Consider the following 72,089-nt stretch of genomic DNA (forward strand, 5'->3'; position numbering starts at 1 on the left):
AGGGTTTGTCACACATGTAGGGACATCTACTCCTGTGACTCTAGGTTTCACTCAATCGTCCACAGATTGTATCCCTATGGGTTTTACTCTGAGAGATACCACCCCTACAAGTATGCCAAATGGACATGTGTCTCTTGGTTATGCCTAGGAGTGTAGTTGTTGATGGAAGAGGACACATCTTAGACGTATCCCACAAGGGTACAAATACCTAGTGGATGAGAAAATAGGTATGGTGCTCATGTGACGAGAGGAGGGTGATGGCATGCATGATAGAGTTGTGACAATAAGTATTTAGGCACATCGTTCTAGACCACTCAAAAAATATATTGGAGGGAGAAAGGACTATGTGATAGCATTCTAATATGAGGTGGTCCCAATACCTACGATGGCAAAGAGGTTTTTCACAAGATGGATAATGCATTGTGTGCATGTATACATGTCATATAGACTATCAAAGGAGCACAAGGCAATCAAGAGTGGCACTCCAAATCCTAAGTGGTTGGATAGGATTAGCATAGACCCTAGGAGAAGGCTGTAGACACTCCAAGATGATAGCTGCACAACAGAATACAACAAGGGCAGGTTTGAGTCAAGGATCATGCATCATCTAAAGACAGTGATATACATAGAACTTAGTTGGAGGATTTTAAAAGTTTTCTATTAGTTGTATTCACTTTCTTATTTGGAATACTACTTGTACTAATAACCTTATTTCTAACAATGTTACTTTGTTTTCCTTGCAACACTCAATCACAAACCACAATCTTACAGGTTTGGAAACTTGATATATAGAGAGACAAAGTCTCACTACACTCATCAATAGATTATTTCCTCACAACAGCCCAATAAGTCATGTTGCTTTTTTGTTTTCACTCATTAGTTTTTTTATAATGCATTATGTATTAATTAATCTCCAGTTGTTGTTAATTTTTGTGCATTAAGGCTCTTTAAGGAAAAAGAGTATATCAAATGGTCCCAATACCTTAAGCGTGTGTTGCCCAACATTTTGGTCCCATTATTTAGACCAAGGTCATGTCAACCATGTGAGCTCTCACACATATTGCCATGGAGAATAAGGGGCATAGTGATGTTGACCCTGAAACACTTTTGCAATAAGTAGTTAGGATCTGATATTTTTTGTTAGATTAATAAGAGTGTCTAATTCATGATAACATTGAAAAGACATCATTTTACACTTTCTTTTTAGGATCTTACTCCTACACAAGGAGCTTTTGAATAGCTCCTATATAGGAAAACTTGTGGAATTTACGAAATTCTCTAATATTTCCTAGGTTCAGATAAATGCATTCCCTACATATAACTAGGAAGTTACATTCCCCACATCTTATAGTAGGGATTAATCTTAAGTATGCCTTTATGAATCCCCTACATATAACTAGGGATTTCCATTCCCCACACCTTATATTAGGAAATTATAGGACATATAGCTAGGGAATCTCATTCTCCACATATCATAGTAGGGAATAACATGCTACACAACTAGGGGGTTCCATTCTCTATATTTTATACTAGGGAACTATAGATGGCCATATCAAGTTATATTTTGATCGCTTGTTTTTCTAGAACTATGTGAAATAGTTACCATACAAATTAGGCTTTAAACCAAGTAGTCACTTTGATGCACTTGCATTACCAATACATGCAGATTCAGCTTCAAGCTCTGCACTTGTCAAATATTCCGCACCCACCATGATGACCGCCATCTTTGATGGGCCCTAGGCTGGCAGTACAGCTACGGGATCATTCACGAACTCCTCCTAACGCAGGGACAATTTTCCCTTAGCGTGTGTTGATATTTGTTGCTGCTGGAGACCATCTGTTGCCATCTATGGGGGGATATTCGGAGAGAGGTAGAGGCATAGTGCTTCGACCAAAGTTTTGCACTTGTGAAAATGATGGCGGCTGGGGTACAGTCACAGGAGATGATTTGCTGAAGACGAGGAGAGGAAATAGAAGGAGATGCGAAGTTCGAATGTGTGAAAGGAGGAAAAAATGATGATTAGTGCAGGAAATTCAGAGGGTGAAATGGGAGCCAGTGTTTTTTATATGTCATCGAAATGAGAGACATGTGAATGCCACGTAACTCTAGAACATGCTTGTGCATGGTGCGTGGAATGCATTGTCGCTTTTGCTTTCCTTTGTCTGCCTTCAACTAGCAATATTATTGGATAGTCTAATTTGATCTTGAGTAACTCTTGCTTAGAATATGGTGGACATCGGTGAGCTAACACATGTGGGGAGTTGTTTCTTCAATCCATGTTTTATTCTTGAGGAGTCTTGTTTGTGCTCTCTCTTGGGCACATCTCATGTATGCTTAGGACTTGAACATCCATGGTTCTATCAAAATTTTTACTTATTTATATAATGATAATCTCTTTTTACTCTTAATATTTATTGAGTATCAAGAGAGGGTGTTGAAAGTATGTATATTGATCTGTAAAGTATTATTAGGGTTTCTCTCATAAGGCTTCTCTTAGAGAGTTCCACCTATAAGAAATCATCTATATAACATATGTTCAAAGGATATTAAGAAAATCCTTTTCTTTACATGCTATAAGGCCTTAGAATGACCCCTTTTACTTTACTAAACTTACAATTTTTTTCAAAATATAATTTAAAAACCCTTTGATAAATACAATCTTATAAATTTTACTAGATATAATACCCTTCTTTTGAACCCACGTGATATCTTACATGTTGTATAAGATGGATCCCCTAGGGGCTCCTCTTAAATTTTATTCCCTTGAGACGTATCTCAATTCTAGCCTGTATTTTCGTCTTTGTTAATCTTAATTATTCTTTATATTGTCTTATTTCTAACTAAGTGCATGGTCATGTGATGTTGTAAATTCATACTGTCTCTTTCTTCAAGAGAGAAGCTTGCTAACTAAGGAAGATAGTGGACTAGCTCCCTCTAGATGCAACCAATCATCAACAAATCCCTTTCCAATAAATATGTATTTGACCCATTGTAGAATCTCCTCCTTAAAGGGTATATTGCCCATTAAAATCATCAGTATCAATAGCCATAGCTTGAAACACTCATCATTGGTTAGGTGGTCAAGCAAGGATTGATTCATCACTTGATTGTCTATTTTGCTCAATACTTTGGTCCCCTTCAAGGAGGATATATTTGTTGTTAATGAGGATCCTAACATCTCTCATTTTTCTCAAAAGGGAATCAAATGCTAGGAGAAATTGTGGGATCATAAGGAAATTATAAGGTGTCTTTGTAACTAATTAGTTATTGATACTTGAATGTCATAGGAAATGGATCAATTAATCCAAATCATGTCAAAGTTGAAGGAGATATTGTCCACCTCATTTATGATCAAGATAAATTTAGTCTAAATAATTTACGATACCAAGGTTAGAAAGTGTGATAAAAATCCATGTCCCAAGGAAAATAAGCTAGTTTCTCAAGGCACATGTGTTTTGAAATAAACACAAAAAGTTATGTGTGTGAGTAAATGCAAAAGTCTAATTTTAACAACATGGAATGCCAGAACTTTTAGTAAGTTTAACATATTTTTTTGGGAGACTAGTTTTGTTGAAGTTTCCCATAGAGATAAATTTAGTGAGTTGATGCCTTGGGTATATATGTGTGCATCACGTGGGTTCAAAATAAGGTATTTTCAAAATACTATTTTTATATATTTTTTACATACAAAAGGGTGTAAAATAAAGGGTTTATTTATAGATTGAATAGAAAAGGGTTACGTTCTATTCACGGTAAATTTATAGATAAGGATATTTATAAATAGGCTTTGAACGCACGTGATGTAGAGGATATACATGTAGTAACTTCCTCAAGGTTGATGCCACTTTTATGACATTGCACTTTGTGCAATGTTTAAAAAGAGGGTCATTTTGATCTCTTTGGCAATGCAAGTGCATCAAAAACACTACTTGGTTTTTCTAGAAACGCAGTCGATCAAAATATAACTTGATATGGCCATCTATAATTCCCTACTATAAAATATAGGGAATGGAACCCCCTAGTTGTGTAGCATGTTATTCCCTACTATGATATCTGGAGAATGTGATTCCCTAGCTGTATGTCCTATAATTTTCTAATATAAGGTGTGGGGAATGGAAATCCCTAGTTATATGTAGGGGATTCATAAAGGCATACCTAAGAGCAATCCCTATTATAAGATGTGGGGAATGTAACTTCCTATTATATGTAGGGAATGCATTTGTCTGAACCTAGGAAATATTAGAGAATTTCCTAAATTCCACAAGTTTTCCTATATAGGAGCTATTCAAAAGCTCCTTGTGTGGTAGTAATATTTAAAAATTAAAAAAGTCATAAAATTACAATTTTTAAGGTAGGACCATCCAATTAAGATTGATAAAACCAAATGATTTTTAAATAAATAAAAATAATAAAAAAAATAATCCTATCCTAATAAGAATGTGTCAAATGATTTATTTTCAATGTTATCATGAATTAGACACTTTTATTAACCTAACAAAAAATATAAAATCCTAACTACTTGTTGCAAAAGTGTTTCGGGGTCAGTATTACCATGCCTCTCATTCTCCATGGCAATATGTGTGAGAGCTCACATGGTTGACATGACCTTGGTCTAAATAATGGGACCAAAATGTTGGGTAACATGCGCTTAAGGTATTGGGACCATTTGATATACTCTTTTTCCTTAAAGAGCTTTAATGCACAAAAATCAACAACAACTAGAGATTAATTAATACATAATGCATTATTAAAAAACTACTAACTGAGAAAAAAGTAACATGACTTATTGGACTATTGTGAGCAAATAATCTATTGATGAGTGTAGTGAGACTTTGTCTCTCTATATATTGAGTCTCTAAACCTTTAAGATTGTGGTTTGTGATCGAGTGTTGTAAGGAAAAAAAAGTAACATTATTAGAAATAAGGTTATTAGTACAAGTAGTATTCCAAATAAGAAAGTGAATACAACTAAACGAAAACTTATAAAATCCTCCAACTAAGTTCTATGTCTATCACTGTCTCTAGATGATGCATGATCCCTGTCTCAAACCTACCCTTGTTGTATTCTGCTGTGTTGCTATCATCTTGGAGAGTGTATAGCCTTCTCCTTGAGTCTGTGCTAATCCTCTCTATCCAACGACTTAGGATTTGGAGTGCCACTCTTGATTGCCTTGCATTCTTTTGATAGTCTATATGACATATATACATGCATACAATGCATTATCCATCTTGTGGAAAACCTCTTTGCCATCGTAGATTTTGGGACCACCTCATATTAGAATGCTATCACATAGTCCTTTCTCCCTCCAATATATTTTTCGAGTGGTCTAGAATGATGTGCCTAAATACTTATTGTCACAACTCTATCATGCATGCCATCACCCTCCTCTCGTCATCATTCATGAGCACCATACCTATTTTCTCATCCACTAGTTATTTGTGCCCTAGTAGGATATGCCTAACATGTGTCCTCTTCCATCGAAAACTACACTCCTGGGCATAACCAAGAGACGCATGTCCATTTGGCATACTTGCAGGGGTGGCATCTCTCAAAGTAAAACCCATAGGGATACCATCTGTGGACGACTGAGTGAAGCCTAGAGTCACAGGAGTAGATGTCCCTACATGTGTGACAAAATGTGGAGGTGATAAATGCCCAATTGATTGACGAGATGGGGATACTGCATTGGTGCCTCCATAGCACCCATGTAAGACACTCTCTCTAGAGCTGGTATGAGAGTAAGGAGTAGTAACCAACTGTAGGGTCACAACATCTGTATTTTTACAACATCCCTCCTGAAACCACCACAACCATCCTCTTTGGCTGAGTCGAGCAAGGCATCCTGCTTCACAGCTAGTCTAGAGCTCAACTCTACTTATTGGATATCAAAGCATTAGAACATATTGAGGTAGAACATGCAAAATGCACAACCAAGACGACAACCACTGGTCTGCTATATCTTTGAAGCATGCCATTTGAAATTTGGAGGCATATATGCGAAGATCTCTTGAAACTCATCATCTCTCATCCCTTGGCTTATCTTGCTCTCTTGATATCACCAACAACAACCTACACAATTAAAAAACAAGCATAATCAATATATGGTTTAGGTGAAGCATGAAAACATAACTTTAAAAGAAGGATGTTAGTTAAAAAGCATATATGTAACTACCAGTAAAAGGGAATCATCAACAAATTTGACAAGTGGATGCAAATATGAGTAGTTCTACAGCTTCATTTCAAGCTTTTGGAATAGCTCAACATACATCGAAAGGTATATGCATATGTCTCCATAGAAAAAGGAGTCCACTTCATTCTTAAAAAATTATTGTACTCCTCTCTCTTCATCTACATTATCCATGCATCTCTTCTCGTAATGCTCCAAGCCCTCCTTGTCCCTCCACAGCCCATAATATCGACTCCTCTACTTACATACTCTCTTGGTCTATACCAGGGATATTACTTTCATCATAACTCAAGCATTGTAAGATGTTGATAGCACAACATGCCACCAACGAGATTGTAGGGGGTTTGGATAGATGCATATCACATAATCTATGCTGGCCTCGAAGGGTATGCATGCATTGAAACATTTGCCTAGCAAATCCATATGTGTAAGTGTTTTGTAATATGCAAATTTACTTTATTATCAAGAATTCCTAAGCCTTTTCCCTAATTTCTCATAGATAAAATTGAAAATTATCCTATTTTGACCTAGAAATCTTGTAATTGCTCAAAAGAAATAGGCCAATTGATTGTGGCCAAGGGAAACACCCATCTCAAGAAGACCCACATGAACCTCAAGTTCATTTTGCCAAAATTTGTGTGCAAAGACTAGTGCATGCACAAATGAAGGTACTCGCTCTTCTTTTTATATGTGTAACTAATGGTGCTAAATTACAAGCCTCATGTGTTGTTCAATGCACAATTGAAGGTGCTCATGCGCATTACACCTCCACTTTGGCATGGAAATTATTAGGGAAAATATATGGAATCCCACTCATAATATGCAACTTGTTAAGGACTATTAATCTATGGCAAGTGTGGATCCATTGGAAGAACATGGTCTTCGACACGAATCGTGGTTTCATGTTTGTTGCTAGTCATGATGATTGTGAAACCAAAGATTGTGCAAGAACATAAGAAGAAGAAGAATAATAATAAGAAGAAGCAAGAGGATGAGGAAAAAAGTTGGGAGCCAAAGAGACTAAGGACCCATACAAAAAAAGAGATTGGGCTGGAGGTATAGGAGGTAAATCTTCAACAGAGATCTCTCTCGCAACTCAAACCAAAATAAAGCCTCTAGGGTAAGGGACCCAATTAAAAGACAGTCCCCCCTATTTTGTGAGAAAGATTGTGATAAACTAGCATCGATTTTAGAGAAAACCAAATGAATAATTGCTTTCTATGTGTAACAAGTGTCCAATGGAGAGGTGCTAATACACTGTCTTAAAAAGGCACACCCATATCACAAAACAACGGGTCTTTTTTTGGATCACTGATTTTCTTGCGTAGCACTAGAAAGGCCTCGCCATACCTTTATCTTTGTTTATATTTTGTTGTTGGGAAGCTCAATCCCTTGCAAAGAGGTGTGAAACATCATTTGGGCCAATTTTTCCATTTTTGATATTCTCCACTAGAGGAGCTGGTAGCTACTACTAAACTGGCACCCTTATCCTAAATCATTAGGGCCTTGACCAATGATGTACATTGTAAATGCTTGAATGCCAAATTTTGAAAATGATTAGGGTAGAAAGCCATCATGTAGAAACTTTACCTTTCAAAAACAACAACCATTATCGTAGGAAGTTGGAAGCACGTGTGCACCGCTAGATCGACATGAGCAGGACCCAGGCAAACAAGGTAGTAGACTTTAAATTTGATGCCCAAGGTTGGGCTTTGAGACAAAATCAATGACGCTTTAATCCTTTTTTATGAGCTTCATTTTGACACCTTTTCTTTAAATTTAGGCATCAACTTCCAAGAAGCTTACAAGAGATCATTCTTAGATGGAACTTAAGAGATAACAACTCTTAATAGAAGATGGTAAGGTCCCATAATACATGATTTAAAACAAAGTATAAACTAGCGTGAAAAATCACAATAAAAACTTTGGTTTCTTCTTCTTAAGACCAAAAGAATTTCCAAGGTCTAGACTCTTGTACATCATAGTTAATTGTTAAAGTTCATCATGATAGAAAACAAGGTGAGCAACAAGCAAGAACTATAAATCAAGTAGTCTCCGTGCCTTTACTAGCTCCCATTTCTCATAGACAAACACCCAATCAATGCTTTTGATGTCAGGGCCAATAAGAGAAATTCACATTAATGCCTCAAGAGTCGCCACCTTCAATAGTTGGTGATGATCACTTTTGATTATATTCTGCTTAGAGAAGCCTCGTTCACATGCTATTGATGAAGTAGGAAAAACTAAAAGAATTTTCCATAATCTCATCAAGTTTGGATATGTTGCTTGCCAATCAAACTTGTTGGAGAAAACACGTCATGCATCCTTCATACTCATTCCCTCACATCCAAAATATAGTGTGTCAGTGAATGCATAGATTTCATTTTTGCATCCTTGGGTATCTAAAATAGAAGCACTAAACTCTTGCAGTAACATGTCCAACCATAGCTTGATCTTATTTTCTCTTTCTTTTGGGTCATGTGGAAGATATTGTGGAGAGAATAGTCTTGTTGCACCAAAAACATACGTATCTGGAAACCGCTCATTCATTGTAACGTGTCCGCCTGTAATCTTTAGGACATGTCTTAGCAGTCCATCGGAAAGGATGTTTAGAAAGCTCCGCCCGGCACTCCCATGGAATGTCACGGGGTTTGCGATCTAGGACTTTCCACGTCGGCCACGTAGCGGAAGTATTCTAGTTTTTCCCACTTAGGAATGACCAGAATCAGGGTTTTTCCCTAATGGTTATTTCCTAAATGGCAACTAGCATCGAACCCCAAGCAAACTACTTTACGCAGAAACACCAAGGCCGAAGCGGATTTACGTTGCACTTGGTTCAAGGAGAATGGGAAACGAAAGGGATGCAAGGCTTGACCTCTTTGCCATAAGGCATAGTCCCATTCCGTTCCCCTAAAATAGCATAAATCAAGATTATTACAACTTAGACTCTAGGTCAGCACCCTTGCTGTTCGTGTCCTTTGAAACGATCTTCTTGCTGTCCATCATGATTGAGAAAAGTTTCCGGCCAACCGGGACCACCCATCCATAGGACGGTCCCATGGCCACATCCATCGCACTTTCCTCAAGTTGTTTTAGTTATCTAATTACCTACGACATTTAGTTGGACATGCATGAAACAACTTCCTTAATTAGTCCGTTAGGCACTGGTTCCTTCACGTAATCATAGCACTTGACATAGAAAAGCAATGTCAAACAAGTTCCTTTTCAACAGCTTATCATATTTATCTTTGGAATACATTTATAACACCTAGCCCGTAGGCTTTATCCATAATCCGCCTGAAGGCTATCCAGCAATCCACATGGATTACTAATCCAAGATTCCACCCGTAGACTAGTATACGGGCCTCGAGATCCAATCTGAGTCACGTTGGCCTCTTGTGCAGGGCTCGGAAGGCGAGGGATTTACGGGGAGAGCCCCCTGGCACCCAAGTGTCCTCCTACTCCAAGTAGTGCTCAACGGAGAGACCTCTCGCAGCGGGTTTGGTCCACCTTCCCGGCGCGGCTAACAACCCCCTTGGTTAGGGTCAGGTAGGCAGTCGAGGGTAACCGAAGCTGCCTCTCCCTTCAGGCCTTCAACCTGAAGCATTAGATATCCTTTCATCCTTTAATTCTTTGAGGATGCATTCAGCACTTGATCCGGGATCAATTTCGACTTGGCAAGATCCCCAAGGGTTTGTTTGTTAACCCTTATATCCTTGGGTTAGGGCCATACTCTATTAACCCAACTTAATTAATACCTTAAGTTCTATTAGCAGTAAATATGTTATTCCAATTTACTGATTGGTCTTTTGCTTCCAAGCAATTAACTAATTCCCTTATCTTGGTCACTTTTCCCAAGAAAGGTGCTATGTTAAGATGACTACTCATCCTCTTGCAAGAAAACTTGCGCGAGAAATTGCCAATCTCATTCCGAGGAATTGGCCATTCCCTTGTGATCAAATCACAAGATCATGCGACTCTGCAACTTGTTGCACAAAAGTCGCATCTAATCCATGGGACTATTTTACACATCAAACGACGTCTTCTAATCACGGAGTCATGATTAGATAGGGAACAGGGTTAGGGTGTCTTCATAACAATCCGTTCCTGATTGCACTAGGCCGACATTGTCGGTCCTAAGGTTCCAAATTCAAATCGAGTTTCATCCTTTTAGCGAGCGATCCTTAGGGTAAAAACCCTAGAGCGTCTCTCGCAAGTACATCCTATTGTCCCTACATTTCGTGAATGTGGGTAAGTCTTTAGGTATAAGAGTTTCAGCTTTGGCAATAAGAGTGATCAGGTCACGTCCTCAACATGCTAAACCCTAGTTAGCTCTTTGGGATATGTTGCATTGATTTAACCCTTCTTGAGCGAGTCTCTCGCGATTAAGTGTTTAGGTTAAACCAATTTGCTTGTCTATTCTTGAAGATAATTACGCTACCATTTTCGTAACCACATGATTCATTACCTACGTATGAGTAGATTTACAAACCCTAACTTTTCTGGTTAAGATCAAAGTATATGTTAAGTTATGGCATAATTCCTATTGATCCTTTTATAACATGTAATCAAGATTCACGCTACTAAACTTTAGGGTTTTATGTGAACCATGCAGCTTTTTCTAACTTCTTTTCTCAATGAGATATTCATATGCTGAATGAGCATTACACAACCTTTCGTAACTACTTACGTAGTTGATTGAGATTTAAGCCAATCGACTAGAGTTTAATCTACTTCACGCAGCTTAAGAACCATTTCCATGCCTTGCAAGTTCCTACGGATTATTAGCAACCTTCTTTTACCGAATCATTTCGAAGGAAAGATGCCTAATAATGCGACATGCGATTTATTCTTTCCATGCCTAATTGAATAATTTTGAACTTTATAAAGATGATCTTTAGTTGATCTGAATTCGTTACTTTGTAATGCATAAAAACCACTTGCTAGGAATGCATAGACTTGCTAGGAATGCATAGAGATCTTATGCTCTTCTTTTTCATTCGTTTAATACAATTGACCGATTCTTTGATTGAAGTTATTTCCTTTAATTTAGCCAAGGTATTTCAATCGAAAAAGTGCATCCTAATTTTCGTAAATGAATCATGCACAATTGAAATATTACGACGTAAAACAAAATTAGGAAGAAAACCTGGACTTGTGGTGAAATGTCCACATGGATGTTAGGAGATGATCCTCCTGCGTTTGCGCCTTATGCCTTCTTAGGAGCCGTCGCGAATTCAACCTTTCCGCCTTGGACGCAGATTTATGATCTTGGCCGTCTCCTTTGCACGTGAAACTCCCTTTGTGGTTCGGCTTCCTTGATCGATTCCACCGTCTTTCAGAATCGAGCTTTAGAAGGCCTTAAAGCTACCTCCTCAAAGTAGGGAATGATTTCAAGATTAGGAATTTACAACCATCAAAAATGACTTTGTGGAATGCAAGGGGCTTAAACTCCGGGTTTGAAAAACCCGCTTTGTAGGGCTGATGGGAAAGGGGTTTTGAAACCCGGAAGTGAGGATTTCCACGGGAAGGTTTACTTTAAACCCAAGGCAAGGTTAGCTTATAGGATTTTTGTGGGATGAAAAAAGGGGGGAAAAGGGCTTAATTCTTGGGGTAAATGGGCTTTTAGAGGGGCTTGGATGGAACCCCACGGGAAAGGGGGGTTCTAAATGGACTTAGTGGATTTGAAAAAGGGGGGAAAGGGGGTGTAAAAGACCGCATGTGAAGCGGTTAAATCTCGGGGGTGGGGTTATAAAAACCCTTTTTGTAAAGGCAATAGGAAAGGGGGCTTAGATCCCTCCCCTTAGAAGCTTCCAAGAAGCTTCTTGGAAGCTTCTGAGCTTGTATACGTGGCGTAGAGAGGCTATGTGGAGAAAAGGGGATAAGTTTGACTGGTGGCATGTTGGCGGGCAGGGCCGAGATGAGGCCGTGGCGGAATTCGATGGCAGCTCCTTCTTCACGGCGTCGATTCTCCTCCCACTCTCCTTCTCAATCAGCGTTACGCTGCCTCCTCTCTCACGGCCAGCAGTGTTACGACCCTCCTCTCTCACGGCCAGCCTTATGCCCTCTCTTCTAGCCCTCAAACTGCAGCGTGATGGACCTCCCTTACTCCCCTCCACGCAAGGTATTTATAGGTGAAGGGAGGGGAACCTCCCTCCCCCACGCGGCCTTACGCATGGTTATATCCCATCCGCGAGATCCAGCAAGGAGCTTAATCATCCTTGCTATACCCCTCTCCTCCAGCAGGGCAGTTAGCTGGGGGAAAAGAGGGGATAAATTTTTTTTAAAAATTTACCATAATTCCAATATTATCTTTTTGGCCTCCTACCAAGAGGAAGTTCTTATGAAGAACGCGGATTAGGAATCGGAAATATTACATTCTCTCCCCCTTGGAGGAATCGAGATGTCCTCATCTCGAGATAACTGGGGATATTGATGGTTGAGAGTGCTTTCATCTATCCAAGTGGCATCCTCCTCAGGATAGTCTTTCCACTGGACGAGGCATTCTCTCAAGGTTCTGGATCTCAGTTGTCTCACCCTAACATCTAAGATCCTGTCAGGCCTTAGTTCAAGGACTCCTTGACTAGGCATTACAACTTGTTGGTCATTAAGTACATGACTAGGATTTGGTACATACTTCTTCAATAGGCTGATATGGAATACATTATGAACCTTTAGGTTCTCAGGGAGTTGTAGTCTATAAGCATTAGGTCCTAGGCACTTGAGGATCTTGTATGGTCCACAATACCTTGGACTTAGCTTCTTGCAATCTCCTAAGGATAGGGAACTCTTCTTTGGGCATACGCGAATGAAGACCATGTCTCCTTCCTCGAAAATTCTATCTTGACGCTTCAAATCCGCGTATGCCTTCTGTCTATCCTTGGCGGCTTGGATGTCCTGTCTTATTGACTTTATTTGGTCATCCATCTCTTCCAACATCTACCTTGAAGCTTCAACCCTCAAGGTTGGATCTGAGAAGTTTAGGGGACTTCGATAGTCATGACCATACAATGCTTGAAAAGGGGTCATTTGAATGCTTTGTTGGTAAGAAGCATTGTAGGCAAATTCAACGAAAGGCAAGTATTGAATCCACCTTTTTGGTTCACGACAGCAGTGTGCCCTTAACATATCCTCAATGACTTGATTTACTCGCTCCGTTTGGCCATCAGTTTGCGGATGGTAAGCTGTACTAAAACAGAGTTGAGTCCTAATGGCTTCAAAGATATCTCTCCAGAAGTGTGATGTGAAGAGAGTGACTGGCCAAAGACCAAGCCACTTTTACCCAGGTTAACAAGCCAACTCCTAAGAGTTGTTGCACTAAACAAGTGATTATTTCACTAATTGTTTTAATTTGACTCAACTTAGCCTTCCCTAAAATCTACAACATGGTTTGTAGTAGTCCAACTGCAAAGATTCTAAACTTCAATAAATTATACTGGGCACTAAATTGCTAAACCTAAGATAACTATGGCTTCTCCTCATCTCTCAGAGGCAGCTCCTCATAATGTACTCCTGCCATGCTAGTGGCGGTTTATCCAGGAAATGTTTTTAATGTTTTACTTTGGAAATGTTGTTTCAAGGATATAGATCTCTTAGATCTATTTATATATCTCCATTTAAAATTCCTTTTTATGTTTCTCCTCCTGATTAAAATTAATTCTTTTTATTTGTTTAATTTTAAACAAACATTCAAATCAAATTCTCTGAAGTACCATAAACCCCTAAATTTTAATCTCCCTTGGTAGACATTTCCCATTCCGTATATAAATTTCGTCGTTGCTTATTAGTTTTTAAATACTTAATTCATTTTGCAAATATAACGTCCTTCCCTTCTTTTCTATTATTAAACATCAACCAGAATAAAACAAGTTCTTCCATACTCTTATGGTTCACGTTCATAATTTATTTTAAATTCCCATAGCACCCTTTTAATTTATCAATGAGTCCTAGTAGCCCTCCACTCCATATATTTAAGAAATTGGTTGTAAAATGAATAACATATAAAAATTTAACATAGATGCTGAGGCTTTTTCTCATGCCATCCAATCATCAATTTGTTTGATTTTATTTTGGTTTTAATTTAAACTAAATTTTATAATTGCAACCTAACATTATTAATCATTATAAAGTGTTGTCAAACTTTGTATTTGTAATTTCCCATGTTTCATAAATGTTCACACCGCATATAATTTCTCTTATCAAAACTAAAACACCATATCTTTATACAAGCATTTCTTAAGTAAAATATTATTAAATCATTATTTCTTTTCTTTAACCCTTACAACATAAATGCACTAACCAATCAAAGATTTTGTTTCCAATACTTCACTAAGAATCCATAGTTTATATCAATAAATAACACATTTTACATAAAGGAAAACTATACCTTTTTCCCTAAATATAACTCTTTCCTAATTTTTAAATATAACAAAACATCTTTAAAAATCTTAATAGAAATTCAGTAAATTCCCTGACTCATAAGATTTATAGGAAAAATATCAGAACTTATAAATTTTCAATCAGTAATTTTATAAAATTTTATTTATGATAATTTTGAGTCATTTTTTAGTGTTTTCGACTGTTTTTGATTTTTTTATAAATAAAAACCAGTTCAGATAAATGCAAACAACCATGTAGCATAAGAAAACAGGTTTAACAACATATTTTAAAAATATTAAACTAAAGAAATTATCATGCCATATCGTTTATTTTAGATAAATCAGTTAGACACTTACTTGGAAAACCCGCAGGTCGTCGTCACGTCCTTGGAGACCGTGTCCTCTTTCTGTCTAGCCACTATCCAGCCATTGTCTGTCTTCTATCCAGTCGATTCAAATGGAAGCTCATCATTTTTTTCTTTTCCCACAGTTTCCCCATATGCTATTCCTGCCTATAACTTCCACACTTATTCTTCAAACTCCATGTTGCATAGAAAACAAAAAAGATCTCCCATCCGCCTTTGATCCACAAAAGAACATCTCCCACAACATAAGAAGAATGACTTGAGCACCATAATCCCCCCTGTGCAAATATGGCTCCATAAATCAATTTTATACCATAGCACGCCCTTGCTTATGATTTTGTCGATGAAGATCTCCTCCCACGGCCTATTTGTTTTGGACTTTGCCTTTAGTATATTTTTGACTTGACCATTATTAAGATCGGTCTATGCGAAGGACAAGAGGTTAAAGACTACGTGTGAACTAAATGTTAGAGTAAGGTTTCCTTCATATTCTTTAATAGATAAAGAGAAAGAAGAAATCTGTCGCTCTAAATCCATCCTTCAGAGAACAAATCTGCCGTCATGAATTCTCGTTCCTCTTCCTCTGTAGGTGATCTTAATGGCGGCTCTATTCCAACTATTATGGTAGTGTTGGTTCAGGACTCATCACAACAATTTCGCGTTGTCACGACAATCATCATATGGTGGTAAGTCAATTACTTCAGCAGGATGAAGTTTTATGGCCATAGGCAACAGAAGACGCGAGATGACATCGTCTTTCAAGTGCAGAGTAATGGCCTTCTTTGTGATTGTTCTGCGGCGGCTGACTGTCTCAGTACCGGCAGAGGACGACGATTTAGTGTAAGAGGAGATGGCGATCCTCACTCGTCTTCATCTATTGAAAATAGGGAGGCTAAAGTCTTCATGGCATGATAGAGGCGCACTCTCCCGTTGTCAAAAGGGAGACCAGCTTGTAGTCTTCTTTGTTGACATGCTCTCGTTCATTTTCACCTCCATCGATCGCTTCCTTCAGTAGTAACTTCCTCCACGAACTTCATGGAAAGTCTTTTTCTCCACCTTGACTGACGTGTTTGACAGGCCCTCACTGCGTCACCTTCCTTGTTCATTCATCAGCTTCTTTTCTTCATTGTCGTCAGCGCGATCTTCTAACATGTCGTTTTCATCATTTTCTACCGATCAGAGATCGTCGTCGACTTCCTTTATCTTCCATAGATCTCGATGATCCTTGATCATCATAGCCTCCTCAAATCATGTTGTCGACCACTCGTCCGCTTCAGCTTCTTCACCTCCTTCGACCCTCCAAATTAATAGAGCTCGTTGATGTTTCATTCCACCAGTTGCCGCAGCGTCCTCTGATTCTGCATCTTCGTTCCCCTCCCCCTCGTTCAACGGCCCTTGTTCTCTCCCTCCGACAAAGGCAGCGTGATCTCCCTCTGCATTCGCCACCCTTTCGAATCCCCAAATTCTTTTTGTTTTTTTTTTAAACAAAGAGGCGTCACACGAACGTAACTGCCCCTCCTCTCCTTGATTATCAAGAGCCCACATAAGGTAGTATAGGCACCTTTACATCCCTTTGGGAATGTCAATGTGTGAGGTATTGCTACTAATTGATGACCTCAATGACAGAAGGACAACCTTTGCTCGTCTAGTCCGACCAACTTTACCATATGCATGGTAGCCAACAAACTTTTTGTATTTCCTCGAAGGTTGCCGCAAAAATCATTGACATGATGATGTCCATTATAGACCATACGATCATCTCTTGCTTCATGCAACGTCGACCAGAAGCCAGAGTTTACTTGTGCACAACCAATTCCCTCTTGCTCAACTCTAATTATTGAGCAAAGACTTGCTATACGTGTCTCAACAAGAGAAATGTGAAAATAAGCCAAGGCAGGAATCTTATCCATTGATGTAAATGCATTGATTTTGTTTCGTTCCTGCAATTCGATAAATAGCTCTTTAAACCATTTCTTTTGTCTTTCTTGAATCCACCCATAACCATGTATCCTCTAACCTTGGAGTAGTCCCTACTATCAAACATGTAAAGATTTAAGACACTTCTTCTTCCATGCTCTGACCCCAATGGGCCTTGCACCTCTAAGTGGTAGTTACCAAATATATCTATGTGAGTAACGAATTTATTGCTTGACTTCTTCATCCTCCCTACCACCCTATACATCATGGTGTTTAATTTCTTTTGGATATACTTGTGACAAGGTGTAATCCATGGTGGTAATGTATATTATTTTTTAAATAATAATAAGGATCGTTGAAATATGAAGAGACTACCACATGTACTGTATAAGAGTATTAGTTGATGAGGACCACAATACTTAGAAATCAATCGTAGATAGATCATAATCATCAAGTCATTTCCAAGTAGAAATCTGCCCTACCCCTAACCACTGCATATCTTGGATTGATATTGCAAAATTTCCTTTGGCACCCTTTTAGATATCACAAGGATAAATTCACATATGACATAGTGTATCCTTATAACCTTTAACACCAAGAGTACATCCTAGGTGGTACATCCGATCTTTCTTTTGCGAGTAAGTCCCTTTGGATCACATCATCCTTGCCAAGAGTCATCCTCTTGAATCTAATATTCAACACCTTCCCAAAGGAATCTTCATAATAATCACCAATGATCTAATGATCACCCCTTGATCATCACTACAATATTACTGTAGACAATAATCACAATCATAATGCTATGTATTCTTCATAAAGAATTTAATCCTTAGGAGGTAGGAGGTAGCATAACTAATGAAATCCTCCATCCCTGAGATTAATACTAAGATATCCTATCAACTTGTCAAGACCTTGTCAAGTCTAAAATTCCCCCGAAAACCCCTAATTTAAAACAAGGTCTTATCTCCTCTAAGTAGTAATAATCCCTACGGGAAAATTTTAAACAATCATAGCTAAGATTCACTAAGTAGACCTATCAAATTTTGTCTAAAAATCCACCTTCCTCTCATACAAGAACTTCCTTGTACCACATCTCCTAGCTAGATTGCAAGGACACGGGCTCCAAAGACAACAACAACGAACACCGCATCTGCATTGAATTCATGTAAAAATTTAGTAATAAGGTGTCAATTGTATACAGTTTTGCCAAAAAATTGTTGCAATAAATGGCATGTTTTTAAGTGTTGTCAGAGAGAATGATGATCACTAATGATTCTTCTAGGTAGCCCATGTAGCTTAAATATCTCCTTGATAAACAACCTTGCAATGTCTGAGGTTTTATAGTTTGTCTTTACTGGAATAAGGTGTGCAACCTTAGCAAGCATGTCAACCACAACCATGATGGAGTTGTATCCTCCCTGAACTTGGGGTAGGCCAACAACAAAGTCCATACTGATGAATTCCCATTTCATTTGGGGAATGTCAAGTGGTTGTACTTTCCTGGCATTATGACATGTTCGGCTTTGATACGTTGACAAGACAAACACTCAGTGACATATTTGAGAATGTCACCTTTAAGCCTCTCCCAATAGTAGCTCTTCCTAACTGCATTGAGAGTCTTGGCATAGCCAGGATGTCTTGAGAAAGGGGAATCATGAGCTTCCCACAATATCTTCTGCTTAAGTGACTGGCTTGCCGATATACATACTCTCATTCTATAGTAGACAAGTCCACTATTGACAGAGAATTCATGATACTTAGCCTATAGCTTTTGGTCCTAGTCCTTGATAGAGATTTCCCTTAGCATCTTTTGATAGGCTGGATCATGGCATGCTTCTTCTCTAGTTAGCTTAAGTATTGGGTTGTTTGGCATGGACATCTTTGTAACTAGAGATCTAGCTGTTGATGGATTTTGCAAGATTAGTGAATTAAGGAATGCCTTGCGATTGAGTGCATCGACCACTACATTCTCCTTTCCCGGTTGGTACTTGATTTCAAAGTCATACTCCTCTAGTACTTCAATCCACTGACGTTGCCTCATGTTGAGCTCGTTCTGGGTAAAGATCCATTTGAGACTCTTATGATCAGTCACTAGAGTAAACTTGTTACCCAGCAAGTAGTGTCTCCAAAGCTTTAGGGCATGGATGATAGCTAAAAGTTCTAGATCATGGGTAGCATAATTCTTCTCATGGCTCTTCAGTTTCCTTGAAGAGTATGCTAGAGGATGACATTCCTGCATGAGCACACAACCTAAGGCAAGCGTGCTAGCATCAATTACTACCTCGAACTCCTTACTGAGGTCTGGAAGTTTTAGGATAGGTGCTGATACCAAACTTTGCTTTAATCTCTCAAAGCTGGTTTGTTCGGGAGTTGACCATGCAATGGAAGTTTGCTTCTTCAGTAAGTCCATCTCAGAGGTGCTGCAATCAAAGCATAGTTTTTGATGAAGACCCTATACCATCCTGTCAATCCAAGAAAACTGCGTATTTCTTTGACAGTTGTTGGTATTGGCCATTCTAGCACATCTCTGACCTTGACTGGGTCCATTGAGATTCCTTCCGCTGATACGATGAATCCCGGATATTCAATCTAACGTTTGAAGAATGCACACTTCTTCATCTCAGCATACAACAAGGACAATTCGAAGTTGGGGTTCATGATCTTCTTCCTGTTTAGAATAGACTAAAGTGTCGTCGAAGAAGACGAGCATGAAGTCATCAAGATATGGGCTAAAGATATCCTGCATTAACGTGTTGAAGGTGGCATGCGCATTCGTAAGCCTGAATGACATAACTAGAAAATCAAAGTGTCCATATCTTGTGTTGAAGGCCGTCTTTGGGATATCTTCTTCCTTGATCCTTATTTGATAGTAACCAAACTTGAGATCAATCTTGGAAAAGATCTTCGCACCCTGAAGGCGATCAAGAAGCTCATCTATTCTAGGAATAGGGCACTTGTTCTTGACAGTTGATTGATTCAACCCTCTGTAATCAATACATAGTCGAAGCGTTCCATCTTTCTTTTTCTAGAACAGTACTGGAGCTCCACATGGTGAACTGCTAGGACGAATGTAGCCCTGATCTAGCAATTGCTTGAGTTGTTTCTTCAGCTCAATTGCTTCCGATATGGACATTCTATAGGGTCTCTTTGCAATTGGTGCAGCTCCTGGCACTAGCTTGATCTCATGGTCCACTTCTCTTTGAGGCGGGAGTTCTGTCAACTCTTCAAGAAATACATCCGTGTATTCCTTTAGCCATGAAGGTCCTTCACTAGACTCCTGCTTCTGATCTAACTTATTGAGCTTAATCAAGTAGACAGGTAGTCCCTTCTGACTCCCTTTATAATTCGAGATGCTTTGGCCAATTGAATTTTTGGCTTTCGAGCCTCACCTTGAGTTGTGACCAATTCCCCTTCAGAGTTTCGAAAGGAAATTTGACCCTTTCCACAATGAATGTGGGCGTCATTTGGTTTAAGCCAATCCATACCGAGTAGACACTCATGGATACCTAGGTTCATGACTCTGAATTTGACCGAAGTCGTCTTTCCTCCTAGAAAGAATTCCACCTTAGCAGTTTGCCTGGTGCAAGTGACCTCACGACCATTCGCTAATTCCACAAGCAAGGTAGGTGCTTCTACTGTGGCTATTCCTAATCTTTTTGCACAAGCTGGTGAGATAAAGGAATGTGTGCTGCCACAATCAAACAAGGTCTTGAAACCTTTACCTTGATAGTCCGACGGTGTCTGAATCACCGAGAACTGGTGATTCGGCCCTTTCTTGTGAAGAGCGGCATGGACTGCCGCCCTTTCAAACTCTGCTTCCATGGTCGGATCTTCTTCTTCGCACATTTCCCTGCTAGCAACACAGGCGGTTCTTCCTCTACCTCGAGTAGCGGCTCCCTGGCCACGGCCTGTTCCTTGGAAAGGTGCTTGGCGATGTCCTCCTCCAAGCTTGGGACATTGCCTCTTGAAATGACCAGGCTCGTTGCAGTGGAAACAACGGAAGTTTCGACCATTGCTTTGGGTAGGGACAAAGTTGTTAACATTATTAGTCCTTGCTTTCTTTCTTTATCCCCGATTCTAACCTTGAACTCTCTTCATTTGAGGCCTAAATGCTCCTCTGTTCGGGTCATTAAAAGACCAAGTTTTGTTACCTCTTGGTCTAACCTGCATCTCTTGAATTATAGGCGTAGCTCGAATGAGAGCGTCCTGTAGATCTGATGGGCGCATAGATTCGAGATGGGTATTCACTAGTGGGTTTAAACCAACACAAAATTTTGACACCTGCTATGTCATGTCCATCTGTGGCGCATACTTAAGAAGTGAGATGAATCTAGAGTAGTATGCATCAAGAGTGAGTCCCAGCTGTTTTAGCTTGTAGAACTCATTCATTTTTTGCATGCGATACGTAGGTGGTAAGTATCTTCCCTGCACGACTTTCTTCAGTTTTTCCCAGGTAACGGATCCTTCTGCGATCCCTTGATCTCTGCACCATTGCTTCCACCAAAGCCTGGCTTTGCCGGTGAGCTTTAGCTTGGCGAGCATAGCCTGGTTGGCGGGTGCAGCCGACTGCTTCAAAGTAATCCTCCATGGATTCAATCCAAATTTCAGCATCCGCTTGGACGGACCTGCCTTTCTCGTCAAATTCTGGTGGCTTAATCTGCTTGAGAAGAAACTTCTTCTCCTGGATTATGGCAGTACTTGATGTAGGAGGTGAACTAGGAATCTGTACCTGGGGTTGTGCCTGGATAAAGGTTTCTTAACGATATTACTCGTTAATCGTTATGATTTATATTTCATCTCCATTTTAGCTATCAATCAAGTAATCTAGCCACTTAACTTTTTATCAATTCTCATAGACAAATAGACATTGATAAAAAGAAGTCTCATTCCACCATCAAGGTAGGATGTGAGAAGTTCAATGGAGTATGGCAATCATGCCCATACAATGCTTGAAAAGGCGTCATTTGAATGCTTTGTTGGTAGGAAGCATTATAGGTGAAGTCTATCAATTGTAGATATTGGATCCATTTCCTAGGTTTGCGACATCAATATGCCCTAAGAATGTCTTCAATGACCGTCGAGGGTTCCGCCCACCCGCTTCCCTCAATAGGCATTCTTTAGTTATTTGATTAGGTCCTATTTACATGTGATAATTAAAATCAGCTTCCTTAAGTAAGCCTTTTAGGGAACATGGTTCATTCATGTAACTTACGTCACTGACATGAAAACAACTCAAAAAGGTTCCTTGGAAGCAAACTTTATATTAGCATTTTCATTGAAATACAATTCTTTTCCAAAAGGATGTTTCCCGCAATCCATGAGGATGCGTCTTATTTCCTCCAAGTTTCCGCCCTTGTATTAGTCACGCGGCCTCGAGAATCTATCCCGAGTCACATAGATCGTTTGAATAGGACCCGGAGGTAGGAAATTTACAACCAGAGTTCCCCCCTGGCATCCAAGAATTCTCCTACATTCAAACTAACCCACAGAGAGACCTTTCATGGCGGGTTCGGTCCACGTTCCCATCACGGTTATTTAGAACCCCCTTGGCTAGGGTTGATGGCCAACTGGGGGTAGCTTGACGTGCCCTCCTTGAATTCAACTTGATTCATTATTCAAATTTCTTTTGTGAGCTTGTGTTATAGATTCCTTTCACAGACATTGAATCTAGATTTATAAGCACAAATAACAATGAAGGTGAGTGCTTAGGATATTTGCTACAGTGGAGTCCTTATCCTTGAACGCTTAGCGTTGCCCTTCTTGTATCTTTCTTGCCTTGGCGTCATTTTCCATTATCTTTTGAGGGATAGAGAATACCCTCTTTTTGACATCTCTCCTATGTAATAGGGGTGAGCAATTTTGCTTTAGTTTCGGATGATAGCTTCCCTAAGTTACTAACATTTGGTTCTTATCTTAAGATCCCAATCTAGGATTTTAATTGGTCCATTGGTAACCATCTTTCCATCTTAGAATTTTATTGGGGTTCTAAGTTTACCCTAGGGTTTCCTTCCCTCAAGATAGCAGGAACGTGTCTTCACTCCTCCCACAATTCAAGCATAAACTAAGTCTATTTACCATTCTGAAATAGTTGCGAGCATCGAATGTAACTTGGCGAATAGTCATTCTTTTTGTGGGTACGACATTTGAGCTTTCTTGTGCTAGCTTTGAGATGTATCCTATTTTGAAAATGATATACCCAAGAGTGTTTTGGATCTGATGGGGCTGGCTATTGGGGTAGAGACCAAAGAGCATGTTGACTCTAAGTCAAGATATGGATATAAGGGCAACTTGACCTATTTGCGATTAGAACCCTAGTTAAGTCGAATTAAATCTTAGCCTCACTCATCATGTAGGATTTCATTTACCAAACTGGCCCTTGCAATTAAGCTTAGCACTTCACATGGGCATCTTTAATCTACCTTTTTAGATGCATCTCTATTATATGGTGCAACTGAGGCTATTCATGATGCCATGCAAATCTAGAAGCAGGTCTTTCTTGAGTTGTCGATACGATGTGGGATCCCCATTCATAAAAATTCATTCTAGTGCATTTATACAATTCATAAGGCATGACCTAATTATTTAAATGCGAGTGTACATGAGTTCATTGTAAATGCGATTTAATTCACTCCAATGGTCTATGGGATGCAATCGACCTATACAGGATATTTATGTACACTGGCAATCTATGATGCCTTTGCAAAAGTTCAAACCTAATACTTGACTTAGTTACTACCACAACCCATAGATGCTTAATCTATTCACGACAATTCATGGTTATTAAGCCCTTTCAACTAACTTTCAAGTTATGCAAGTTACACGATGCGAGGTATGACTTCTTCCTAATGATATCCATGCTTAAATATTCAATTTTGATTACTAGACATGGTAGCGGTACCTGGTTTTGGAGTGTCAAGTTAGCGTTTGCACCTGATAACCCGTTCATGTTGATGGTGGCATCTTTGCCTGATCCTTCTTTTGTAGTCGCGGCTTTTGCAATTACTTGGGAGAGTTTACACTTTGGGGCCATTTCGGAGCTAGAATGTGTCCTTCACTCCTCCTGGAGGACTGCTTGGTGCTGGAGTTCCCTATGCCTTGTCTTGACTTCCATGATCTCCTTGTCAACTAGAAGCAATCAATGGTGAGGTTTCGGGAAGTGTCGATGGGGAGAGAGGGTGTTGGAGGCTTCATCTAGGTAAGGAATTTTCCTTGGGCCTCTTCTCTTTCTCTCTCTCTTCCTCCCTTACTCTAGGTTCCCCCTTCCCTCTCCCTCTCCCTCTCTCTCTCTCTCTCCCCCTCTCTCTCTCTCTCTCCAGCTTAGTAGTAGGGGGAGGAGAGAAGAGAAGAATGGCACGTTCCTTTTTTTTTTTGCTTAAGGAGGGCAGGGATTATATAGGAGAGAAGTGGGTATTAATTTGGGGGGGAAAATGCTATGATAGGGGGTCCTTAACTACACAAGACCCCCAAATTTTTCTGCCGCCGCCAGCGTCCTATTGAGGGAAAGGAAGGGATATTGGGGGGGTTGGAGGTCAAACATGTGTGCCCCTCCCCCCTCATTGAATCGTCATCGTCACCCTCGTGGCCCTCGACAACCTACTGCCCGGCACATCACTCCCTTTCTCCACCATGCTCTTCTACTTTACTCCCGTCGTCTTAGCGTCCAACTCCCTCCCTCGACTTCTAGTTTGACTCCCCCTCCCTCCGCCAACCAACGGCATTGATAGGGGGGGAAATGCAATTAAAAGTTTTCATTTAATTTTAATTTGGTTTTAAAAAAGGGGGGAATCTGACGGAGATGGCGGTGGATTATTTCGATAAAAAGGGGAGGTCCTTATAGCGACGATGGAGGGGGACTATTACAATTCACACCTAGCTACCCTTAAACGCCCTTGCATACATAGGGTTCACATGCCTATCTCTCAACACCTACAAGGAAGAAGCTTCACTTCACAAATCCCTCACTTTCTTTCTCACTCTCACTCTCTCTCACTCTCAAGTTGGAGCACAAGTAGATATATTAGAAGGAATTGTGGTAATGTCCTCCTAAAAAGCTATGATTTCACTCACTATATCCAAGCTCATGATGCCATACCTTCTAGCCTCTACCACTACTAGATACACATCTATATAAGCATTGTTGATGAGTTTATCTATTATCATATCTCTAATGAGGATAAAAAATAGCTATGCATTCTTTATCTCTAAGGACACTAGAACATTGGGTAGTACTAGGTATTGTCTATTGTTTATCTCAATAGGCACAAAGAAAAAAAGATTGGGTTTATCCAATATTAGCTCTTCTAAGGATGATGGCCCTTTGTCACACCATGCTGAAAATTCTCTTGTTGTCAATGATTCTTCTAAGAATTAAAATTGGGTATTCCTCTATTCCATGAATTGAAGGGGGCTAACCTCCTTCCTTGACTCTTGAAGGGCCACCATGCTCATAAATTGAATGTACAAACTGGTTGGCTACTTTAGAATTCACATTATCATTTGGGAGTGGCACATCATTGTCATTAGGAGGTTGATTACCTTGCCATACTACCCAAGTTGTTGAGTATGGCAATCATTTGATCAAAATTTTCATCCAACATATGATTATGATGCCCAAACTTCTCAAAATGGGTAATCATTGGACCAAACTTGTCATCTATTGTATGATTTAATTGAATGATGCTTTATTCATGCTAATCAATAAAATAAAAAATGAATCAATCAGTCGTAGCCATACCATAGTTGAATATTGTATTAACTATAAGATAAGGTAGCCATAGCTAAATTGAAATCAATGTACAATGAGAATCAAGATGAGAGGCTGTTGTAAGAAATCCATCCCTTCCAATGGTGAGCATTGAGTATCCACCCTCAATGTTGGTGGGAAAGGTAAGAAACCCTCAAGCTCCAAGAAATGGATAAGTTTACAAATGTGCAAAATATATCTTACATTAGTACCCTCTTTCCTTTTATACTCCAACATAAAAAATGCTAATTTCTTGAACTAAGGGTATAAAATTTATTTTATTACATTGATTTATATTATTTTTCTTATTTTATTTGTATAAGCATTATATGATAATAATTAATACATGGGATTTTATATAGACTTGAGTAACAATCCATATATAATAGGATAATAGACATGGATAATAGGGATTTGGACCTTAGCAAGTTGAATCCCTATTAGTTTTTTCTATATGCACACTTGTTATATGCATTAGTATAAATTTTTACAATTATTGGTAAACACATTAGAATAGTCCTTGGTTGTTATTGTGAGAGTGTGCAACGGAAAGGAATGGAAACACAGAGATAAAGGAATAGAGAGAGAGAGATTGCAAGGAAATAAGAATGAAATTTTCACTGAATAAGAAATAATGCTGAAACAAACAGAAAAATAGAAGGAGATCGATCAATCCCTATACACAATCCATAGCATCAGTGAGGGTACCAAATGAGGCTGATGATGATGACAATATTAGAGATGGAGAGAGATAATGGATTTAGAGTGTGTACCTACCAAGGAAGGAAGAAGATGAATGAATAAATGTGCCAATTGTTGAGTGGGAGAGGCTATAAATAGAAAAATTTCCCCACATCTAGCCAACCTAAAATCTAGGGCCAACAAAAATATGACCAACCAAAATTTGGCAAAAATGCTAGAAATTCTTACAAAATTTTTGAAAAACAATGGACAATGTCTAATAGATGTAGGTAGACTGCAGAAAGCAATAATTGCCAAATGCACACAAAACTGAGGTACTCTAGAATGAGCTACCTCCTCCATCAAAACAAGTGATAAATAGGTCAAAGCTCCTAAAGTCCTCATCTAACTTAGATTGAGGCTCATAGGGAGGAGATGAGAAGGCGTGACAAACATGACTCATAACACCCCCTCTTAAATCCTAGATGGGGCAGAAGGCCAAGGAAGAAATGGATCTTGGGGTGGCAAGAGGAATGCCAATGTCGATAAAGTTTGCCGATGTAGACTACTAATGAAAGAAGCTCCTCACAATCTTCGGAAACCCCTCTAAAACAAGAGGGGTAAAGGAATCCATAGTTCTGGGACATAAAACAGGCCCGACACTAGCTCTAAGCACTAGTCGGGCCTTTACTACTCACCTAAAACCAGCCCACATGGCCTTGTTGTTAGGAGCATCTGAGACTTTGCATTTGTAGCATTTTTTGTAGTCCAAAAAATATCTCTCTCCCCACTCCTCAGAGGGAGTCCCAAAACATATTGGTGTTATACATCACATAGCACACACAGGGAGCACCCCTCGGTTGATCATTGTGGCTCCACTATGGCTCTTCCCTACACCCAGGGATTGACCCCAAGATGCGCTTATACTGTTGTAGTAAGTATTTTAGAGATATAAAGAGTGTGCATAAGCATTGACTTGATAGAGCTTTGCTCAAAATATTTCCTTGAACGTAGAGTTTTTAATTTGATTGTGCGGCAATGTATCTCTTTATCTATCATAATAGAGAAGGATTCTTACTTGCTATTGATTGCATTCCAACTTTCATCTTGTTTATTCTATTTATTTCTTGTGGATTGTGTCTTGGCACAAAACCCCATGACAATGTTGATCAAGTCTACAATTTAAGCATGCATATACATGCGAATATAGATGCATGTTTTCTTGATACAAGAAAGCTAGAGGGATGTAGTTACAAAATGGAATAGAAATCACAATTGCAATTATATAACTCATAGATCCATAGGTATGTTTCCTTATGGTATGCTTGTCAAAAGTTGTTCATTAGGAAAGTAGGGTTACCACATTATAATAATGAGCCCATTTAACAAGATGTTAACCATCACAACAATTATAGGAAATTATGTACATAATAGCATGAGGTGTGTGTCATTGTGCTTGAGAAGACATTCAAGAATAATATATAATATCACAATAAATTTCAAGTTTCCAAAAAGGTCCAATCATAAGAGTAAATATATGCATAGATTTATGTGTGTGTATGTGTGTGTAGAAGCTAAATATTGGCTTGAATTACAAAACCCATATGTGGAACTTAATATATATGTTGAAGTTTTACTATCGTTTCTCTTGGGAGCTATAGTCATCATCTTAATTCTTGTATCTCTTCCCATCTCTCTCCTTGTCTAATCCCTCAAATCTAGTATCATTGTTTGTGTTTTCATTGTCTTCTTAGATATGCTCCATGCCCCACCCTCATAAGGTGCCACCAATGATCCATGGTGCTCTTAGTTGTAAGGCTCCCATTATGAGGAGAAACCATGTGTGAGCCTAAGGACATAGGTTGGATCCTAACTTGTATGTCAAATGAGGTCTATGTGTGAGCCCAGACATGGATCTTAACTTGTATGTCAGAAGAGGTCTATATGACTAGATGGAAAAAAGGTGACCTTTATGGATCTAGCCATTGAGTTAGATAGAGTAATCATGATGGTAGAAACTTGAGGCACAATGCATCAAGTTACAAGGTGTGAGAGTTATTAAGGAGCCCTATTTTGGGGTCCGAGGGCCACTTGAGTAGCCCCTGACTAGGGAGTCTCAATGGGGCCAACAACCCCCTTGTTGATGAGGGTTCGCGGGCAACACCCCTAGCCTCATGGTAAAGGGAATATTCGATAGTTGGCTAGGAAAGGTTCATAATATGGTTGGGCATATCAACTAGAGTACCTTTCCAAGCTATAAAAGGAAGACCCCTCCAAAGTCATTGCCAATCTATCTTTCACTCAGTCAGAGTTCTTCTATAGCTAGCCTTAAGCTCTTTGTCTATCTTCTGTCTGGATCACCATCTAAGCTTCATAGTGGAAGCACATGGGTGGACATAGCCATCCTTGTATTAGTCCATTTGAAATTAAATTATTGTATGTTCACCTTATATTTCTTGTGTATTCTCTACTACTTGCTAAGATTTTGTTAGCAACACCCTATAACTTCTACATGTCTTGCACCTATAGATGTGAGAAAAAATAATTAAGAAAAAAGAAAAAAAATTAGCACAAGGAAAGAGCCACAAAAAAGAAATTAAATAAAAAATTATGCTTTCTAAATATAATTGTATCTACAATTGATGCATCTATTAGAGTGATTCTCCACAAGTCCATTGTGCATAGTGTGTGTTTAAGAATCTATTGCATATTCCTTGTGAATGTGCTTCCAACACCCATGGGTCCACATGCCAAGCCCTATTGATTTTAGGCTCCCATCCACATCCATCCTTTTGGAAAATATCAGGTGTTGTTAAAAACTATGAACTGTTATATGTTATACGTATACATTTATTTAATAACGTATCGTAATTTGTAATATATAGATATTATAAATATTACATATGATATGTATATTTATTATAGATGTATAACATATGCACACACACATACATGCCATATATACGATATATATGATGTATATATGATATAATAATATATAGTATATCAAATGTATGCAATATGTATAAATACTACAGATATATACACTATATATATGATACATTGTGTGTGTGTGTGTGTGTGTGAAGATACACACATGAAATACATATGGCATATACAATATGTGTGTGTGCCTCTCTATATTAATATAATGATAAAATGTTAGAAATATTAATACATGCACTAATAATTATATTACATTATCAAGGTTAATAAGATGTGCATAATACATAAAAAAGTTAAAATTTTTGGGAAGAGATGATAAACCATTTTGGAGAGAGAAGGAGAGGAGAAAGGAAAGAAACACTTGAGAGAGAGAGAGAGAGAGAGAGAGAGAGAGAGAGAGAGAGAGAGAGAGAGAGAGAGAGAGAGAGAGAGAGAGAGAGAGAGAGAGAGAGAGAGAGAGAGAGAGAGAGAGAGAGAGAGAGAGAGAGAGAGAGAGAGAGAGAGAGAGAGAGAGAGAGAGAGAGAATTAAAATAATTGAGAAAGATAATTTAAAATTGAGAGAGAGAGAGAGAGAAAATTCAAATAATTGAGGATGATAATTTAAAATTTTATGAGGGAGAGAGAGAGAGAGGGAGACAATGAGAAAATAAAATAAAGGGGAGAGAGAGAGAGAGAGAGAGAGAGAGAGAGAGAGAGAGAGAGAGAGAGAGAGAGAGAGAGAGAGGAGGAGGAGGAGGAGGAGGAGGAGGAGGAGGAGGAGGAGGAGGAGGAGGAGGAGGAGGAGGAGGAGGAGGAGGAGGAGGAGGAGGAGGAGGAGGAGGAGGAGGAGGAGGAGGAGGAGGAGAAGAAGAAGAAGAAGAAGAAGAGGAAGAAGAAAATTTAAATGGAGAGAATATACATTTGGAAAGAGAGAGGAGAGACAGAAAGAAACACACACACATACACACAATACACATTTGGAAAGAGAGAGGGGGAATAAACGAAAAAAAAGGAAGAGAGGGAGAGAGAAAGAAAGACATGTAATATAAAAATTTGAAGAGATAATATAATATTCTCAAAGCACTGGATTAAAATTAGTGTGGAGTATTGGCATATAACACCCTTGCAAAGCACCAAGATAATACAAAGAAATCCTCAACTCACAAAAAAGCTATGGGGTCTCTCACAATTGGTTTCTTTATGAATCAAGCATTTTTGGATCTTCATGCCATTTAAAACATGCCTTGAAATCTCGATGTGAAGCATCAAATAATACTAGCGCTTTGAGAATACCCGTGTGAAGCACCAAGAGAATACACAGTGCAAAACACCAAGAGAATCTAGGCATGAGCACCTAGTATGACTATAGGGATGTCAATATTAAAGACTAGCCATGCCTAAAAATGCACCAATAGTTGCAATTTTTAGGCATCAACTTACTTCTAAACAGACATGCACAAGTTTGTAATCTTAAAGAAAGAGCCACTAGCCATGAGATCATAGGATATGGCCAAAACTATAAAGTATAGAAACAAGAAAACGAAGCCATACTATGCTAGTCGATAAGAGGTTCTTCTTCCACCTTGAATCTCCCTCCCTCCCTCTCCCTCTCCCTCTCCCTCTCCCTCTCCCTCTCCCTCTCCCTCTCCCTCTCCCTCTCCCTCTCCTTCCCTCCCCCCTCTCTCTCTCTCTCTCTCTCTCATCTTTCTATTTATATGATTTGTTCCTCTTACTTTGTTGCTTTAGAAACAAATATCAAACTCAAATATCATAGAATTTTTAAAACTAGATGCAAGGCTATGAGTGCCTTTATAAGCACTAATAAATTTTAATTTTGATCCAAATGTGCATATAGACCCATCCATAAAGGTGTATCTATAATATATGTTACTACTATATGATTTTGTTCTAGTTTCTAACATAATATATCATTTTTTTGCTCATACAATGCCTACAAACACTACAACATAATGGAAGCAAACATGAATGCTAGACACGCATAAGGGGGTGTGCTTAACAACACTTTTATATTTTCTTTTACCTCATAGCCATAATAAATGATAATAAACCCCCTTTAGTGCATCTAAAGCCTTGGTTGTAATGGACCCCATGTAAAATTGTTATTAATACAAATACAAAGTTTTTGGCGCGTCTTATTTTTGTTTAGTCGCTTGATATTTATTTTATTTACATCGTTGAGTTATCGTTACATGCGTTTGAACAAATACATGTTGCGCACGAATTCGATAAAGCACTGTGTATTAAATTTAGGGTACGAATCGTGTTACATATAAATTCGACAAATAAACGTAACATTCAAGTTTAAAAAAACAGTAAATGACACGTGTCACAAACTACATTGCACGCGAATCCAACAAACATCAGTTTTCATTACTTGAAGAGAAGATTACAAAGTGCAGTACATCAGTGATGCGATATCAGTTGTAGGCAATAAGTACATCTATTCTCTCCTAGGCTTCTTGGAGCTATGCTCCCCATGGTCAGAGCTATTCTTGATCATAGGCAACAATACATTTTTCCCCAATAGTTCCTGTCTAATGACAGTGGGGTCTTCAACCATGCCACGGGCCACCATGGAGAAAAGTGGGCCAGACCTAGTACTCGTGAATAAGTAGAGAAGCTTCGAACGTCGAAGCAACACTACTTTCTCCAGGCTGGAGTTGGTCGGGATGGTCTTGAAGGGCCCAGCCTTTGTTAGTGCCCTCAACTTCAAGAAGTTCTCGGCAAAAGCAGGGGAGCATGTCTTATGAAATACAATAATGTCGTTGACAAGCTGCCCAACGTACTCCTTCAATGCCGAGTCTTGCACCCTTCCTTGGCTACCAGATCGGCCACCCTGCCTAGATAAAAACTCATCTATATAGACAATCTCCTGCAACACACAAGTTCAGTATCAGACTCACTATGCATGGAGTGTGCTAAAGATATATAAATCATATTCATATGAAACTTAACTAGTAGGGCCTCTAGGGCATCGGGAGCACATACATGTGTTTTTGTCAGGATCGGGCCCCCAGATGTGCCCTGGCCAGAGGCTCACGTCTGGGGGCCTGAGTCTGCATGTGCCCTGGCTGGAGGCTCGCATCTGGGGGCCTGAGTCTGCGGCCGGAGGCTCGCGTTGTCGTATTGCTGCGCATTCGAGGTGTGAAAACCACCCGAAAGTTGTGTGTGCGATTTGATACTTTGTGCATACTTAGTTGTTGTGATTACATTTATTCTCTGCGTATGAGTATAGTAGCGAGCATGAAGGGTTGCTTTCAAGCTATGTTGAACAGGGTCAAGGAGAGAAGACATTACAACTATTCAAACAAATGCACGAGGAGGATATCTCTCTGGATAGTATCACACTTGTCTGTGCTTTAAAAGCTTGTGGCAACATGGTGGCTGTTAATAAAGGCCAGGATGTCCATATGGAAATTGTAATGAAACATCTTGAAAATGACATTTTTATTGGCAACACTTTGGTTGACACGTATGCCAAATGTGGTTCCCTTTCCGAGGCGTTAAACATTTTTGACAGTCTGCCAGTCCAAGATGTTGCATCTTTTAATGCAATGATAAAAGGATGTGGCACAAATTTAGATGGTAACCTAGCCATAGATCTCTTCAAGCGTATGCAAGAAAAGGGGGTGGAACGTGATGTTGTCACGTTCACATGCTTGTTGGGTGCATGCAGTCATGCGAATTTGGCATGCGAGGGCCGATATATTTTCAAGATGATGACAAATAATTACGGCATTACACCCACAGTAGATCACTTTACTTGTTTGATTGAACTTCTAGCACGATCAGGATATCTTGGTGAGGTAGAGAGAATTTTGGAAATGATGTCTTCCTCACCTTCTAAAGATATGTGGATAGGTGGCCACAATATTAAGGTTTATGGGAAGAGAGACCCACCTGAGATCCCATGGGGCTCAGCTGGGGTGGACACTGTTGTTGAAGCTTCAGGAGTCTTTACTACAATGGAAAAGGCTTCTTCCCATCTTAAGGGTGGTGCAAAGAAAGTAATCATATCAGCACCTTCTGCAGATGCCCCAATGTTTGTGATGGGTGTTAATGAGGAAAAATACAAACCAGAGATGCAAATGGTATCAAATGCCAGTTGCACAACGAACTGTCTAGCTCCGCTTGCAAAGGTTATACACCAAGAGTTTGGAATTATTGAGGGTCTGATGACTACGGTCCATGCAACTACTGCAACTCAAAAGAAAGTGGATGGTCCTTCTGGGAAGGACTGGCGAGGAGGCAGGGGTGCAGCACAAAACATCATCCCTAGCTCAACTGGTGCTGCAAAGGCAGTGGGAAAGGTTCTACCTGCGCTGAATGGCAAGTTGACTGGCATGGCATTTAGAGTTCCGACTCCTAATGTTTCAGTTGTTGATTTGACTTGCCGACTGGAAAAAGATGCTTCTTACGATGAAGTTAAGGCAGCAGTCAAAGCTGCGTCTGAAAGCTCAATGAAGGGGATCCTTGGATATACTGAGGATGATGTGGTCTCTACCGACTTTGTTGGGGATGAGAGGTCCAGCATCTTTGATGCAAAGGCAGGCATTGCTCTGAACAAAAAATTTATGAAGTTTGTGGCATGGTATGACAATGAATGGGGCTACAGCAATCGAGTGGTGGATCTCATCAGCCATATTGCTTTGGTTGCTGCTGGCAAGAAATATTGAGAGCTTATAATCTACGAGACTTCGAGGTTGGGCCTGTCATTAAGCTGGCGGTTTTTGTGTAACACTCAAGAGCGTCTCCTATCAAGGTAACGGAAAAAAGTTTTTGCTTTTTCTGGGACAGGGGAGCCGCGCTTTGGGGAAAGGTTTTTTTCGGAGTAATGAGCTGACGAAAAGGAAAAAAAAAGCTTGGATGCAAAGAGGGAAAAAAGTTCCTCAAGGGCAGAGGCAGACGGGAGGCGGAAGAAAAACGACTGTGGAGAGGAATTGCTGTTTGTTAGCAGCAAGGCAATCTTCAAGCCTCCAAAGGCTATCCGAGGTGGAATTCCCATCTGTTTCCCTCAGTTCAGCAATCTAGATCAAACAGAACAGTATGGTTTTGCTCGGAACAGGTTCTGGAGTATAGTTCCAAATCCCTTGTCCTTGTCAACAAGCAGCAACAAAGCGGTCATTGACCTTATTCTCCGACCTAGTGAGGAAGATTTTAAACTCTGGAATCATAGCTTTGAATTTCGCCTTCGAGTTGCTTTAAGCCCTGAAGGAGAGTTGACACTTACTGCACGTGTTCGCAACACTGATGCTAAGCCTTTCTCTTTTACTGTGGCTATGCACACTTACTTCTCAGTTTCAGATATCAGTGAAGTGCGAATTGAAGGACTGGAAACTCTGGATTATCTTGATAACCTTCAAAACCGAGAGCGCTTCACAGAACAAGGAGATGCTCTGACTTTTGAGGATACAGTTGTTTGGAACCCATGGGAAAGAAAAGCAAAAACTATGGCTGATTATGGAGATGATGAATATAAGCATATGATTTGTGTTGAGCCAGCAGCAGTTGAAAAGCCAATTACTCTTAAACCAGGTGAAGTTTGGAAAGGAACAGCATTTGGTGGCTTCAAAAGCCGCTCACAAGTGCCAGTTTTGGTTGTGAAGTATTTAAACAAGGAGATAAAGGTTTAGGTGCTGTTTGGAACACTGCAAAGGTGGAGCCTGGATCAATTGTTGTAATATTCGGTCTAGGAACTGTTGGCCTTGCGGATGCAGAAGGTGCCAAAGCAGCTGGGACATGGATTGTGACCTTTAACGGCTGAAAGAACTGAAAAGCAACACATGATAATCTAGGAACCGTAAGCCATCTCAATATCAGTAAATAGTCATCATGATGGAACTTGAATCAGAAAATTATCCATGATCTTCCACTTTCTTATTCATCAATGAAGACCATACTTTTGGAAAATTTCTTTGAAATGTATATATGATCTATGCATTCGAGAGGTTGCTCGGATTTCTTCATCTTGAATCTTGAAACTCTTATTGACAGAAATAAAACAGAGTCCTGACATTATTTTCTCATCTTGTTTAATCATCTGTTTGATCTTTTATCCTGAAATTTATCAAGGTCTTCTGAAGACGTGAATTTGCTTTCACAAACCTTTCGACAGCGTCTGGGGGCCTGAGTCTGCAGACTCAGGCCCCTAGACGCGAGCCTCCGGCCAGGGCACATCTGGGGGCCCGATCCTGACAAAAACACATGTGTGTGCTCCCGATGCCCTAGAGGCCCTACTGGTTAAGTTTCATATGAAACCGAGAACATTACCTTCTCTGCATCATCTATCTGCCGCTGTAATGGAGCATCCAGGTCTGCTCCTGCCACTGGGCTGCCCTCGTCTCTCTCCTAGGTAGGCACTGCATAGTCGGGTCGAGGACCAAAAAGGCTTTCCTGCAACCGCTCGAACTCCTCATCAGAGATCTGATACTGTGGCGCCGCATCCTCAATCTGCTCCTGGATGCTCACAATGGCAGAGATGTCATCGATGCTCGTGCCATCATAACGAGCCACCTCATCAACATGTGGTGGGGCATCCTGTAAATCAAAATCTATGAAATCACTAGGTGCATCACGCACCATGATACAGTATAGTTCTTCTTCCCTAAGCTCCAACAACTCTAGCACATCCTGCGTGGGTAGATATTCCACCCCCTCGATGGTGATAGCATGGAGAGAAGAGAGGGGTGGCTCTTCACTCGTGGGCATCTCATCAGGGCAGGGAGGTGGGTGCACAATGGCCAAGCTCTGTGCTGCCTCAACACTCAGATCGAGAGTGATCTCCTCAAGCTCCCTCTCAAAGTACTCTAATAGTGGCCAAGAGGGTGCATCGATGTCCTCGTCACTGTCCTCTTGCACCTCAGTGCACATAACATATATGGCAAAGGCGGCATCCCTCTCAATGAGATCCATCGTGACGTGGTCCTGTGACGAGGTGGGCACTGCTCTAGCACGGAGATGTTGCCCCACATGCACCAGGGCTCAACTTATCACCTTTGCATGGCTGGATCCGGCACACAAACTATACAAAAAATCCATGGGAACCCACCTGAGAGTGGAGTCGGGAATAGAGCAAGTGAGAGGGTTCACTGCATCACAAAACGATGCTAGTATACTAGAGTCAGGGTCTACAGCGGAAAGCGAGCTCTCTAGGTTCAAGGTCACGCAAAACCTAGGGTATATCTGGTCCCCTATGTGCGCGTAGCATGTGGAACTGATCCATGCGGCGAAGGCGGGAGTGATAGCCATGGCACTCAAAGAGAGAAGGAATGAGAGCACAAGTGTAGGGAAGTGGAGAATGAAAGCGAAAATGAGTTTGGAGTTATAGCTTTTATGTGTCTAGGGTTTTAAATAAAGGTTCTTTATAAAGTTATTAACTCTAAAGTTTCAAATTAAAACTCTTACCTTAGTTTCTTTATTTCAGTACTTTAAAGTCACTGTTAAAATTACTCATACAGACAAACGCTTCGTTCTACAAATTATATCCTCGAATATGTTTGGGTCGCTGAGTATATTCAAGTCTAACGAGAGAAAATATATAATTTTTTAAAGAAAATAAATCTAAAAGGCCTTGAAATTCCCTTTGGATCTAATTTAATATTAAAATGTAAGAAACGAGCAGCAGAGATGCGCTACAATATATCATTGTGCAAAGACAATATTCTCTAGATTATAGACCTCTAACCTGCAATTTAATTATGATTTTTAACTGCACGATTGAGTAATTACAGTATGTATTATCACACGGTTGGATCACAGTAAACTAAAATTTAAAGTACTCAGAAGTTCAAAAAAGGTATGTATTCGCTCTTTATAAAGTTTTTTTACAAGGATTCCACTATCTCAAGGATATGTGGAGAAACACATTGTTTACATGTCATGGATTGCTCACTACGAGTCTTGACTTTTCTATTATCTAACTTGAAATAGAAGTTGTAGAGGGGCTCACTGGACATTAATTGGATTTCTTGTCTCAGAAAATAAATGGGCCAATGACTCTCTGCACTGACTACGAAAGGATTATGACCACTCCACAAGATTACCACATCTACGAGCACTGTATATGTGTCATCTCGGATATCTTGATCCAAGCTGATTCAGTCCCCTCGCAAAAGTCGCCATCTTCTATATCGAAAGCGAACGCATAAAGTTTGTCTAGCAATGAAATACCTGTAAAAAAAACAAAAATAATGGTAAGTGATCAATGCGACTAACATAACAATTCATCTAAGCGAGACCTATGTCAATTAAATCAAGGTATGCAAAGTAGTAAAACAGTTTTACCTGAATGTAATATCAGATTGGTTGACCCTGCACTCAATCGTCTCATCAAAATGTGTTCTTTTGACTTCCCAAGACTCACCCAATAGCTGACTCATCCATTCCTCGGATGGACACTTACATTGATAAGTAATCTTTGTTTTCTTCAAAACATCACATGAACCAAACAAATGTACAAACAATGAGAATGGAATAAACCAACTAAGATGCACATCTTTGGAGCCTGTGGTGGGTTTCATAGCACTATTGATGTCAGATTTCATCTTCGACTTGCAAGCTCCTGACAACTCCAAGCTACCAATGAACCATTCACCACTAGACAGTGGCGGCAATGGGACATGCTGCAATCTCTGGCTTTCTACCACATACAATGAATTATAGAAAAAGATATTTTGAGTGGCAAGTTGACTTGTAGAGGTATTATCATAGATCAAAGAACCTATCTCTTCATGCCAAACATGTATCTTGCCGCTTAAACATTCCACATTCTGCCATTCATGCAAAGTCGATGGATATAGAGCTGTCAATCAAACAAGACTGAATTAGAATACTGCAAAGACTTTTAAAAACAACTCTGATACAAAAGAATAATCAATGATAAAATTTAACAACTTACTGTTTTGTTTATAATTTGCAATGTTGTTCTCGTCGTGTACAGAGATTTGTTTATGCATATAAACATGTTGAATCAACACTTCTGTTACTGCACTTGTGCCATTAAACACTTTTCTGAACTCTAAAATTCTACCTTTCCAATGTTTGCTAGGGTTTGCAACATCCTTGCGCTTGACCTTGAAACTCCCTCGAGTACTTGGGTGCATCAAAATCCAATCCAACTTATAATACTTATCACAAATCCAATTACCGCCATTATCTTTCCTGTTGAAGACCTCCACTGCAAGTATGCTACTGATATTTTTCCTCCGTGAAGACATCTGTAACAACCAAATACAAAAGTTACCTATCAACATGTGTATAATTTGCAAATGTTCTCTCCAAATGAAATTAAATTTAAATGGATCAATTTAAAAAAGAAACATTGTACCTGTAATTTCTTTCACAAAGATCCATAGATATGTTGAACAAGAAGTTGACTTATAGCAAGACCAGTGTTCCTTTACTGACAGATTCCTATAGTACAAAAGCAAAAGAAATATTGGGTCAACGCATACATATAACTTATATAGGCTTTGTCCAAATGCGTTGAAATTTAACCATGGAACAGTAGTAAAAAATGGCAATATACCTGTGGCTTTCTCTGCAAAAAATCCCAAAGATGTTGTAGAAGTTGAGTTCTTAATAAATCATTGTTCTTCACCCTCGGAGATTCTTGGAGTAAAAAAACAAAGGAAAGCTCAGTATGCATGTAACTTGTATACATTTTGTCTAAACGAGATAAAATTTAACAGTGGAGCAACAAAAAAACAAGACAATATACATGTAACTTTGTTTACAGAGAAACCTTAAGATGTTGAAGAAGAAGTTGAGTGTTCAAAATCCCAAAGATGTTGTAGAAGTTGAGTTCTTAATAAATCATTGTTCTTCACCCTCGGAGATTCTTGGAGTAAAAAAACAAAGGAAAGCTCAGTATGCATGTAACTTGTATACATTTTGTCTAAACAAGATAAAATTTAACAGTGGAGCAACAAAAAAACAAGACAATATACCTGTAACTTTGTTTACAGAGAAACCCTAAGATGTTGAAGAAGAAGTTGAGTATTCAAAATATCACTATTCTTGACTGTAAGAGACTCCTAGAGCATCAAAACAAAAGAAATTACATGTCAGAGAATGCACATAACTTGCACAGGTTTTCTCCAAACGAGATAAAACTTTACCATAGAACATCTATGGAAGAGAAAAATATACCTGTAGAGTTTTGTGAAGAGAATCTTAAGGCTTTGGTAAAACAAGCTCTGCTCTCATAAAACACATGAAACTCTCTCTATGCTTGTGCAAAGCAAATGAAATTTTACAGGGTTACAGACAGGGCAAGCAACAGTGAGGCTGTAAAATTTCGTCAGGAAAGAAGAAGCGGGGAAAGAGATATGACAAATTTGAGTTCCGCCTAAGAAAGAGGGAAAAACTGAAAAGGGGAGAAAAGAAAAATCAAACATAAAAAATAAGAAAATGAAAACTCGAGGCACAAACTTCCAAGAAGTGACAGCTTTGTACTCCCCTTTTTCCTTATTTTATTGCTGAGGGAAGATTTGGTCCAAGATATGGCTAGAAGATTCATGTTACATGAATCTGGAATCCCAGCTCTCTCATTGGTTAGGCCTATATTTGTTTATTCACTCCCTAAGGGGCAAAAAAGAGAGTCCATATTTCTCCTAATGTGATGGGCTGCCAGTTCAAAACATAGTCTCATGGACTGCACTGATTGCAGGATATGTGCAGGAAGGGCATGGTGAGCTAGCACTGAAGTGTTTTGAGCAGATGCAACTTGAGGGCCTTTGTCCAAATTCAGTTATCTTTATTTGTGTGTTGAAGGCCTGTGGCTCCATACGAGCTGCAGATAAGGGCAAAGAAATACATGATGAGATTGTTAGAGAAAGGTTGCTGGACAAAGACATTGTTGTTGGGACTGCATTGGTAGATATGTACATCAAATGTGGCTTGCTTGCAAACGCACAAGAAGTGTTTGACAAGCTTCCCTTTCATGATGTGGTCTCATGGAGTGCTTTAATAGCAGGATATACTCAGAATGGTCTTGCTGAGAAGCAGTGAAGTGCTTTGAACGAATGCAAAATGAGGGATTGTCTCCAAATGCATTCACTTACACATGCATATTGAAAGCCTGTGGCAGCATAGGAGCTGCTGATAAGGGCAAAGAGATATACAAGGAGATTGTTCAAAGAGGGCCGCTTTTCTGTTTTAAATTCAAAAAAAGCTACGTGCTGTATAGCCAATTTGGGGGGCGTAGGAAATTTCAGAATCGGGGGGCTAATGTTAGTTTCTTTTTTCTCTCCGTGATCGAAAAGGGAAAAAAGAAGAGGGGAGGAAAGAGGATTGTGAACAAAAAAAAATGACAGGGAGAAAAGCGAATCTGGAGGAAACCACGAAAGCAAGCAGATTACACAAATGTATGGGTTTTACGATGAGTGCTTGAGAAACCAGAGATTGGGAACAATCGATCTAGGAAAACGGTTCTGAAAAAGCAGTGACGTGAGACGAATAAGGAGGACGATGCTAGATCTCGGAGGAGGAGGACTGAACATAGGGAGAAGGCCATAACAAAGAGCTGTACAACCGAATGTTGGATATATCTCGTATGCTGCTTCACCTCCACCAGTTTAAGAGTTTGTGGTCTTTGAAGTCAAAAAAAACAACCTGTCCTGAGGAGAAGAAGAGCTGTCCTGAGGAGAAAAAGAGCCATCCTGGGGAGAAGAAAAACATTCATTTTGGGGAAAATTAGGACAGTCATCTATGAGAGCATAACAACAGTAATTACAACTGGTAGTTGAGCTTGGAAAATAGTATGTTCTCCCATACGGTGCTAATAGATATGGATTGAAAAACTTTTGAATTGGAAAACCCTTATCCAGAAGTTGTAAAGCTTTCTTCTAATCCAGATGATGTCCAGAAATTGTAAAGCTTTCTTCTAATCCAGATGATGGCATGTCAATGCTTCATGAAGAGCCGTGTATAGATGCTCATCCCACAACAGTTTTGTCTTGAACCAAACCATCAAGTACCATTAGTCCTTGAACCAAACCATCAAACTATCTTGAAGAAAGAAGTCGTGCTGTCCAAATTTCCAGCTCACCGATTGCTATTTCTGTTTTTATGATGTGCATCATGGTTGATGAGAAAACATAAGATTTCAAGGCACATTCTAAGCTTTCCTTTGACCATCCATATTCCCTAACAGAAATTCTGTTTATTCCTGATAAAATGTGCCAGAAATCTGACTTATTAGCCACAACTGATGACTATCTCTGCGTCTGACAGATCTAGGAGCAGGGCAGATTGAAGTCTAACATAATACATATAAATATGGAAAATTTGAAGACTGTTTCTAACCGTAAGCCATCTCAATATCAGTAAATAGTCACTGTGATGGAACTTGGATCAGAAGATTATCCATGTTCATCCACTTTCTCACTCATCGATGAAGACATATTCTTGGAAATTCTCTTTGAAATGTATGGAAGACCTATGCAATCCAAAGGCTGCTCGGGTTTCTTGTTCTTGAACCTTGAATCTCTTATTGGCTGAAATAAAACAGAGTCTTGACATTATTTTCTCATCTTGCTTATTCACTTGTTTAATCTTTTATCCTGAAATTTATCAAGGTCTTCTGAAGATGCGACTTTGCTTTCACAAACCCTTCGACAACGTGGTGAGAGAGAAGGCGTCTACGACTGACAGATGGCGGTGATCTCCTCCCCTCCACGGCAGCTCCTCGCATCAACGGAGTGAAGCCTTTCCCCTCGCTCTTGTCAATCTGGTGGCGACCTCTTTTGGCTCCACGGTAGCTGCCAGGAGTCTAACAACTCCTCCCTCCACTTTTGGTGGATGTCAGCGGCCTCAGCGGTGCCTCCTCCTCTCTCAATGGCAGCGACAACACCAATTTTCTTAGCTTCCTCCTCTCTCTCAGTTGTTGACAGTATGAAGGCTCCCCTATCCTCCACAATCCCTCACGATTTATAGCATTAGCCTCTGTCGCCTCTCCCAGCTCATGGCACAGATTAAATAGGTGAGGGGAGGGGATCCTCCCTCCCCCACGCGTCATTTCGCATGAGTTCTTCCCCCCTACAAGCTCCATCAAGGAGCTTGATCATACCTGCTATTCCCCTCCCCTCCAGCACAGCAGTCAGCTGGGGGGATAAGGGGAATAATAATAAAATAATTTGCCATTATCCTAACCTTTTTGGCCTCCGAAGAGGAGATTCATATGAACAATGCGTGTTTGAGATTCGGAAATGTTACACAAGTGCAGACATTCATCTCTTGGCTATCAAGATGTTACAAGACAAACTTATTATGCACATAGTCATCAAGATATGAATGGCAATATGCATCCATCAGTTTTGGCTTATAGAAATAGTCAAAAACCTTTGAGAGATAATGCTACTATGAGTGATGACAACCCCATTGAAAGCCATGTATTATCTCAATCATTGCCTAGACATAGATGTGTATGGTGTAGATGCAAAACATATTGTGGTGGTGGAATTTTGGTTCCTCCTTCAACTTATGTACGACACCAAAAAATTGAGGAGAGATTCGAGAGTCTTACAACCCATCTAGGTCTACATAATCCTCATGATTTATTATTGGAGGATGTTCCAGAGGGATGTGATGTTGAGTTGGATAACGAAGCCCATAATGAGTCCTCAAATGAGATTGAGAGCTTGGACGAAGGTGAAGAAGATGAGATTGAGATGCATGATATTGAGCCATCTTTGTTTAATAGAATTATTCAGAGACTAATTCAAATGCAAGCACTTTGGGATGAACATCAAGCCTCGATTGAGTTTCAGGACAATATGCTTCAGATTTTGTTTGGTGATATTGTTGGGAAAAAGCCTTCTCAAACTTGTACAGGCAATATGTTTGCACCAAGCTTAGGCAAACTAATAGTGCAACTACCCAACACATGGGATGGAGACTTAGGTGGTATAAATATTCTTACTTGTTGGGAGCAACTCAATGTCATGTTAACACGACTTGGTATGGTTAACTCTCAACGATATAGAATATGCCAAGGACGTGAGAGTTCTTCTCATGTACCATTGCTATACCAACGAAGGAAGGAAGATAACTATACTCGGGACACTCTTGAATGCCAATGTAACTTCAATGCCATAGGCAGGAAGAAGCTAAAGCATGATTGCCCACAATATTGTGAAAAGTGTTCAAACTATTCACTACCTAGGAAAGATATGCTTTCTTTTAATTATATTTCCATTACCAAACAATTGCAACTACTAACTAAAAGTAGAACCCTATGTCATGAATTATTGGAAATGTGGAGAAATAAAAGAAAGTGGTTAACAGAGGATAATGCAATTGATACTTCATAAATAAATGAGTTCTGGGATGGCACAAAGTGCAAGCGTGTAAAAGATTTTTGGGATCCAGAATCATACATAGAGCTTCCAGTGATATGTAATAATATTCATTACAAGCAAGCATATAAAGCATGGCCTCCTTTTCAAAGGTCACCAGTACTTGTAGATGGTTGGAATGAGACAGAGAAAACCTATAAGTTTATTTGCAAATCATGTCAAACTCATATACAGAAGGACAAAAGGATCTACAAGGTACACTTTATTGCAATGTAGATTTTTAAAAATCCCATAAATAATCTTTGATATTGATTACTATAATATATATATATTTCTTGGTTTTGATGAGCAGGGTGATCCATGAAATTTTGCTTTATTATTACACTGGGATGGGTTTCAGGCATCAAAGGCAACCCAGAAGAATTGTGGAGTTGTTGAGGTGAAGGTCCTCAATATTGGAAAGAACTCTTTTATTGGAGTTATACCAGTTTTATTTATTCCATTCAGCTATAAAAATGTGCTTGGAAGCTCTAGCAAGCTTTTTCATGTCTTCATGCAACCATTGATTGATGAGCTGGAAAGTATGTTTGTTGATGGATTTACAGTAGATTTCAATTATCCAATCACACACATTACTAAATATAGAAATTCTCTCAATAGAAGATTCATTGCATGTGCCATGCTAATAATGGTAACTGGTGACCGTCCAACTCAGTGCAAGATTGGATCTTTTAAAGAGGGTGGTCAATCTTTTTGTCGTAGACACAAAGCGATAGCTACCTTGGAAAGTGAGGGATCAGGATGTTACTTATATGATCAAAACAGGTTTCAATTGAAACATAGACCAATCAAAAAATCAAGTGATGAAATGCTTACCTCTTTGATTATGGCAGAAAGAGCTCTCACTCAAGCAGATAGGGATGAACTTTTAAAAGAAGCGGGACTTTCTGGTAGATCATGCTTGTGGAGATTATATGATCTCTACGGCTTTGATTTGTCCTTGGATCTTGTATATGATTGCATGCATATTTTGGCTCTAAATTTGTTCTCAAAGTATACATGTGCTCTAATAAGGACAGTGGACAATAGAGTCAAAATACAAATTGATGAGGCAACACATCATGTTACAAAGTAACTCCGTACTCTACATGATATGGTTGATGGCCAAGGTACCCTAGTAAATATTGTGAAAGCTACAAGGCCGAAGAAAATCAAAAGTGGATACAATGGTATCTGCCATATGTATTGTGTGAGGTTAAAGATATTCCAAAGGTCTTTTATGACTTGGGATTAATACTCATAGACATTGCTCAAGCTTTTTACAACTACACTTGTGATCATGGTTGGTCTAGAGAAGATGTAGATACTTTGAGAGAATTGCTTGGTTCTTGGAGATTAAGGTCTGAAGAACTCTTAGGGTCCAACTCACCACCGTTGGAGCATGTTGCAGGTATAAACTATTCTCAACTTTTCTTTTGTTTACGTATTCATAGTATATGTATTTTAACTTAATAATTTATCTTTTTATTATATCAATTATAGGTTTTGGAGAGTTTGTGGATGATATTCTTCATCACGGTAGCCATGATGCTTTTTGGTGCTATACATATGAACGAATGGTCTCGACATATGTTAATATCAAAACAAACAACAAAGACAATGCAATTTCTTATGCAAATGATCAAAAGGAGAAGTTTCTTTACATGGGTACTCATTCATATAACAAAAGACCAGCTTGACAAACTTATGCCACATCAAAGGATGATAAGACAGTTTCACAAAGCTCTCTTGCCACCTGATGGATACTTAGTGGATCTTGATAGATCTGATGAATGTCCAGAATGGCATACATTAGGTCTCATGCATGTATCATGTGTTGATAGAGCAAAAGAGTTATGGAGGTTTTTCTACAAAAGCCAATGATTGTGCAACAGTAACAAAGGGAATAGTAATAGGAGGAAAGAGGTTGAGATAAAGGAATGCAACTAGTGATGAAAGAAGGTACATCCATCAAACTTTTAACATAGAGTAGAACGAGTAATAGAACATAAAAAAGTATTTATTAAGGGAGACACTTATAAAGTGGGAGATAAAGTAGTTGTAAGATGTGACAACGATACCAGTGTTGATATAAATGTTGGCCATTGGAAAGCATGCATATCACCACTTTTCTCATTGGAATGTTATGATGAAGTGAGGATTTTCTTTAGTGTACATTACTATAGACAATGTATTATGATTGAAAGGGGCCATGAAAGTTTGGTTGTGGATACCACTATAGGCATGACTCGCTTGCAAAATACTTTTGTGCCATTTTCATGGGACTGTATTAGACCAATACAATCATTATTACATAAATTTATCCCACTTCAACATGGAAATTCTATTATTGCATATGAGAGAAAGGATTTGAGACTAAGGCCACGCTTAACAAAGATAGGTTGCATTGGTTGTATGCCTCCTTGGCTAGAGGAGAATGAAATCATTTATATGAAATGTGATTTATCAGCACTGTGTGGGCCAAATGACTTAAAATATGCCATCATAAGGTCAGTTAATTATGAAATGAAGCAAGTTAAAGTGGGATGGTTGACTAAGGTCCACTTGCAAGAAAATATTTGGAAGGTGAGAGAAGAGGATCCAGAATGGAAAGATTGGTGGTTGTGTGCATCCACAAAAAAGCGATGGCATGCAATCAAAACAAAAACAATGATAATCAATAAAAGAAAAAAAAATCATACCTATTATGTGGTGTTCAGTTGCACATGACTCAACAATCTTATAATGGTATGTTTATTAACATTATTTTTTATGTTGTCTAATATTTTTTCAGTAGAATTAATAACCATTTTCTCATAGTCACTACATTTGTGTAGGTTTCAAATGTCAGCTTCTAGCATAGAGATGATGGCTCTTCTAAAGAAGATGATGAGTGAAGATCCCAAGTTCCTTGGGCTTATGGATTCTATGATGAATTAGGTGAAAGGTACAATAATATGTGGTTCAATCTGAATACATTGTTTTTTACTTGTTTCTTTACTTTCTCAAAATTTTAAAATCTTAATATCAACATAAACTTTGATTAATTGTGTGCAAATATAGAAGAAAATATTACTAAAAACTTTACAAGAGAAAAATTCACAAAAGAAAGATAAGGATGTCACCGATCTTGATGTTTCATCAAGTCTAGAAATAGGTATCTTATTTTTGTAAGATAATAATCAATTATTATAACAACTATCTAATTAGGGATATTTGATATCTTAAGTTTCATTAGGTATAATGTGCCTACCGTCATATGATGAAATCTTTCGACCACCTACCTTGGAAAGGAGACAAAAAGGGTAGATTTTATGGGAAAAAACTCTTGGTTGAATGCTTTAAAAGCCAACATGCAGTCATGCTTGAAAATTATCGATGGGTACGAAGATGGTTTGACTCCTCCAAGTCAAATGATCTACTCTACAAAAAGATTGAAAAAGAACGTATTGAATTAATAATCTCTCAAAATCACCATGAAATTTTACCATTGAAGTTTCATGGATGTGAGTACTTGTGGAGAGAGCGTGATATTTATGATTGGTGGAAAAGTACGAGGAAAGATGAGAGGAAGCATTTGAGGAGAAAGGGCCTTCTAAATAAGGTAAGTCAGTCAATTTTTTTCTCATCAACTTTCCTAATATTTGAGACAAATAATTTTAGTTGGTGAATCCATTAATTTACTAGCATATAGAAAGAGTCCACAGTCTTTCTTGGAGTGGAAATTTTGGATAACGTTGAACCTATACCGAAAGATGTGATTTCAAATACAATAGCATCACCAGTAAGATAATATCATTTATATGTTTGGTTTTATGATTATCTTGTTAGTTTCACTTCTTCCATACCCATATATATACCTTTTGATGGTAGTGTGAAGTACATACTCTTGTTGCTGACTCTCAGAAGCAAGATGTATACGTCCCGACTATGGAGGATATTCCAATTGATCAAGCCTTGGAAAAGGTATCCTATAAAATTGTGTGTTTATTTTTTAATGCATGATTTTTAAGCTTTAATGGTATTTCATGTATTTATTATCTTAGCCTCCTCGAGAAGAAAACATCTTGGAAGGTTTACATGAAGATAAGGAGAGAGGTTTATCATTACATGTAATGATTTTATTCAAATTTTTTATATTTTAATTAGATAATTTATATTTTATATATGTTTATATATGAAGATTTATTTGTCTTGGAAGATGAATATGTTTGTCGAAGGAGAAGAAAGCTTTCAAAAATTTCAAGATTATACAACAAATCAAGTTTTTATATCTATGTTAAAATTTATTTTGACTACATATTTGTATTTTTAACATTTTATTTTATTATTTACTTTGTTAAAATGTGTTATTACTAAAGGATGTTGAAAATGAAGATGAGAATCTTGATGTGGAAAGTTGTGTAAGCTTTTCAAAGTTGTTGTTACATGGCTTAACAAAAAGAGTATATTCTAAAAAAACTATACAACAAAACATCAACAACTCAAGCAAAGATAAGGTATATGTTTTTTTTAAATATTGTAATTATATATTTTTAACTTTTATTACTAAGTTTATTTTCAAATATAGGTTTATGTAGATGAGGAAAATGATGAAGTAACGCGAAAAATTTTGAGAAAGCGAAAGGTTGACAGAGATAGAACTAGGGAGAGAGAAAGAGGAGAGAGAAGACTGCAGAAGAGAGAGAAAGACTGCAGGAGGAGAGAGAAGAAGAGTGACGAGGAGAGAGAAAGACTAGATTTGGAGAGAGAAAGATAGGAAAGAGGGAGAAGCCATAGAAGCTGTGAGCAAGATGGGAGAGAAAGACTATAATTGTATTATTATGTCAAAAAGATATTAAAAATTACATGTCCTCTCCTTTTATACCAATGTCAGTGTGACATGGCATAATATCAATATTATTTATACTAAATTCTTATTCCCAGCTTCTTACAATCCATCCCTTCCTAAAAGTTTTTATTCTCAAAGACAAACTTGGAAAACTAGAAAAAGATGGATAGAACAGAGTACTACTCTATTTTTACAACTTTATAAATGGGAAATTAATGAAGTATGACCAACTATATGGACTGAGATTGAAGAACGGAAGTAATTCTCAACTATATACATGATCAAGAGTACTTCAAAAGTATATGGAGCCATAAAGTCTTCAACAAACAATCTCAAAACAAAGTAGATAGCTTGCTATGTAAACAGACCTTGCTGGACCAAATCTTCCATAACTTCTAGTAGAAGTGTCCAAATGAGACGTACCATATATCAAAATGAAGATCTTGAATAGTACTTTAAGCCCATGTAGATAGATTAATTCTGAAAACTAGGCACGATAAAAATTTTGAGTTGACTAATGTGGAAGACATTATGAATCTTTGTGGAAGAGGGAAGCTCTAGTCTATATGCCAAATCTCCAATTCGCTTAAGGATCCGGTAAGGGCCATAAAACTTATGGGCAAGCTTATTACTAGATCCATCTTTTAATGTAGAGTACTTGGACTTGGGCACCTTTAATAAAACCAACTCTCCTTCTTGGGACTCTAAAGGCCTCCTCTTCTCATCAGCATACATCTTTATTTGATCTTGAGCCTTCCTTAGATTCACCTTACATTGCTGAAGAAGGGTTTGCATTCTTTCTAACTCTTCCTTCCCATGAGGATTGATCCTTTCATTAAAGATGACTGTGGGTAAGGGCACCTTGTAGCCATACAAAGCCTAAAAGGGTGAAACTCCTATACTAGCATGAGTAGAATTGTCATAAGCAAACTCAACCAAGTGTAACTAAGAATCCCATGACGTTTGGACATCATAGCAAAAATGGCGAAGATAAGTCTCCAACCATTTATTGACTCTTTCTGTCTGTCCATCAGTTTGAGGATGATAAGCCGTAGATGGAGCCAATTTAGTGCCCATAGATGTAGATACCACTTGCCAAAAGTTACTCATAAACTTTATGTCTCTATTATGGACCATCACTTGTAGTAATCCATGTAGTCTAAAAATCTCCTTCATAAACCGAGTGGACACTTGAGAAGCAGTAAACTGAATCTTGGTTGGAATAAAATAGGCTGCCTTGGTTGAGTCTCTATCATGGACAATCACGTGCGGTAATCCATGTAGTCTAAAAATCTGCTCCATAAACTGACTGGACACTTGAGAAGCAATAAAGTGAATCTTGGTTGGAATAAAATAGGTTGCCTTGGTGAGTCTGTCTACCACCACATATATACTATTCCATCCCTTCTTGGTAGTAGGTAAGCCAGTAATGAAATCCATAGTAATATGAGTCCATTTACCTGTAGGAATAGGTAATGGTTGTAATAAACCTCCTGGCTTATGGGTGTTGTCCTTATTCTGCTGACAAGGCATACACTTCATAACAAAGTCCTTGACATCTTTCCATAATCCTTTCCAATAGAAACTTTTACTGATCCTGTCATAGGTCTTGAAAACTCCTACATGTCCAGCTAGAGGCGAAGAATGTAGTTCCTCCATAATTTTTAAAAGAAGAGGTAGAAGGAATAACAATCTTGCCTTTAAACCAAATAAGGCCATTTTTAAGCTGGTAATGTGAGTTTTCTTCCATAAGACCTTACTGTAATTTCTGAAAAATATGGTTGAATTCTTCATCTAGAAGATAAGCCTCCTGCAATTCTGTCATAGCTAAAACTTTGCAAGCCCACATACGAGAAAGAGAATCAGCCAGTATGTTATTTTTGCCCCTTGTATGAGTGATGTCAAAATCATAATTCTGTAATGTAGCTATCCAATGACGTTGCTTTGGATTAAGATTAGACTGAGTAAGGAAATATTTAAGTACCCTGTGATCACTGTGTACTCTGAATCGGCTGCTGCCATATAAGTAATGGTGCCACTTCTTAATTGCATGCAAGATAGTCAACATCTCCTAGTCATAAAAATTCATGGCCATTTCTTTATCTGTAAGCTTATGGCTCTCAAATGTAATTACTCCATGCTCCTGTAGCAAAACAGCCCCAATGCCACGGCCACTAGCATCACAATGTATAGTAAATTCTTTGGAAAAGTCCAAGCATACTAAAATAGGAGCAGACGTAAGGAGTTCCTTTAACTGGTTGAAGCTGCTATCTGCAAGAGCATCCCAAAAGAAAACCTCCTTCTTCAACCTATCAGTCAAAGGAGCTGCAATGGCCACATAATGCTTAATGAATCAGTGATAGAATGAAGATAAACCAAGAAGTCCTTTAAGAGAGGCTGTAGTAGTAGGTGTTGGCCAATCTTTTATACATTGCACCTTCTTAGGATCAGCATGTATTCCTTTTTCACTGAAAATATGTCCCAAGTATTCCACTTCAGTCTGCATGAAATAACACTTCTTCTCCTTAGCAAAAAGCGTATGATGTCTCAATACATCAAAAAACCTCCTCACATGTGCCAAGTGATCTTGTAAAGTCTTGCTGTAGATCAGAATGTCATCAAAGAACACAGAGACAAACTGAAAGAGGAAAGGTTGTAAAATCTTATTCATCAGGCTTTGGAAGGTAGTTGGAGCTTTTGTAAGCCCAAATGGCATCACTAAGAAATGATAGAGCCCACGATCAGTCCTGAAAGCAGTCTTGGCTTCATCACCCTCTCACATGCGAATCTGATGATACCTTGATCTCAAGTCAATCTTCGTAAAAAATGGAGCCCCTTTAATCTCATCAAGCAAATCATTAATTCTAGGTATCGGATACCTGTTCTTCACTGTGATCTTATTAAGATCCCTGTAGTCAATGCACATTCTGAAAGATCCATCTTTCTTTTTGACTAACAGGACTGGAGATGCATAAGGTGAAGAACTTGGTTCAATGAATCCCATCTCAAGAAGTTCCTTGATTTGCTTGGCTATTTCCTCTCGTTCACACTTGGATAATTTGTAAGGTGGCTTATTGATTGTCTTTGAGTTGGGCTCCAAATCAATGGGATGATCTACTGCTCTCTTAGGAGGCAATGAAGTAGGTACCTCAAACAAATCTCTATACTCCTCAAGAAGAGCTGTCAAGGCTGGATGGTTTGCTGAATTATTCAGCTGATCCTACATTTCTTTATTCAAATGCAAAGCAAATATTTGTGAGCGCCTCTTGTACTCCCTTTTGAGTTGTTGAATGGTAATAAGCTGAAAATCTGATCTACTAGGAATTCCTTGTAAATGGATAAGCTGTCCATTGAAGATAAACTCCATATACAACTCTGAGAAATCCATAGTGATCCTGCCTAATGTCATCAACCAATCACAACCGAGTGCAATGTCTATAGGTCCCATTTCCAAAGTGATCAAGTTTACCTTTGCTTCAAAATTTTTAGCCAATTGTAAAGAAACCTGTGAGCATATCTGTGTGCTGATTTCATCTTCACCATTGGCCACTTGAACTCTAATGGACTGCTGTAAATCTGTGGAAATACAATTCAGGTTGTCCATGATGGACTTATTCACACAACTATGAGTACTGCCACTGTCTATCAGAATGAACACTGGCTTTCCACATATGCTTCCCTTCATATGGAGTGTATTAGGGCTCCTAGATCCTATCCAAGCATCCATAGAAATAGAACAATTAGTGGTAGCAAGCGGCTCATAACAAGTCCCACCTGGATCAAATGGAACACTTCCACCTGGATCAAAAGGAAAAGAGTCGGGTGGATCATAGAAGTACTCTTGCCCAACTTCTTCCTCAAGATCTTCATTTTCAGCATTAAGTGCAATTGTATTAGCTTCATCCATGTCATCTTCAAAATCCTCAAAAGTTAACATACTCTGAAGCTTGGATTTGACATTTTTGTAAATACACTTTGAGGCATGATCAGGTGTATACTTCTCCCCACACTTGAAACATAAGCATTTTTCCTTTCTTTCTTTATAAAGATCCATAGGAATAGATTTAGGATTTGTATTGGTTGAATTGGATTTAGGCTTGCTGTCCCCTTGTTTGAAATCAACTCTTGGACTGTTTGCTGTCCTGAAATTACATTCAGGTCTAGAAGCATTAAATGGAGGATAAGTTGGTACCTATAAGCTCCCTTTTGGAACACGATTGCTACCATAAGTGTTACCAACTTGCCCATGCTTAAAAACAGTCCTTGGCTGTCCAAAACCACGATGAAATGAAGATTATTTTCTATACTTTCTTCCATAGCACTCCACAAGCTCAATAGCCTTAAAGAGGGAAGTAGGATTTTGTGCCTTGACATCAGCTGATAAAGATGGCTCTAAACCATACATATAGTTATGGAGCTTAGCCTCATCACTAATGCTTTCCACATACATGATTAGGTTGAGGAATTGGTTAGTGTACTCTCTTACACTTAGGCCCCTTTGTTCCAAACCATACCATCTCCATGCTGATTTCTCTTTTTCAAGAGGGGAGACAAATACTTTAGCCATAAGTTTCTTGAAAGCTTCCCAATTCTCTACAAGTACGTTTTATTTTTTTATATACCTCCACCAAGTATGGGAAAATCCCTCCAAATGCAAGGAAGAAAAATTAATCTTCATGTCATCATTTTTAGGGAATATGTCAAAGTAGGATTCCATCTTAGAGGTCCACTCCTCTAAATCAAATGGTGAAGAAGACTGACCATTAAATTTAGCTAGAACAATCTTGTCATTTAGCTCTCTTTCATGAAATGGTTGCTGTCCCAAAATAGGCTGATCATGATTACCATGTATGGAACCCCTGAATTGAGACAGAAATCTCCCAACATGTGGCTGAGAACTACTATGTAATCTTCGAGTTGGTAGAGAACCTTCAGAATTTGAGTATTCAGTCCAAAAGCTTGAAAATTAGCTCCATTCAAATTGCCCAAATAGTCATCATGCCATTGTGAAGCCTCTTCTACTTCATATTGGCTATTTGGGATGCCTCTTCTTCCAATAATCCCATGTCCATGACCATTTTGGTTAGATGGCTGAAGTGGGACTGAAGGCTCATTGTTTGAATAAGCTTTCTCCTTAGCTTCTTTTGATCCCATTTGCATTTGCATCCATTGGGAGAATTGTGCCATAAGTTGAGCATTAGATTCCACCAACTTATCAATAGAATCCTTTGTTTGAGTTGTTGAATCCACCAAATTCTCAATGGAAGACTTCATTTGATCAGTAGACAAAACAATTTGCTCCATTCTTGATAATATGGCCTCATGTCGTTCTCTATGTCTTTGTTCATGAGCGCATAAGGTATTATTGAGTATACTGACTTCCCCTTGTTGTTGAGGCTCTTCAGGGCTCTCTTGAGGTGTAATATCCAACATGGAATCCTTGATTTTTTGAGCATAATCTTCATGGACCTTATTTTTACCCTTATGTCTTGCCATAATAGTGCAGTTCTACAGTACCTCCTATCAGAAAAACAGCTATAACTTTTGTTAGGGAACTCTGATTTCAAAAACTTTTAGTTCAAATCGAAGCTAAGAATGCCCTCTTCGATATGAGCTATAGCAAGCTATAAAATATTTAGAACAGAAAATTCTATAGCTAGATTTCTGAGTCTGAACTGTCCAAGCCTACACCCTGTCTAAACCTATAAGTGCCCTGTTTTGACCCTATAATGCAAGATAGTAACCCCAAATGGTTACCAAACCCTGTAGAAGGCTGGACAGGACCTATGGGTACCTGTAGTACCTGCACCTGTACTTCAATAATGAAGGGTGTACCTGTAACCACCTATGAATGCCCTGTAAATTCCCTGTTTTACCCTGTTTTGGACTTGTAGGTACTTGAGCCTTTGGAAAGTCTTCAATCTTCAAATCTCCACTCATTCTGTCTGTGTGAAGGATAAAACGGCATGATAGACTCCCTACATGGGCTCTGAAACACCGAGAGGTGGGCAAAGTTCCTCCCGGGTCGGTTGGTTGCACCCCTTCGGGATCTTTGATACTGAGGGAGGGTCACCTCTCTTTTGTCCCACTATCTGCCCCCGACATCCACCTTTTTCCTCGGTGGGTATATCAACTGGCAGTAGCTAGTAATCTAATCAATCAGCACGAGATGCATTTCTGAAATATTCATTCAACCTTTCATGAGATGCAATTGAATGGAATCTTGAAAGTTTGGGTAGGGGAAGGGTCTTACCAATGCAATTCAGTGACTCACTGATTGCTTTAGTACTTACCCTTGTACAATATTTCAGCTTGGGCAAAAGAATTCATCCAAAACAAATCAAGGTTATGCATCAAGCTTGTCAAATGATATCTATGATGAAGTGATGATTAAATCAAGATGAAATTCAATGGAATAGGCTGAAATCAATGAAAATTAACACTAATCTCTGATCTATTGATCAATTCAGTGAATTAATTGATCAATTCAGTGAATTAATTGATCAATTCAGTGAATTAGTTTATCAATAATCTCCCATCAACAAGTTGAAAAGCAATAGCAAATGGATTATTGAGAGATTTCAGAGATTAGTACAAGAAATACCTCAATTAAGCTTGAAGAATATGGTAGATGTTAGCTCCAATCCCATTGATGGAAGAATTCTTCAAATTCCACCATAAATCCATCATAAAGCTTGAAATCTCCATAGAATCAGTCCATACAAGCTCCAATATGATTAAATCCGTGAAGAATCAATGCCCCGGCCTTGCTTGAATACTTGAATATCAAAGATTCAAGCCTCTTGAAGAAAAGCCCCAAAATAATCCTTCCATTTGAGCTCCAATGTCCTCCGCGGGTTGAAATCTCCTCAATGTCTTCAATCTTGGAGTCTATCCGACTTGTACATAGCACTAGAGAAGCCTTGGAGGTCGGGAAAGTCCAAAATTTGAAGAAATTTGAGCTTCCAGATCTGTGGCTTTGGCTACCCTGTTGTGTTTTAGGGTTTTGAACAAAGAAATTGATTATTAGAGTTCTCCTCCTGAGAGTTGTTGTAATAGATGTTGATGAAGTGCTTCAAGACAAATGATCAATTAGTGCAAGATCTAGAGCAGATCAAGCAGAGATGGAGAGCAGGGAATTCAGTGCAAATTTTGGTGTATTTTTCGGGCTATCGTCTGCTCCATTTTCTGCATCACTACCTGACCAGGATACTCCTCTTGAAGCTCAGGTGACAAGGAATCTTTGCCCCATGCTTTGGTAGTGAAAGATGATCAGTAGAGAGAGATCTTTGAAGATTTCTTGATAGCCACCATGGAAGCTTCAACCAAAAGCTTAAAAGAGAGAGAAGAGAAGCTCCCTTTTGAAAAGTAACTGGAGTTTAACTAAGCCCGTTTAACCTTCCTTTATCCTAGTTACCTCCAGTTTTGCATGAAGTTTGATGACGACCTGCCACTTAAGCCATCCTCTGATATATCTGACCTTAGATATCTCCAGATGTAGTCTCTTACTAAATGTAGATTATCTGTAGCACTCCACTAGTAAGTATCTTGTACAAATTTTGTCTGAAATTGATTTTGATAGAGAAAAATGGGACTGAAAATAGAAGAAAAAGAATGGATCAAAGACCAATGCTCTGATAGCACTTGTCAGAGAGAGAACTAGGGAGAGAGAAAGAGGAGAGAGAAGACTGCAGAAGAGAGAGAAAAACTGCAAGAGGAGAGAAGAAGAGTGACGAGGAGAGAGAAAGACTATATATGGAGAGAGAAAGACAGGAAAGAGGGAGAAGCCATAGAAGCTGTGAGCAAGATGGGAGAGAAAGACTGTAATTGTATTATTATGTCAAAAATATATGAAAAATTACATGTCCTCTCCTTTTATACCAATGTCGGTGTGACATGGCATAATATCAATATTATTTACACTAAATCCTTATTCCCAGCTTCTTACAAAGGTAAATATTCATATTTATGTGATAGTTATATTTACATAACATTGTGAAATTCTAAATGTGATTTATTATTTAATTATCTATATATTTTTTAAAGACAAATAAAAAAATGATGAATCATTTGTAACAAATAAGCAAAAAAGGAGGTAACAACATCAAAGAAAAGAAACTAAAGGTATTATACATGAATTTTGTATTTTTATCAGTTTTACATTGGAAGAATAATCTAATTTAGTTATTTTATTTGGATTAGGAATGTTAGGATATTTCAACTCCAAGTATTAAAATTGACATTTTCAGTGATATTCAAAGGGTAACTTTCTTGAGAGTTATTTTTTATTTGTATATGGTATTCATTTAAAATCATAGTAATATAAATATATATTTTTAAATATCATAATGTATTTATTTTAAAATAAATTATACTAATTGAATATTTTTTGATTTATTTTATAATATAGGTTGATATGACGAAAGAAAATATGGAGACGATACTTTTGAAGTACCTCGGTGTGCATACGATTCATGATAGTACTTTTCATTGAAAAGTACATATATAAATCTTAAAAAGACCGATGTTAGCTTTCGGGTCTTTTGTAAGGGTTTAAAAAAAACAACAAGTGATAGTATGATACATGAGATTGTTCATTGGCTTTTAGAGAATGGCAAGATTGTAATAGCCATAAGCAACAATATCATTAGTCTAGATTATGTGGAGATTGTAGCATAGTGTTATTATACACTGCTCATTTGTAAACTCATTATTACTTTAGAAAATTTGTTTTTTCTCTTTCATTGATACTATGTATTGATGTTTTTATTTATTGAGTTTATATTAATTACTTAGATGCGTACTAGGTCTCCTTTGAAATTAACTAAATAATCTCTATGCAAATTTCTAGTTGAGAATTCTTAATATAAATTTTTACTTAAAAATAAACAAAAGTATGCATGTGCAAACTAGGAAAAATGTAATATCTCTAAGTTAGAGAAAAAATAGAATTATATAAGAAATTTCCTAGATAGGAAAACTATCATATGCAAGAAAATTATCCCATGTAGGGAGAGTAAAATTTTCTAATGTTGGAAAATCCCCACACATGGAAATTTTTTTACATAAGAAATAAAAAAAAGAGGATTCCCTATTAATTCCCTAGTTAAACACACATAAGTAGGAAAAGTAAATTATAGGGAAAATGTAACATTTCCTAGTTAGAGAAAGGAGGATAGGAAATTTTATTTTTCCCTACGTGGGAAAATTTTTCTATGTAGGAAAATTTTCCTATGTAGGGAAATCACATTTTTTCCTATGTAAGGAAAATTTCCCATGTAAGAAATTTCAAATGTGATTCCCTAGTTTCTCAAACCAAGAAATGTTCCATTTTCCCTATGATTTACTTTCCCTACTTATGTGTATTTTTTACTAGGGAATTGATAGGGAATTCCCCTTTTTTTCCTATGTAGGAAATGATTAAAAGTTCATTGTGCATCCAAAAGCTCATATTTCCGCAAAGGAGCATCGAATGGACTTGGCAAAAAAAGAAACAACTATACATCAGTCCACCATACAATAATGCATTCTAATTAAACATAGTAATTACAGACAAGAAAGATGAGTGACTTACACGGCCATCGCGTCTATCCAATCAGTCGATCAATGCAGTGAGACCATGCCTCTCTGCATATCGAGTCTCAAGGCCGATCCGATCGCGATTTGTAATGGAGTGCTGCAAAGGAAACAAAATACTAACTCTTAGAAACACGATTGTCAGTACAAAGGATATTGCAAAAAAATAAGCAAGCAAAACAAAAGAAAAACTTACAAAGTCCTCCAGATATGTCCTATGGCTGCCACTCCTAAGATGATGGACCACTCCGGCCTCTAGTCGTGCCCTCGTCGCCTCGCGCTGCTGACTCCAATGTCCTAGAGAATCTTAAGCCTCCTCCCTTAGTCGGTGCCAGTCGTCCGCGTCTAGCTACTCATGCTTTGCAACCCCACTCTTGAGTACCTTGCGTACGTTTGATTGTCTGTGTGACATATATGCATGCATGCACTCCATCATCTAGCCTGTAGAAAACCTACCTCTGTTGTGGCTAGAACCAGAAACTCCTCATGCAAGGATGCTACTATGTAGTCCTTGCTCCCCTCCGGTACGTTTTTCCAATGATCCAAGACGTGCCGAAAAACTTGTTGGCACAACTCTCTTATGTGAGCCATCACCCTCCTCCCCTCATCATTCATGATGATGGCTCCTGACCTATCATCTACAGGATAGGCATACCCCTCTCGGGTATGCCTAAGATGGGTCCTCTCCCACCTGCGATTATGCTCCTGGGGATATCCAGGAGACCCATGTACATCTGGTGTACCGACCGAGGTAGTATTTATCGGTGTAGCATCCATAGGGGTGCCACCTGTGGACGACTGAGCAAAAGGTGCAGTAACTGGAGTAGAAGTCCCCACAGGTGTGACAAATTATGGAGGTGATGCAACTCCAGCAGAACGACAAGGCAGAGACACCGAGTCCGTGCCTCTAGAGCAATCACATGAGCCACGCTCTCTAGAACCGCCACGAGAGCGAGGAGTAGTACATGTACCCTGAGCCGACCACGAGCTCACTGCCTCTGTATCTCTGTAGTATCCCCCTAACCCTAAAGCACTCCCTCCCTCTGGCCCAAGTTTGGAGCGTTGACCTCATCTGCTCGAAGCTGAAGCATCTGATCGCGCCGAAGTAGATCTAATAGAGCGGCTTGACGATGTCCGAGACAAATCCTTGTATGCCATGTCTCTGAATCTCTCCATCTAATTTGAAGACATACCTGTGAAGATATCATGCAAATCCTCATCGCTCATCCCTCGACTCATCCTGATGATGATTTAAGTATCTCGAAAGATCACATGCACAGACAAAAAATAATGTTAGTATAATCAATTTAAATCATACAAAGCATGGTAATATAAATCTTTAAAAAATGATCTTACTTAAAATGCATATCTTATGTACCCTTATAAGCGATTAGTCAAAGAATTGAATAAGTGGATGCTCCAAGTATGAAGTATCCTATGGTCCCATGTCAATCTCCTAACACAACTTGACATAAACTGGAAGGTCGATAGACATATCACCACAAAAGTATGAGCCCACCTCATTCTCAAAGAATTCTTGGACTCCTATATTTCCATCATTGTTTCCCAATGCTGGCTCCTCTACATGCTCCAAGCTTTCGGTGGCCTCCATCCCTTGCAATATCGACCCCTCTATTTGCATATTGTCCTCATCTATGCTCGAAATATCGCTTTGATCATATACTCTCGCACTTCGGGGAGCTGAAGGTATAACATATCACCATCGAGGTTGTCAAGGGTTTGGATAGAAGATTACATATTCACAAACACGTACAAGAGAGATTAAACTATTGTGACATGTACCATGTCGTAATACAATTAACAAACAAATGAGTTCATGCACTTATTCACAATGGGCCGACAACACAAAGGTGTCGCACAAATCCATCCATTTTTTTTCGGAATCTATTTCGAGAAATCCAGAGGAACCTCGTCGAACTCTTGCTCCAACTCCTTCAAGTACCACTTTGAACCACTACACATCGAATAGTATCATGGAGAAGCTACGGTAGTCCACCATAACGATACTTTGCAAGTTCCCAAAATACTCCATCTCATCTATAGAATCCGCAAGGCGGGGAGCAGTTGAGACAGTCTGTCTCTTTGAGAAATACCTGCCCACTAGCATGCTCACGATACAAGTTCACCTTCTTGTGCATCTTGTGGACGAAGTGGAGATTGTTGGACCTGTCCATACACGATGGATGTTCTTCTTGGAGCGCTTCATGAAAACCCTGAAAGGCTTTGTGCGACAACGAGCTCGTCCGGAAGGTAGCATGGCGGAAGGTTGGTTGGTGTCAGAGGCGTTAGTGCATATCTCACAATGGCTACCAACGGTGGAACGAGACAATGAAATGCTATGGACGCTGAAGGACGATGATAGGCTGATTGGAGATGTGGTGGTTGGAAATGGGGTAGAAAAAAGAATGGATGCCTCAATGGAAGAGAAGGTGAATCGCTTTTATATGTTGCACCATGCGTCCATGGAGACGTGGCTCGCCAAGTACCAGATTGTAAGGCAAGATCGAGAGGAAGCACGAGCTGAATTCCGACGCAGTACGCATCACCGACCGATTCGATATCTCGAAGGCATGGAGGAGATGCCGCGGTTTATGTCAACATGATGGTTGCATGGAGCCTTGACCGCAGCATCCAGCGAAGGGACAGAGGTCTCAATGGAGAAGTGGGAGTTCTCGAGGGGATGTAGTCCAAAGGTAATGAGGGGTTTAGAATGTGTCGTATCTAAATTGCTTGCTACATCTAATTTGAGTGTTTCAATGTGCAGTACAAAATATATAGTGCAGCGTGGTCGCGCGGACGGCATTTTTGGGTGGAGCGTATTGACCAAATGCGCTCCACAATGGACTGTGGTGTCATGGCAAGGTTTGAGCAAGAGAGCCGGTGACGAGCAACGGATCCGAACACGGTTGTGGATGAGATGGAGTATTTTGGAAACTTGCAAAGTATTATTACGGTGGATTACCATAGCTTCTCCATGATACCGTCGCTATTGTTACCGTCGCTATTTGCCGTCGGTATTTTTTTCTCTGTTACCGTCGCTATTTGCGTCGCAAATTTACTACACGCGTCACTATTGGCGTCGCTATGAGCGTCGCAAATTCTCTGTAACCGTCGCTATATGCGTCACTATATGCGACGCATATAGCGACGATTCTATGGCGTCGTCAATAATGATGCTTTTTGCGACGACGGGGGCAAATTTTGTTGTTTGTATTTTCGTCGCTTTAAACGTCGCTATAAGGTCTATATCTTGTAGTGTAGGTTACGTATTAATTCCTAGTGAATTTATTGGAATCTACCCTATTCTAAATGAGTACTCTGCGGATTTTAGGTTTATGCCAATTTGTTTAACTCTAGAAGATAGCTACGTTATCATTTCATAAACATATGACTCGTTGTCTACGCGTAAATTGCTCTTTCAACCCTAACTTGTCTATTTAAGGTCAGGTATAGGTTAGGTTAATTTCAACTAGTCTTCTCTTTACTTTGTGAAAAAAACTCATGCTAAATAAGCAACATTTTACTTGATAATTTATGCAGTTGACAAATGATAATTTCATAGAGTTTATGCATTGTAAGAATCATTTCATGCTTTGCACTTTCCATGATGATTCATTGCGAAGAGGATATGGGTTAATAGTGCAATACGTAGTTTACACATCTAGGCTTAAATAAAGTATACTATTTTAATGGAAAATAATCTAATTTATAATTCACTTCAATGCATAAAGCTATTTGCTAGAAATGTGTTTATGCTTTGCTAGAAATGTGTTTATGCTTTCTTTAATTTGCATGTTTCAATAAAAGTATTAATGACTAAGTTCCTTTGTCGTGAACATCTAGGACAAAAATATATCCTATATCCAACAATTAACCTTGCATGATTGAATTTCAACATTTAAAAATTAGGAAGGAAAACCTAGGATTGGGGTGAGATGTCCACGTGGATGCCCCGAGATGACCCTCCCGCGGGGCTGCACCTTGGACTTTCTTAGGAGGCATCATAATTGTAGTCTTTCGGACGTGGAATCAACTTTACAACTCCTCTTTGGAATTCCACCGTCGCTCCCTTGCACCGTCCATCGAAAGTAGTTTTAGAAGGCTCCCTCGAGGCTTTTTGAGTGGAAAAGGAAGGTGTCAAACGACCCTTAACATTCCTTTTTCTTTTACTTGTGGGAAAAGAAACAAGATGCAGGAGAGTTCCAAGAGTATTTTTGCATGGCCTAAGGGGAATTTTAACAAAACATGGGGAAAAAGAAAAGGTTATTTGGAGTAACCTTTTATGGGGGAAAAACCCTAAGGGGAAAACTCCAAGGAAAAAGTAACCCTAAAGGTTATAAGTAAGGGTCTAAGGACCCTTAGGGAAATTTAGAGGAAAGGGGTTTCAATACGCCACAAAGGGAGGGGGCTAGAGAAGGTTTAAACATGGGGGGAAAAGGGGTGGTTCCAAATCCCAAGGGAAAGGGGCTTATAGGGGGTTAAAATTGGGGTGGGGGGGGGGGTGAGAGGGGTTTTAAAACTAGGGGAAAGGGGTTAAGGGTAAGAAAAAAAAAGTGCTTAGGAGTTTAAACATGGGGGGCGGGGGGTGAGTTCCAACCATGGGAAGGGGGCTTAAGGGGAAAAGGGGGCTTAAGAGCCTAAGGGGGGGATTTTCTTGGGGGGTAATTTCAGCAGTCACGGGAAGGGGGCTTTAAAAAGTCACCCTTGGAATCTTCCAAGGCTCTGAGGGTTCTCATGACGGCCATGTGGGGGGGGGGGTTTAGAGCTGGTTGACGGCGACAATGTCCAGGCGGCGACCACTTGGCAGCTCCTTGCCAGCACGCGCAGCACGGCTTGTGGCGGCCCTCACTTCCTCCTTTCGTACTCGACGACAGCAGCCTTCACTCCCTCCCTCACAAGTTAAATAGGGAGACTCACTCCCTCCTTTCGGCAAAACAGGACGACGCTCAGCGTCTTCTATTTTCTTCATGGTAGCAGCCCCCTCCATTTAAATAGGGGAGGGGAGGGGGATCCTCCCCCTCCTTCGTGTCAATTGGCATGGCATTAAGGGTGAGTAAGCTCCAGCGAGGAGCTTGCTGGACCTTCTATTCCCCTCTCCCCCTCCAACACGACCATCGCCCCCGACGGGAAGATAAGCAAAAAAAAATTCCCATTAACGATAATAAATTTTTAAAATGCTACATCATTATCCCATTACCTAAAAAAAGAGGTTCATGCGTGAATTGCAATGTTTGATATAGTACACTCTCTTGATGCCCATAGGTAATGCCAGTTATTAGGTAGTAGCTTATGGTACTGCTTCTCTCTTGATGCCCATAGCTAATGCCAGTTATTAGGTAGTAGCTTATGGCCTTTTCATTTTATTTGCAATGTGCAGGCAAACATCAGTCAAGGTGGTCAGAAAAATAGTGACCATCAAACAATAGGCCATCTTTCTATGGATGGTGTAAACATTTATTGCTCACCACAGGCCCAAGGTGTAATATTTTTGTTGGAAATATTATGAGCCGTGTGAGTCTCATGCAATGACAATGTCAGCATTGAAAATACAGTCGGTGCAAGTGTATACGACATATCATAATTGGTAGAAACTAGATCAAAGCAAGAGAAACCGCATATCTTCATGTGAACCTCCTCTTGGGAGGAGGTCAAGAGGAAATTGATTTAATTTATGGAAAAAAAAATTCTTTAATTATTCCTTCTTTCCCCTAGCCGAAGGCCGTGCTGGAGGAGAGGGGTATGGTGCTAATGACTAAGTATACGACGTGGGGGGGGGGGGGGGGGGATAGGCCATGCATTAGGTCGCGTGGGGGGGTGGGAGTAAAGGGGGAGTTGTGGAGGAGCGTAACGTCGCAGTCACTGTCGTGTGAGAGATAGAGGAAAATAATATCGTGATAGCTTGAGGGACGTGAGGCTAATTGATAGCAATCGAATGTGGAGGAGAAGGAAGTCATCGCCAGGCCGTGTCATGAGAGGTGGGGCTGAGAAGGCTGTGCACTAGCTGCCGCCGATTGGAGAAGTCGTCATCTGAAGATGAGCCGCCACTGCCAACCATTAGAGGCCATTACACGCTGCCGCCTTCTTAGTTGGCCGCCGTAGTCAAGTCCTGCCACTTGCTGAGGCTAGAAGCCTTAGAAGCTTCTTAGAAGCTTGTAAGGGAGGGCCCTTTAAGCCCCCTTTTTCCCCCTTGCATTTTTACACAAGGGGTTTTTACCCTGAGAATTATGCCCTTTTCCCCCCTTTTTCATTCCACAAAGCCCATTTAAAGCTCCCTTCCTTGGGCTTTCATAGGCCTTATCAAGCGGGTTTTATTATCCCTAGGTTTTTAAGCACCTTTTTTTTTTCCCCTTGCATCCCCTTTAAATCCCACCATATCCCGGGTTCTTTTCTTTTTTTAACCCCCTTCCTGTGGATCCGCAATAGCCAAGATTAAAACCCTTTTTTCATTGGCCCTACAAAGCGGTCTTTACACCCTCGGAATTAAGGCCTTTCCCTTGCATCCTCGGGAATTAACATTTTTCCTTGCATCCTCCATAAAGCTTATACTAGTCGGGTTTTAAGCCTTTTCCATAACATTTCCACAAGGTTTTAACCCCAAATTTCCTTTTAAAACCCTTCCAACACAAGCCTTTTAAAACCATTGTATCCTTTTTCGTGAAGGCCTATTATATTCGGAATTTCTAAGTTTCCTTTTACTTACAATTCCCAAAATCCATATTAGCTAGGTTTTAAACCCTTTCCCATTTCAACTCCCACAAGCCTATAAGGCCTTCTAAAGCCCGATTCTGAAAGACGATACAATCGGTCAAGGAAGCCGAATCTCAAAGGGAGTTTCGCATGCAAAGGATACGGGCCAAGATTATAAGTCTGCGGCCAAGGCAAGAAGGTTGAAGTCTCGATGGCTCCTAAAAAGGCACAGGGTGCAACCGCAGGAGGATCATCTCCTAGCATCCATGTGGACATTTCACCACAAGTCTAGGTTTTCTTCGTAATTTTGATTTACGTCATAATATTACAACTGTGCATGGATCATTTATGGAATTAGGATGTACTTTTTTTATTGAAATACTTTGGCTAATAGCTTACGATTGAATAATTCGGTCATTGCTATTTTTCAATGAATCAAACAAAAAAAGGAAGCATAATATCTCTATGCATTCTTAGCAAATGGTTTTTATGGATTGCAAAGTAACGAATTTAGATCAACTAATGACCATCTTTATAAGTCAAAATTATGGTAGTATACTTCGATTATGCATGGAAAGAATAAATCGCATGTCGCATTATTAGACATTTTTTCTTCGAAATGATTCTTTAAAGAAGGTTGCTAAAAACATAGGAATTTGCAAGGCATGGAAATGATTCTAGGTTTGCATGAAGTAGATTAATATCTAGGAAATTGGCATAAAACTCAAATCAAAATACGTAAGTAGTTACAAAAGGTTGTGTAAGTTTAGCATACGAATAATTCATTCAGAAATGAAAGTAGAAAAATGTTCAATGGTTCGTTTTAAACATAAAACCCTAAAGCTTAGTAGCATGGATCTTGATTGCATGTTATAGAAGGATCAATAGGAATTATGCCATAACATAACATACGGTTCAATTCTAGCCAGAAAAGTTAGGGACTGTAAATCTAAACATACGTAGGCAATAAATTGTGTGCTTACGAGAATGGTATCGTAATGCAACTAGTTTTTTCCCTATTTGATCAAGACAATATCTTCATGAATAGACAAGTAAATTGGTTCACCATGAACACCTAAAACTGCGAAGGAATCGCTTAAGAAGGGTTAAATCAATGCAATATATCCCAAAGTGCTAACTAGGGTTTAGCATGTTGAGGACGTGACCTAGTCGCACTTATTGCCAAGATGAAACTCTCGTATCCCTAAAGACCTGCCCACATTCACGGAATGTAGGGACAATAGGATATATTTGCAAGAAACGATCTAGGAATTCTACCCTAAGGATCACTCACTAAAAAGATGAAACTCGGTTTGAATTTGAAACCCTACGACCGACAATATCGGCCTAGTGAAATCAGGAATAGATTGTTATGAAGACACCCTAACCCTATTTCCTATCTGATCATGATTTCGTGATTAGAAGACGCCGTTCGATGGGTAAAATAGTCCCATGGATTAGATGCGACATTTATGTAACATGTTGCAGAGTCGCATGATCTTGTGATTTGATCACAAGGGAATAGCCAAATTCCTCGGATTGAGATTGGCAGATTCTTATGCAAGTTTATCTTGCACAGAGGATGAGTAGTCATCCTGACATAGCCCCTTTCTTGGGAAAAGAACCAAGATAAGGGGATTAGAAGCAAAACACCAATCATTAAATTGGAATAACATATTTACTGCTAATAGAACTTAAGGTATTGGTTAAGTTAGGTTAATAGGATACAGCCCTAACCCAAGGACATAAGGGTTAACAAAAAAATCCTTGGGAATCTTGTCGAGTCACAATTGATTCTGGATCGAGTGCTGGATACATTCGGAAAGAAGGATTCACTCCTTAGCAGTTGGCCAAAATAACGACCACTGGAAATGATTGTGCTTATAACAGTTTAGAGAGCAATATTTGCATTGTTTGCTCAAAGATTTAAAGGATGAAAACATATCTAATGCTTTAGGATGAAGGCCTGAAGGGAGAGGCAGAGGTCTCTCCGTTGAGCACTACTTGAAGTAGGAGGACGCTTGGGTGCCAATGGGGCTCTGGCCGTAAATCCCTCACCTTCCGGGCCCTACACAAGAGTCCAACGTGACTTGGGATTGGATCTCGAGGCCCGCATACTAGTCTATGGGCAGAATCTTGGATTAGTAATCCCTGTGGATTGCTGGATAGCCTTCCGGCGGATTATGGATAAGCCTACGGGCTGTACTTTATAAATGTATTTCAAAGATAAATATGATAACCTGCTAAAAGGAACTTGTTTGACACTGTTTTTCTATGTCAAGTGCTATGATTATGTGAAGGAACCGATGCCTAATGAGCTAATTAAGAAAGCTGATTGATGCATGTCCAACTAAATGTGGTAGGTAATTAGACAACTAAAACAAGCTGAGGAAAGTGCGGTGGATGTGGCCATGGATCCGTCCTATGGTTGGGTGGTCCCGATTGGCCGGGAACTTTTCTCAATCATAAATAACAGCAAGAAGATCGTTTGAAAGGATACGAACAGCAAGGGTGCTAACCTAGAGTCCAGGTTATAGTAATTCCAATTTATGCTGTTTTAGGAGAATGGAATGGGACTATGTCTTATGGCAGAGAGGTCGAGCCTTGCATCCCTCTCGTTTCCCATTCTCCTTGAACCAAGTGCATTGTGAATTCGCTTCGGCCCTGGCATTTCTGTGTAAAGTAGTTCACTCGAGGTTTGACGGTAGTTGCCGTTTAGGAAATGACCATTAGGGGAAACCCTAATTCAAGTAGGTCCTAAGTGAAAATGGCCGGAATACTTCCGCTACATGGCAGACACGAAAAGTCCTGGATCGCAAACCCTATAACATTCCATGGGAGTGCCGGGCGGAGCTTTCTAGATCTCCTTTCTGATGGACTACTAAGACTTGTCCTGAAGAGAACAGGTGGACACGTTACAGTTGGTATCAGAGCTAACCAATGAAGGATTTGTTTTTAAGAAATCTTAATAAGAAGAAGTAAAGCAAATGTTGTTGTTCCGAACATTTCCTTACTTTCGATGATATCTTACAGAATTATGAAGCATGGAACATGTTCTTAGTGTTCCGAGTCATGTTTATGATTGCTATGCATTCCCTGGATTATCGACAAAGGGTTGAGATGATGAACATCCTAGACCGCATTTACAATCCATCGCCTGTGTACGTGGAAGGGAGATGGATGGGTGTTTCAGGGATCTATTACATAGCTTCCCATCAACCTACGTGCCTTCAAATTAACTTAAAGAGAATCAAGTGGGTGGAGGACTTAAGAAGCTATTCGTCTTTATTGAGGCTCACGCAAACGCGACCCTACATGTCGGAGGTCAAAGGGTTAATCAGAATAAGTATGTGTACGGGGAAGTGATTCGAGTAATCACTGTCGACCGAATCAAGGTGTTGGGACGTCATGAGAAGAACGGATATCAAAGGAAAAGATACCCTAATCTTCCAATGACTTATCGATTCTTAAAAATCGATGACCCCAATCCGTACTACTACTCAGTTCATGTATAGCTAAATGCAACAATATCTTATTCTCCTCGAATTAATGTATCAGCTTGTCCATCACCCAAGAATAATTGTACTTCGAAAGGGCTATGCCCACATGAATGGAATAAGACTTCTTTTTATCAATGATTGTCTTGACTGTGAATATTGATAAAGTAGTAAAGTGATTTGGTCACTTGGCTAAAGGCTGAAGTAAATATCTAATGTAGTATGGAATTCTTTCTGGGAGGAAAGACGACTTCAGTCAAATTCAGAGTCATGAACCTAGGCATCCATGAGTGTCTACCTGGAATGGATTGGCTTAAACCTAATGACGCCCACATTCATTTTGGAAAGGGCTAAATTTCCTTTCAAAACTCTAAAGGGGAATTGGTCACAACTCAAGGAGAGGTTGGAAAGCCAAGAATACAATTGGCCAAAGTATCTCGGATTATAAAGGGAGTTAGAAAGGGACTACCTGTCTACCTGATTAAGCTCAATAAATTAGATCAGAAGCAGGAGTCTAGTGAAGGACCTTCATGACTAAAGGAATACGCGGACGTATTTCCTGAAGAGTTGACAGAACGGAAGTGGATCATGAGATCAAGCTAGTGCCAGGAGTTGTGCCAATTACAAAGAGACCTTATAGAATGTCCATCCTGGAAGCAATTGAGCTGAATGAACAACTCAAGAAACTGCTAGATCACGGCTACATCCATCCTAGAAATTAACCATGGGGAGCTCCAGTACTGTTCCAGGAAAAGAAAGATGGAACCCTTCAACTGTGTATTGAGTACAGAGGGTTGAATCAATCAACTGTCAAGAATAAGTATCCTATTCCTAGAATAGATGAGCTCCTTGATTTGCTTTGTTTGCTCAAAGAATTAAATGATGAAAACATATCTAATGCTTTAGGTTGAAGGCCTGAAGGGAGAGGCAGCTTCAATTACCCCCGACTGCCTGCCTGACCCTAACCAAGGGAGTTGTTAACTGCGTCGGGAAGGTGGACCGAACCCGCCGCAAGAGTTCTCTCTGTTGAGCGCTACTTGGAGCAGGAGGACGCTTGGGTGCCAGGGGGGCTCTGGCCGTAATCCTCGCCTTCCCGGCCCTACACAAGAGTCCAACATGACTGGGATTGGATCTCGAGGCCCGCATACTAGTCTATTGGCAGAATCTTGGATTAGGAATCCTTATGGATTGCTGGATAGCCTTTAGGAGGATTATGGATAAGCCTACGGGCTAGACTTTATAAATGTATTTCAAAGATAAATATGATAACCTATTAAAAAGAAGCTTGTTTGACACTGCTTTTCTATGTCAAGTGCTACGATTATGTGAAGGAACCGGTGCCTAACACGCCAATTAAGGAAGCTGATTGATGCATGTCCAGCTAAATGTTGTAGGTAATTAGACAACTAAAACAACCTGAGGAAAGTGTGGTGGATGTGGCCATGGTCCGTCCTATGGATGGGTGGTCCCGATTGACCGGGAACTTTTCTCAATCATAAATGATAGCAAGAAGATTGTTTCAAAGTATACGAACAACAAGGGTACTGACCTAGAATCTAGGTTATAGTAATTCCGATTTACGTTGTTTTAGGGGAACGGAAGGGACTATGCCTCATGGCAGAGAGATCGAGCCTTGCATCCCTCTCATTTCCCATCACTACAATAGAAACGAGGCATAGACGCGCAAAGTCGGGCGCGTCTATCATAGTGTCTATAAGTGCGTGTAAACGTGCGTGTAAATAGACGCGAATTGTGTGTCTATATATCCACGCAAATAGATGCTAATATAGACGCACCAATAGACACACAATTATTTAACCACCTAAAATTGCAATTCACATAATTAAAAAATCAAAGTTAATAATTATTTAACCACCGGAAATTGATTCTTGAGCATGCACGTGTGTGCATGATAAAAACCATAGAATTAAGAATACACATTGAATCATTGAATTAAAAAAATAGAGTTAATAATTACTCGAAGTACCATTGGAATCCTCGAAGTGAGCAAGGACACCACAATCTTGGGTATTTCTCTTTTCATCTATACGTTGAGTTCGAAGATGTTTACCCTCACACCAAAGTGCATTGAATAATGTGCACTAGTCGTAAAAGATAAAAGATCAAACTAGACATGCTGGACCCTCATGAGGTGTTCAAATAACTAGACATGCTAGACCCTCACGAGATGTCTTTAGCAAAATATACTGGGTAGATGAAAGAGCCCTTAAGCTATGGTACACTTACTTGGGCCTTAAAATAAAGATCAGTATTACTCCTACTCTAGACTTGGATAAAAGTGCCAGTGAAGACTCGAGTGTTTTATGGCTCGAGACTCAATTTATGAATGGAAAAACATCACGTCCACATCTAGGTTCTATCCCACCCTTCAAGTTCAAAAAGGGCATTGGGTTTGGAATTCCTAGCTTTTTTAAAGGCAAGCCAAAACCATTGAATAGTTTAATGGAAGGCCCTCCCTTTTTCTATTTTGAAAATGTTGAGAACGTTCCCAATTGAGAGTGGGAGACCATCAAACGGCATTTTAATGGCATAGATCCAGAGTTCACAGACTCTAGATATTTTTCAGCATGCTTTAGGCTGAGATGGTTATGTTTATAACCTTCCAGTAGATGGAAGAAGGTTGATCCTTCCCCCTGCTCCCATGACAATCTTTGAGGTGCTTCCGAAAACAAAGAAGTATTGGCCCCCATGGGATCCGAGAGAGAAGATAAATTGCATAAACACACGGGGTGCCCCTAGCACTATATGTGGATTGATCAGAAAAATATTTTCTTCCCACAAAGAAAGCAAGATACCTTCTTATCTTCAACATGAGATTGTCCTGGAATGCAAAATATGGAAATTGGTTTGGGTCAGCCCAGGCCAAGCTGCCCCACTTGAACCCCATGAGATTGAGCTGGTGCTTGGATATGATCGTGACCACACTTGAGGCTGCTCTACCCTTTCATATCGGTATGATGCATTGGGCAAATCATTTCAGGTCAATACTATTGCGTACAGTCTTTCACCACTGAAACAATTATATCCGCAAGGTTTAATAGTTATGTCCTTATTCTCGAGCCTTGGTGGGAAAGAAGTGGCATTGCATAAATTGGGTATAATTTTGAAGGTTGTTGTTATTGTGGAGATCAATGCTAAATGTAAAAACATAATAGCCAGCTAGTGGAACAAAACCTTACAAACAGGCCGATTTCAAATGGAGGATGATGTTAGAGATCTTACTGATGATAAGTTGGCTCAGATTGTGGATGCAATGGGAAAGATTGACCTCATAATTTGGGGAAGCCCCTGCAACAATCTCTCAGGAAACAATAGAGTAAGCAGGGTAGGCTTGGGTGGAAAAGAATCCTATCTTTTCTTTAAATTTCCCAAGATTCTGAGTAGTTTAAAACATATCATGCAAGCAAGAGGTTACCTGAATATGACCAAACCTCTTAACAGCTAGTATTTTTTTGAATAGGACATGATTGGATAGGGCATGATTGGATTTATATACGACATAATTACACCTGGATCATATGCTAGGATATGATATACATATATAGCATCATATGGACATGATATACATGTATATACGACATGGTATACATGTATAGGGCATATATATGTATAGGACATGATATACATTACCAACTTTACTTCTTTCTGAGTATTACAAATATACATCAAATCATTCAAAGCTAATTACATATATGTGATTTCATGCCCTATATACATCCAATCATGCCCTATACAAATGTGATTGGATAGGGCATGATGATTGGATGTATATATAAATCAAAGGTTGACTTGTGCATTTGCAATATATATATATATATATATATAGAGAGAGAGAGAGAGAGAACTGATCAATACACTCACATGTCTCATTTAATGTTGTGCACTTAACCTAGCCATGCA

At 39.2% G+C, this 72,089-nt stretch overlaps 2 pseudogenes; both read left to right on the top strand.

Moving 5' to 3' along the window:
- Positions 1-33,082: 33,082 nt before the first annotated feature.
- Positions 33,083-33,967, top strand: LOC148021931 (glyceraldehyde-3-phosphate dehydrogenase GAPCP2, chloroplastic pseudogene; annotated as a pseudogene).
- Positions 33,968-34,054: 87 nt separating this feature from the next.
- LOC148021932 (putative glucose-6-phosphate 1-epimerase pseudogene) lies at positions 34,055-40,230 on the top strand (annotated as a pseudogene).
- Positions 40,231-72,089: the final 31,859 nt, after the last annotated feature.

The sequence above is a fragment of the Lygodium microphyllum genome, chromosome 17, assembly GCF_053477565.2.
Source record: "Lygodium microphyllum isolate KBCC chromosome 17, Lygodium_microphyllum_v1.1.10, whole genome shotgun sequence".
Classification (NCBI taxonomy): domain Eukaryota; kingdom Viridiplantae; phylum Streptophyta; class Polypodiopsida; order Schizaeales; family Lygodiaceae; genus Lygodium; species Lygodium microphyllum.